The 70,457-nt window shown below is 45.5% G+C and overlaps 5 protein-coding genes, 3 long non-coding RNA genes and 1 pseudogene across 11 annotated transcripts; 3 read left to right on the top strand and 6 right to left on the bottom strand.

Annotated features, from left to right (window-relative positions):
• Positions 1 to 1,407: 1,407 nt before the first annotated feature.
• On the top strand, positions 1,408 to 8,873 carry LOC127308254 (uncharacterized). 2 transcript variants are annotated; one of them, XR_011746715.1, is made up of 8 exons: positions 1,408 to 1,925; positions 2,041 to 2,163; positions 3,314 to 3,389; positions 4,610 to 4,688; positions 4,938 to 5,004; positions 6,058 to 6,113; positions 6,224 to 6,357; positions 8,300 to 8,873. It is a non-coding gene; the product is annotated as an uncharacterized lncRNA (long non-coding RNA). The 2 variants fall into 2 exon arrangements; XR_007856374.2 differs by lacking the exon at positions 3,314 to 3,389 and having other exon boundaries at positions 1,411 to 1,925.
• Positions 8,874 to 12,612: 3,739 nt separating this feature from the next.
• On the bottom strand, positions 12,613 to 15,774 carry LOC139832116 (uncharacterized; annotated as a pseudogene).
• Positions 15,775 to 20,407: 4,633 nt separating this feature from the next.
• Positions 20,408 to 23,800, top strand: LOC127308237 (putative linoleate 9S-lipoxygenase 3). The gene is made up of 3 exons (XM_071821612.1): positions 20,408 to 20,650; positions 21,009 to 21,304; positions 21,400 to 23,800. Exons 1-3 carry the CDS (start codon positions 20,479 to 20,481, stop codon positions 23,554 to 23,556), a joined length of 2,625 nt encoding a protein of 874 aa, XP_071677713.1. The 5' UTR covers positions 20,408 to 20,478; the 3' UTR covers positions 23,557 to 23,800.
• A 767-nt stretch (positions 23,801 to 24,567) lies between these two features.
• On the bottom strand, positions 24,568 to 48,219 carry LOC127308242 (uncharacterized). The gene is made up of 4 exons (XM_071822103.1): positions 47,984 to 48,219; positions 26,526 to 27,348; positions 26,252 to 26,355; positions 24,568 to 24,859 (listed from the first exon to the last, which is right to left on the bottom strand). Exons 1-2 carry the CDS (start codon positions 48,217 to 48,219, stop codon positions 26,550 to 26,552), a joined length of 1,035 nt encoding a protein of 344 aa, XP_071678204.1. The 3' UTR covers positions 24,568 to 24,859; positions 26,252 to 26,355; positions 26,526 to 26,549.
• A 2,731-nt stretch (positions 48,220 to 50,950) lies between these two features.
• On the top strand, positions 50,951 to 54,306 carry LOC127308240 (putative linoleate 9S-lipoxygenase 3). The gene is made up of 3 exons (XM_051339009.2): positions 50,951 to 51,197; positions 51,527 to 51,822; positions 51,918 to 54,306. The coding sequence occupies exons 1-3, from the start codon at positions 51,026 to 51,028 to the stop codon at positions 54,072 to 54,074; spliced, it is 2,625 nt and encodes an 874-aa protein (XP_051194969.1). The 5' UTR covers positions 50,951 to 51,025; the 3' UTR covers positions 54,075 to 54,306.
• An 819-nt stretch (positions 54,307 to 55,125) lies between these two features.
• LOC127308245 (uncharacterized) lies at positions 55,126 to 58,316 on the bottom strand. 2 transcript variants are annotated; one of them, XM_071821611.1, is made up of 3 exons: positions 57,085 to 58,316; positions 56,812 to 56,915; positions 55,126 to 55,375 (listed from the first exon to the last, which is right to left on the bottom strand). In XM_071821611.1, exon 1 carries the CDS (start codon positions 58,246 to 58,248, stop codon positions 57,109 to 57,111), a length of 1,140 nt encoding a protein of 379 aa, XP_071677712.1. In that variant the 5' UTR covers positions 58,249 to 58,316; the 3' UTR covers positions 55,126 to 55,375; positions 56,812 to 56,915; positions 57,085 to 57,108. The 2 variants fall into 2 exon arrangements, 1 of the variants encoding a protein (XP_071677712.1); XR_011746714.1 differs by lacking the exons at positions 56,812 to 56,915; positions 57,085 to 58,316 and adding an exon at positions 56,258 to 56,805.
• Positions 58,317 to 60,102: 1,786 nt separating this feature from the next.
• LOC127308248 (uncharacterized) lies at positions 60,103 to 62,309 on the bottom strand. Of its 2 annotated transcripts, none has more exons than XR_011746713.1 (2): positions 60,687 to 62,309; positions 60,103 to 60,560 (listed from the first exon to the last, which is right to left on the bottom strand). It is a non-coding gene; the product is annotated as an uncharacterized lncRNA (long non-coding RNA). The 2 variants fall into 2 exon arrangements; XR_011746712.1 differs by having other exon boundaries at positions 60,824 to 62,309.
• Positions 62,310 to 63,906: 1,597 nt separating this feature from the next.
• Positions 63,907 to 66,156, bottom strand: LOC127308249 (uncharacterized). The gene is made up of 4 exons (XR_011746711.1): positions 65,710 to 66,156; positions 64,942 to 65,037; positions 64,759 to 64,831; positions 63,907 to 63,951 (listed from the first exon to the last, which is right to left on the bottom strand). It is a non-coding gene; the product is annotated as an uncharacterized lncRNA (long non-coding RNA).
• Positions 66,157 to 68,577: 2,421 nt separating this feature from the next.
• LOC127310554 (linoleate 9S-lipoxygenase 2-like) lies at positions 68,578 to 69,650 on the bottom strand. Its single transcript, XM_051341218.2, has one exon. The coding sequence runs from the start codon at positions 69,642 to 69,644 to the stop codon at positions 68,580 to 68,582; it is 1,065 nt and encodes a 354-aa protein (XP_051197178.2). The 5' UTR covers positions 69,645 to 69,650; the 3' UTR covers positions 68,578 to 68,579.
• Positions 69,651 to 70,457: the final 807 nt, after the last annotated feature.

The raw sequence follows: 70,457 nt of genomic DNA, 5'->3' as shown, positions 1-70,457 counted from the left end.
GTTGTTGGTGTAGAAGTGACGAGTGTGGTTCAAGACGACAGGTGTGGTTCAAAGTGAGACTTTTTTACTATATGTTGAGAAACTTTCCTACGAGATAGTATTGTTCGTGAAGGATGTGGCACGCTTAAAAGTTGTGTATTGACTTTTACTCTTTAAACAACATCATATACCCTTATTAGGACCCCATGCAAAAGGGAAGTGCTTTTTACCCTTCCTCGCGTGATTTTCATGCGAAACCGTGTTACATGGGTCTCATGTCGTACACCCCTAGCATTTCATGGAAGTGGTGATTCCATGTCACTTTATTCTTTGTTTATGTTAGAAAGGTCATTGGAACCTCACAAAACAAGGAAAAGACCAAGTTATTAGAAGAGTTGGGTCGGCGGACTCTAAGTGGGTGCAATGTATTTTGTTTTACGAAGTAAAGGTCACTTTAAACTCGTGTCTTTGATTTTCATCTTCACACCACACCTATATACCTGTATATAGAGGAATGTGTCTGGTGGGCTTAGTTTTTCTTTAAAAGAGGTTATTTCATGTGACTTTATACTTTGATTTTCATCTTTGCAAAGACACCTATACACCAATAAAAGAGGCCAACATATTACAAGAGTTGGGCTGGTCGGTGGACAACTTCTCACTATCTTTATCTTATGGCCGACTATCCTTCGAGACGAGAACAACTTTGGCGACGTCCTCCAACGCTGATGTCACACTTCTCGTCGAGGTGACAAGTAGGATGTCGACACCGTCATATGGTTTCCTTCATTAGTTGTCGAGGTAGCGGCCCTCGAGGGTGCGAGATAACGACGGGTGATGGCCACCAAATGGACTTCCACTGGTGCGCGTGTTTAGCACCAAGCGAGCTAGATGAATAACGAGCTAGCATGAATGACGATCCAACACAGGACGAGGGTGACTAGGAAGCCGATGTCGATGAGTTGTACATGCAACGAGAAGATGCCCACTAGACCTCGGCGTGTTTATCCCTCTTCACCGGCCATCATAGCGGTGTTGACGGGACACGTGCACGCCAACGGACTAATTAAATATTAAACGACAGTCGGTGGGTTAGTCGGGTCGTCTTCCACAACTTGGCGCGAGAGAGAAAGAGAGAGCAAATGTACATATACCAAAGATGGCCCATGGTCGTATATATGAAGATGGAGGAGTAGGTGCTTGCACATGCGTGCACTGCCTTTTTGGTTTCCATGTTTGGACGGTACTAATCCAAAATCATGCACGAGTCAACAGTTAGTTAATTCGACGCATAATTCTGGCACTAAATTTCGCTTGGGATGAATAAACAGCCTCTTCGAATCCAGCAAATCATCAAAATCAAAACTTGGCACTGATCACGGAGCAACACCAGCACACGCATGTGTATTATTATGTGTAAAAGAAAAAAAGGAAAAGGAAATCACGCAAAGCACGCCCTCATCTAACGCCTTCGATTTCCCTCCCGAATCCCCCTTCCTCTCTCCCTCAAACCTCAATCGCCGCCGCCCCGGCACCTCGCCGGCCACCGCAGCTCCGGCTCCTCCTCCCCAACCCACCCCCTCCTCTCCATCCAGAACCCCCAACGGCGGCCGCATCCCCCACCACCCACGCGATCTCTTCCCCTCGATCCTCGCCGGCGCATGCGACCCACCTCCGCGCCGTCAAGAACCGGCGACCTCCACCCTCGAGGTCAACTCGATCTCCGCCGTCCTCTGGGGATCCTTCACCGTGCGGATTCCGACCCTCGGCGCCGCGCTCCGGGAAGACGTACATCCCCTGGGCACGCCTCCATCGGCGAGCTCCTGCCACGGCGCCCATCCGGAGCACGAAGGCCGCTTTAGTTCACCCAGCCACCGCGCCGCTATCCTACTCCGAAGACCTGCTACTGACCGGACCACTGCCGGCAGCCTCCACAAGCTGGCGAGGTGAGCACGAAGGTGGCCCATTCTAGTGATCCCTTCACCTCACGGCCTTTCCTCTCGTGCTAATGGAGTGCTGCGTTTTTTCCTCTCCCTGCATATGCGTGTGTGTGGGTGAAAGCCCTAGGAGAAGCTTGGGACAGATGGATTGATGGTGGTGCAGCTCGAGGAGGCGGCGGCGGGTTCGCGAGGGGCGACGGCTTGCTCGGACGAACGGATACTGCTACGGCTTGCTATTAGGAAGGTGACTCCTGTCTGCCGCCGTCTTTTTCTCTGTTGCTAAAACATCGCTGCATCAACTATGTATACTGGTTGGTTGGACCGTAGCTTGATGAGATGATTGCTACTCGTCGTTGTCGTTCAGATTTGTTGTATCTTGCAGCCATCTATCTGGTGGTTCCTCTCCTAATTTGTGTGGCCTGAACATGGTGAAATTTTGTCATGTGCGGTTCTTACTAGTCCTAGTACTTGATTATCTGCGTCTTTTTGTGGAGTTAGTTTCGGTTGAAACATACATAGGTGTTGTTTGCTGGCCGGTGCTTGTGCAACTTAATAGATACGTATATGCATTGCTGCTAGGTTGGAAGATACGTTGCTGTTACTTCTAGCAGCCAAGGAAAACAGTAATTAACTCCTCTGTTTTTTCTCACTGATTCAGTATCACGTATGCATGCCTTGCCGTGACTTATTTCTAGTAAATTCTCTTTGCCCAAATTATTGCAAACTTGTCATGTAATTTTTGCTAGTACAGATGTTTAACACTTCACGTTATGTGATGCATTCATTCTTTGATCGGTGGTGCTCCTATTTGTTTACATGTCTTAGCTAGATTCAGAGTTATAGCTTTGAATATTTGTCGAAAACTTGGTCCACGAAAACAGTTTATGTAGTGTTTGCATTTGGTCCCGAGCTAGATCTTTTGGTTTTTGTGTAATTAAGCATTCTTTTCAATCTAATTTATATCATGTGGAGTTGAACGATGCTATCCCTTTCTTGCCCAGATAGGTCAATATCTCCTTTTTATTGATTGTATATATTCACTCCTCGGCTGTCATTTACGATGATGGTTGCTTTCTTATGTTAATGTGATTAGTAAGTTATTAATTCTTTACAGAGGTTATTACTATTGTGTTTAAAGCCAGCATTGAATAATACTAACTATGGAGTTGCTATTCACGGACTGAAAAAGTACAACTATTACGATTTTGCTTGGCATTAGTGCTTGTTTGCTGTCAGAGTGTCAAGTACTTTCGCTGACTGGTTTTTCTCAAATTGACTAGTTTATGAACTAAACTAGCTTATCGTACTCTTATATTGACTTTTATTTTTATATCTCAGCGCCAACAAAAAAGTCTGCTTCCTTTATCTTTACAAGTTAAAATTTTCATGTGTAGGATTATCTTAAAGAGTAGCTGCAACCCTGATCTGCTATAGAAGCATCGTAGAAGATAAGGTCCCCTGTAAAACATGGTATTTGCCGAGGCCCTAGTATCAATCTTTGGACCTCTGCACAACGTGAAGTTAATTAGTTTTCAGACATTGCCAAGGCTCTAGTGCCATGTATTTGCCTCTTGCTGCCTTCTCTGATGATTTTGTGCTTTTTTGGGCTTGTCATTCTCCGCCAGTTTTGCTGCACACAAGGTTTATTTCTATGTGATGTGTTTGTGATGTCGTTATGTATTCTTTCATGGCTGGTTTATGGCATGCATGGCTGAGTATTTATTTGTTCTATTTGTCAAAAATTTGACTTATTTGCCCTCTCTTGCGGTGTTCGAAGACTTTCGTCAGGTGTGAATATTGAGTGTGTTTGTGCCAGTGTTAGATTTACTTCGAGAATTGAAAGATCATGAGATAATATGGTCCTCTTGTTTACCTTTCTTGCAGTACAGGTGCTTGAGTTTACTGTATTTCCTTTGAATTATTTGTTGTTTCATTTTTCTTCTCAAATTGCGAACCAGCAAGGTTAGGTTTCTTCTTGTGGCCTGAAATTGAACTTATGGATAATTTGAGCTTGTATTATTTGATCTTATGGTGATTGATGGCTAAATTTAAAAGCTTTTTCCTTTTTCCCCTCTGATGAAGTCAAGGCCTTTGCCTATTTTGGTTGAATCTGTTCTTGATTTGAGCTCGCTCCATTCAAGTATTATACCATGATTTTCACAAACTTTCGAAACTGATTTTTGTTCAGACTTGTGTTCTGCCGGAGGCTAAAAGCAGGTGAAATCGATTTGGCTACTTCGTGATATCATCTCACCGAAACTGTTTGTCCTTATGGTACTTGTTTTACATAGTAATACCTACTCTACCATGATCATGGGGGTGTGTCTGGGCAAGAAAAGGCGTTGTTGTGCACATGTGCTATTTGTCTTTTCTTTAGTGAAGTATTTGTTTGTCTTGAACTTCGGCCTTCAGTTACAAACTTGGCGTTTTCAAGCTAATTGGCTACCTCATTTCTTATTAATATCAAATTACCAGGCTCTTTTAGTTGTGTGTTTCAGGAAAAAATGTTGCATCAGGCATTATCATTGGATTTAGATTGCTGTTATAATTATCCTACTGAATATTATTTCAGTAACATAGGAATCATGGCTAATAAAGACAGTTGCAGTTTTACTGCACTTTTCTGCTTTATTTTGGGAAAAGGACGCAAAATACTAACTAGAAATATTATGCTTATGTTTATTTTGCAGGTTGCACTAGCTGTTTGTGTTACTGCATTAGGGAAAGGCATCCCATATGTGTATTAGACTACCTCAGACTCAGAGAAAGGTATGCTTATACAATGTCTCGGTGATTTTCTATAGTTTGTAATAACAGTTGATCATGCTTCCTATGTTACTTTGCTTCCCATTCTTTTTTATTGCTTGCTGCCATATGCTTGAGTTGTTGCCTAACATGGAATTCTTTCTAGAAATAATTATGACTGCTCCTCCATATCTTAGTTGTAAGCTATTGGAATTATCCTCTTTGTTATGTTGTTCTCCAATGTTTCTTCACTTGGATTTCTACCGAGTGCAGTTACTTGGCAAGGAGTGTGGTGAAGGGCACAATATATCCTGAGCGGCACACTACAATTTTGTTTGAGGTACTATCTTTTTATGACAGCTAAATGGTCCTTTCTAAGGAAAAAGTTCATATCCTTTCTTTAATTTGGTGAAATGTTTTCATGCAGAAACATAGTTGTAGCATTCCTTATGTACATTATTAGCCAACTCTGTTTTCATTACCTTATTGAACTATTCTACATTTTCTGAACCACGTAGTGGTGTTGTCTGTATCGAAAAAACAAGCGTGTGAGTAATTACTGTAACCTAATTCTCGTGCTTAATTACTAGTTCTGTGGTTTTGTAGGTAGTAATGATTGTCATATTAACAAAAAAGCAATCATATTAGGAATAAATAATTTGCTCATGTATATGTAATTGCTGCTGATATTTATAATTCCGTGACACTAACGAATCTGGTTAATTTGGTGGGATGTTCTGTAGTACTTTTTATGCACATTATTACCCAACTATTCTTCATTTTCTGAACCACTTAGTAATATATTTTGTATCAAAACAACTAACAAGCGACTAGAGTGTCTAGCCCTAATCCTGGAGCTGTCGAGCACCATCCCCGCCACATAAGCTCCCAGGTCACTCAACTTGTTGCCTTAGTGAAACTTGGCGGTAACATCTGGTCTAGGAGATGCAACCCTGACGAGGAAGAGGCCACGAGATTCGACGGCCAGGAACCTAATGGCATCATGCTCAGATTTGGTCGCCTATCGCCTTGCATCCTCTGCAATTCTGCCGTATTGAAAATGCTGATGAAATAATAAATGCTATGCTCTGGTAGTTCCTTCAGTTTTGTAGCTAAGCTAGTCATGTTGAATGCTATCTCCAGCTGGGTGATGAGAGTATCTATCTTCCTAGACTTGATATTTTCAGAGTATTGGCAATGAATCTCTACTAGGAAAAGCCTTTACTAGTAGTTTCTTTGTTAGGTCAGTCTGAAGGTTTAACTTTTACTACTAGTGTGGTGGATCTCTACCATCCACTATTCCCAAGAATTCGTTCCTACCTTTTCATGCCTCCTATTCAAGCTCATAGTATTGTTACTTTGCCTTTAACTTCCTATTTATCTTTTTTTTTAGGATTGAGGAAGCATTCAACAATTATAGTGCAAGGATAGATATACCATCTGATTGAGGTACAATTTCCAACTTCAAAGCATGCATAGCAAGTGAATGCGGCATGACCTTTGTGTATAATCGATTTTTTCATGTTGTCATTGGTCATCACATAGCTTTTCTTGCACAGCCAACTCAGCAGACACTCACGATGATTGTTTCTTGAGTGGGAGGAGATTCTGAAACAAGTACATAAATGCTTACAGGGACGTTTAGTAGATCCACTGAAGCAGAACAACATTTTTGGGCGCAATGTCAGCAAAGGTTTGTTTTCTGCCTGTAGATCATTTATTTTATGGTAGAAAGGATGATTATGCATAATGTTAAGTTGCAGCCATTTTAGTGAGTTTTAGATAAGCTTGGTCGTTGTGATGTTAAACTTTTTTTTTTCTTATTCATCTCTATTTTAATGTGTTTTACCCTGCCTCTCGGGGGGAGAAGTGCCACATGATTTCCTCTTTTTCCAAATTTGAGTACTTGCATCACAGATAGTTCAGCTCTATTTTGGGGCATTGATTATGCGTGTAAGCAAAAGTATGGTTCATTATTCTCTTTTATAACCCATTATCCATGATGTCTTATTTGGCATGATCTCTTTTATATTATGGTTCATTATTCTGCTATTTCACCAATCATAGCACCTTCATCTCGGTTCACATAATGAGTTGTCGAATTGAGCTCCCACATCCAGAGTTCCATTATTTGTACGATTTCCCAATTTTCAATCCTTTGTCAACTCTTGTCCAAACTGTACCTTCTTATGGTTCACCAGTAACTGACTTGTATTTGCTAATTCCTCATCGCTGCACGCGATTGCCATTTACGAGCCAGTATATTTCATTTTAATGTTGTGTACAAGGAAAATCTCAGTCATTTAATCAAGGAGTCAGTTGCATAGCACACTAACATGATGTTGAACCGCTTTCACTTATTGGTCTTTGTTAGATCCACATGCATGCTTGGTTCTGGTCACAACTGCTTATATGTTTGAAGTTGCTAATGGCTTAATTTTGGTATGCCAAGTGGCTTTGTTGGCTGGGTTGATTTACATGATGAATGACATTATTGCCTCATGGCTGCGCTGTTTGTGCAAATTTGAAATTTTAGCATCTTGGTATAGCATGTTTTAGTGGGTTCCCCTTTTGTAGTCTAGAGCTTTCTTTTTAGTTTAGAGGGGTCAATTGTTGCTTATTTGTTGATGGCTGGATGCTTTTGGCTATTAAATGTGTTGCTTCCTGGTCTGGTGCTTAGTTCGTTCTGTGCGTCACCGAATAGTATTTGTAATGAACATTTTAATGATGTTGTTTCTGTTATCTGCCTGGCCCAGGTTAAAGCCAATGTGGTGAGCTCTTGGTTCACCCCTTCTATCTTTGGGTCCCTTGCACTTACCGTGGCTATGTTATTCTCTGGCTTGCTACCTTGCCATCTAACTTTCTAATTTCTGTTGCTAGGAATCTAGTATATATGCCTGGTTATTTGAGGTCCTGATGCTTGTGTGCTTGGAAAGCTAATGGACTCAATGATCTTGTGTTAGTAGCCTCAGCTCGCTGTTCTATAGCTCTCAATGTACTGTGTGGTTTTGATCTTGTCCTGTTTTGGGAGTATAGCTCCATTATTTTACACTTTTCTAGTTCTGGTTAAGAAAATAGCGGAGGAACAAATTCACTGGTTGGACATTAATCCCATGTTGTTGACTGAATGTCCATGCACGTAAACAAAGAAAGAGAGAAAGGAGAGTCTCATGTTGTTGCCATTTTATTTATTTATCTAATATGATGATGTAAGAAACCATGTGTCTAGCTCACCTCGAAGGAACACCATGAAGGCATTATCTCATTTAGTTGATACCTTCTGATTTGTTGTCGTGCATACATGTGGTTGGCGGATGCCCTGATGCAGCGGAGGCAACAGCAACAGTGAGGGAGAAATGGATCTGCAGGGAGGTGGCTTGGAGAAAGGGAGCTAGACTAGCTGTGTGTTGTTTCAGGTTCTGGTCTGGCTGCACTAGGGAGATGCTAGCCGATTTTCCACTGTCATGAAGCAAATTATTTTTTGGCTAGCTGTGTGTTGTTTCATGTCCAGTCGCCTAGCTAGCTGTCGTTTTTTGATATGATGATGGAAAAAACAGTGAAGCTCAACTCGAAGGAACACCCCAACCTTTTTTCTCATTTAGTTGCTACCTTCTGATTTGTTGTGGTGAATGCAGGTAGTGGACGGATGTACATATGAGATGCCAACGGAGCCATGTTCTTGGACCTGCGGTGCTTGGTAGCCGGCTGGGATGTACGCTGCGCCGGAGGATCGGCTGGCTAACAACGGTTGGTGGTGAGAGAGAAGGAAGGGGAGAGATGTACGCGGGCCTGCACTGATGCAGCGGCGGCAGCAGCAACAGTGAGGGTAAAATGTAGCCGCGGGGTGGTGGCTTGGAGAAAAGGAGCTAGACTAGCTGTGTGTTGGTTCAGGTTTTGTTCCGGCTGGACTAGCGAAGATGCTAGTTGTGTGTGTGGTGTATCATTCAGGTTCTAGCTAAAGTGTGGACAAGATGCATCTGGCCAAAATTTTCCACCAATGCTGCTGTACATGCTAGCTAGCTAGGTGTTGTTTCATGTCCAGTCGCTTGGCTTGCTGCAGCTGTCGTGTATACTGTAGTTTCGCTGGTGGCCAAGCAATATCTTGTGCTAAGTTCTTTATATGTATTTAAATGCCTTGAGGATGTTATGTGCTGTGAATGTACGGAAAACAATTTATCAAAAATCACTAAATTGAGCTTAGCTAGTACATTTAATTGTTGGAGAAAATTCCTAATTTGAGGTTGTTTTGTACATGAGCATGCACTTGAGAATTGGATGAGTGTTGGAGCTACTAGTTGTTTTGTATGTTTGCAGTCTGACAAGAAGGTGGTGTCAAGAAAGCTACATGAAGACTATGTATTGCCAAAACAATTCATGAGGAAGATTGGCATCCGAGCTTCATTGTAAACAAGTAGGAAGAGGAAGTTGTTGATGTGTGCTAGATCGGAAGCAAGAACCTCTGGTAACAAAGGCCGCATGATTGGTGTTGTATGCAATATTGGAAGTTATTACTATCAGCATTTGTGTAGATGTCCGAAAAGAGAGAGACAAGGTGTATGTATGGTTTTCTGCTACACGAATATTTGTGTTCTCTAGCTAGGTTTGCTCGTCCTGTGTTCCTGGGAGAGAAAGCAACATGCTATGCAAATCCATTTTTGCCGAACTTGTGGACAACTTAGCTGGCCAAATCTCGAGCCACAATATGGCAGTGTTGACAGGAAGAGGAGGATGGATGGCCTGCCATCTGGAGGCTGTGAATACAGTTGCCACTTGTCACCGCCTATCTTGTGTACTACTACCTCTTGCCTCCATCATCATCCGGCACGCTTCCTTTTGCAGGCGCGACGGCGAGAAAAAGGTATTCCGAAGCATGGCAAGTTGTCGGTGTTGCTTGTAGAAATAAGGGTAGCATGTAGAAGAAATCTAGGAGAGATTTTTGATGGAGGCAAATTCATGTGTGTTGAACTTGCGCACAAGTTCAAATTCATGTGTGTCAAATTAACTTGTGCACACCATAGCTAGCCAAAATCCACAATATTGCAGTGTGGACGGGAAGAGTAGGGCGGATGGCCGGTCATGTCGATGTTGGAAATACATCGGCCTCCATGTTGATGCTAGAAATACACTTTGCCACTTTTCGCCACCCGATATTGCGTTTCTACCATCAGCCTCCATCTTTCTCCGGCACGCCAAGTTGTCAATATTGCTAGTATAAATAAGGGAAGCACGTAAAAGAGATCTGGTAGTGACACCCAAAAGCTAGAAACCGGCATAATTACCGTGATCTCATTTTGGCTGGCTGGTATAGTAGGAAGAATGGAAAACCGAGGCGCCCACCCCATCCCATAATTAGCTAGTACGTGGATCTCATCACCGGCCACTGTCATTATGGGATGGATGCCAGGTCACCGATCCTGGTGAGAGGAGAAGCATCGGATCGAAATGCCCCAGAAGTATCTTTGAAAAACTCGAACCTCTTTTCCTCCAAAAAATAGTCTATAAATACAAGGCCATGGTTATAGGCGCATGCAGTGTGTGATTTGTGACTTGACTGGCGAAGATAAAAAAAAAGGTATTCAAAAGCACACAAGTTGTCAACGGTGCTGAGCAGTAGAAATAATGAAAGCACGGACGGCAGAACTTATTAGATATGGAAAGCATGATTTGTGGGAGGAGCCAGAAATCAGTCATAATCTCAGTTTTGGTTGTCGAGATGAAAAACGGAAACGCCCGTCATTTATTGCTTGACTGGCTGACTACTAGGATTCCACCCCATAATTAGTTCGGCCCCTCACACCGTTATTTATTGCTTGACTGGTTGATTACTAGGATTCCACCCCATAATTAGTTAGGCTCCTCACGGCTGCCATTATGGTACGAGATATGTTTTGACGCCAGGTCACCGATCCGTGGTGCTGCCCATCCCATCCATCGATAGAAGAAACGGTGGGGAGAGGAGAAGCGTCGGATCAAAACACCCCAGAATTCTCTCTCAAAAACTCGAACCTCTTTCCCTCCAAAAAAGAGTCTATAAATACAAGACTGATGCAGCAGCCGCGGGCGGCATCGCGTGCGTGACTTGTGACTTTGGACTTTGGCGAGGCGAGGCGAGGGGAGGAGAGGGCATGTCACTCCGGATCATTTGGGAGAGGCAGCGCTGAGGCAGAGATGGATCTCCTCCTATTTGATCGATGAATCCAGCTTGAGGTACGGTTTACGGCTCCTGGCTCAGCTTCCTCTGTATCTGTCTTATTTCTCTCTTGAGAACTGAGTTCCAGCTCAGTGGCAAGGCAAGCGAGTGCGCAGCCAGCCCACCCGGGTTCGAATCCCCATCTCGCGGTAATTTCGCAGGGAGGGGCGAATAAACCGGGTTATCATCCTAGCGTCCATCCGCGGGGAGAGTCTCATCCTACCTAACAACGTATAGCCAAGGGAGGGATCATTCCCCCGTTGGTCAACGTTTTCTGTCTTATTTCTCTTGATTCCATCCATCCATGGCTCAGGCCGCAAGGGATCAACAAGAATCGCATGAGCTAATTAGCTACAGTTTAGAAAATGATCATGGTAATAGTCTACGGCCATCTATTATTCGCCGATCAAAGTATCAGTGCAAAAAAATACTCATATTGATGACGAGTTATGCTTACCTTTCTTTTGATGAAGCGGGTCATCGCCTTGTAGTCAGCAAATATTTTGAGGTTGAATAAAATAGCAAAAAAAGCAGAAAATACGCATGGTTAATGCATCCCAAAACATCGCCCTTTGTGTATTGGTGTGTTCTTCCATGTTTGTGTGAGTGCCAAAAATGCCCATGAGATTGTGTTGTGTAATCGAGCCTGGCCAAAGATTTTGTATTAGAGCATGACTGGAGGAGGCAACGAGAGACACATCACCGGAGAAGAAGATGTCACCATGAGCAGGAGTAAACAGCCTTGACAAAGAGGATCAACAAGAATCACATAAGGTTTCTGAACCAGCTATGATAACATCTAATCGAGCGGTTAACTACAATGAATTGCCTCACCCTCGGCGGCCCCGACAGCCCCTACCCTTACCCGCACCGGCAGGAAGCCCATGTAGAGCGATCCCACGTGCGAGAGCCGCAACATCGTGCCCGTGCTTCAGCAGTTCTACGTGCCCCGCGACGAGTGCTTCAACCACGTCAAGAAGGCCGACTTCACCTCCTACCTCCTCAAGGCAATCAGCGCCGGCATCCTCCCCCTTGCCAGGGAGCTCTTCGACACCGCAGTGCCACGAGAGTTCGATGACTTCGAGGACATGTACAAGCTCTACGAGGGCGGGATCACCGTCGACAAGGCGATCACCGACGGCAGGTTCTTCATCCTGGACCACCACGACAACTTCATACCTCAGCTGCTCAAGATCAACAGCCTCGAAAACACCTTCGTCTACGCCACCAGGACGTTGCTCATCCTGCAGGACGACGACACCCTCAAGCCAATCGCCATCGAGCTCAGCAGGCCACACCTTGATGAAATCGGCACCAAAGTGGTCGGCGCCGACAGCAAGGTCTACACGCCCCCCTCCTCTGCAGGCTCCGAGTCGGACAACAAGGTCCAGGACACTTAGTTTTTAAAATGAGGGTCGGCATTAATCGTATATGTTTGGTATTCTGGTGGAACCTTAATACCGCGGTCTGAAATATGTTACCAATATTGTCACAGACAATATAGCTTCATAGTTCTAACACTACCAGAACTACACCAAGTTCTCAAAGAACCCCTCGACTCAAACACCCTCGGTCATTGTTAAAACAATGATATACTCTGCATTCGTTTGTAGAATCTATCACAATATTTAGAACTCATCTAAATCTAGCATAGACTTCTTCTAGCCCATTGTGCTACCTTTTAATGGACACTTAGCCTAACTGAGATTGAATTTCATTTTTATATGTGACCAAACTAATATCGGTGCAACACCTTACAACACTTATTTCCTAATTCTTCCCCATGGTGTAGAAAAAGATATCTCATAATAGTACTACCAAATATGGTCAAAGAAAGGGAGAAACTGACTGGTGGAAATGGGAACTAGAAGTGGTGGCAGAGTTACGGACCAATCAGCTTGCCGATCACCAACAACTGATCCATCTGAGTCCTTCAAGTACTCGAACAGAAACTGAAGGATTTGTCTGTACACCAACGCTTATTCTTGCCATAGACACTGAACAAGAAATGTGCAGCAAGTTAGGACACGTTTGTCAGCTGAAAAAAAAATCAGAAAAGCGCCAATACTGCGTTCAGAAACTGCAAATAACGAAGGCATTTGAATGGAAGATCATGTGAGTAAATTTTACATAGATGTGAAAGCAGTATGTTGAGCATATGGGGCCTGATACTGGAATAACAGTTTTGGGTCCTTGTTTGTACTTTGTACCTAGTACCACTTGTTTGTGCCACTATGTTCTTGGTTATGTTGTAATATAGGGAATCACTATCAGCGGCTCATCATTGACTACAGTTTTACGTGCGCCTTCCAAGCAGGCAATAACTCCTACCGGTACACACCAGTTGATTGTGTCCCAAGCAAACGGAATCACCGTTCCATCGTTGTCTCTCCGCACCATGTCACTAGGCCAACAGCGCTACTCCCAGGAAATCATACATGGATGCAAATCACCCTTGATGCCAAGCGGAGGAGATGATGGCTACAGGAGGCAGCATGAACCAAACCACAGGTAAATAGGTATTTTAATGAACTACACAAACAAACAAACAATGTATGCATTTCTATTCTTGAACCTGGCTTGGATCAATGTCTCAGTAAATATTGTAAAATATTGCATTTGACCTGGATCTATTTATATGCCTCACTAAATAGTGTAAAATGCTAACACATACACTTCATAAAGAAATTAGATATTAGGAGATGATTTTTTTTCACAAAGATGAGCAAGCAAGCATTTATGTAATCTTCAGATCAACTATTAAACAGATATATTAGAGAAATGTTAGTGGAACCTGTACCACAGACCATGGGGGCATGCGTCTGAATGTTTACTTACATAAATGATGCCAATGCTTAAGATGCTCCTCCATGCGATAGTTCAAAGTTTAGTTAAGTGAGCATCTCTCTTTAGCAGATACATGTACAGATATGAGCCCTGCACATCTCATCGTGCAGCCCAGTAGGTGTTTCCAATATGACCAATAGCTCCAAAATGTTATCTGTGATTGAACTAAAGGCATCTTGTTCTAGCATAACCTAGAGAACTCACTTCCAGACACTTTTAATAGATGAACGGATACATTTACATTTAGTTAGTTTAAGCAAAAACAGATCGTTGTGAATCTGCATATGAGCAAATGAAAACGTTGTTTTTTGTGAGACCACAGTTGAAGAATAGATTAATCCAAAGCCAGGTGAATTGATACTAGGGTCCTAAAAAGGAATTGCTAACAACAAGAGGCAACATCCCCTCGAGTTGCTCCCCAAAAGACTTTTTATCTAAATTTGGGCATGCATTGGAAAGATCCTCCAATTATCAACTATGAAGTGCGACAAAATAATAGAACAATCAGGAGTTCGTTAGCACAACGAAGAAGACATCATCCTTACCTTGGCTTATTGTCTCAATGCACTAAACTGAAGGTAGAAAATTTAATGTGTTGGAGAATGGTCTGGTCTCACAATTTCTTAGATCCAATGTGTGTGCTTAAAACCTGCAGTAGGACAAACAAGTTCACAACCAAGCCATGGTTTCTTCTCTACTGAATAATGCGGTTAACATGTCAGTATTTAAGAATAAAATTATCAGCTTCATCCCACGCTAGCAATGACCAAACCAGCATCAAACAGACATGTAACAGCAGACAACCAACACACAGTTACCAATTCTCGTAGCCTGTCCTTGGTTCAAGCAAATCTGAAATTCGTTGGCACTTGCCCTCTGCAAGCGGCGGCATAGTCTTCAACAAGGTGCGGCGCAACTTCATTGTGAGGGCATATGTACTTGTCCACGAATACCTTCTCGGTCACCTTGAATGCAGAATAGTAGTCCCGGTCACGATCTAGCAATCCGTTTCCCTTAAGAAACTTCAAAACGTGGTACCGGGGTCTGACCCGGCCCTCCAGGCTGTAATTGAGCATTGCCGGCCGACGAGCAATGTATGCCGGTTCCAACCCGATCTCAGAGATGAGCAACTTTGAGCTGCTCTCCAGCGTCTCCTTAGACCTCTTGAGCACCATCGGATTCTTGGACACGGCAGTGATGAGCTCAGCATCCGACCACCTGAAGGTGTTCTTCAAATTCTCCATTCTGGCTGCTCAGAAGCCCGCCACCACGCAGCAGGAGCCTGAACATTCCAGAGCCACGTGGCACACCTAGACTTTCCGCATTGGCCACCATCGCCTTGAGACGCTCCGGGTTGGTGAGGAGCATGCTCGGCCTGGCGAGACACGTGTTGGAAATATCGCAAGCACCTAGCCCGCACCCCTGCAGAAAGGCGACATTGGGCTTCACTGGATTCTCAAGGTCGGCCGAGAGGAGACGAGGGCAGCGCTTGATCGCCTGGAGGAAGCTCTCGGAGGAGCCGAAGAAGGAGAGGTAGTAGTGCGTCCTGGAAACGACGGATCTGCGGCGGATTTTGGCGGGGGCGAGCGAGACGAGGCAGGCAATCTGGGAATGGGACAGACCGAGGCCGGTGAGCTGGACAACGGTGGGTGCCAGGTTTCTTTCCACGCCGGCGCAGAGGAACTCGGGATCCTTGTCGACGAGGGCGGCGATGTCAGCGCTGGAGAGGCCGAGGCCGGCGAGGTAGGCAAGGACAGCGTCGGGATTGGTGGGGGACTTGAGGTGGGAGAGCTTTGTGGAGGCCTTGAGGGCTTGCGCCCGGGTAAGGCCGCAGGTGTCGACGAGGTACTGCTCGACGGCGAACGCGGAGCTTGGGGAGGCAGCCGCTGAGAGTAGTCAGTGGAGAGGGGAGGCGGCGGGTTGAGAAGAGAGGAGATGGGTGAGGACGCAGCTTCGCAGGCGGAGCATGGCGGCAGGCGACGGCGCCGGTGGCGCTTCCGGTGGGGAATCGAGTCGTGTGGAGAAGCGAAACCCAGAGCTGGGCCTCCATCGTCAATTCTCACGGCAAGAGCAAGATGGGCTCGCGCGTCCGTTCCGTTGGCCTCCGCCCTCCATTTTTTTGTTCTGTTTTTAAAGTCTATTTTCTTTACTATTATGAGTATTTATTAGCTCAAACTATGAGAGTACTACTTAGCTGTGTTTTCTTGATATCTGAAATACTACCTCCGACTAGATTTAGAAGTGCGCCTTGGCGCACGATCCCGTTGAACTCGTGTAGATGTGGACTTTGTATAAAGACGATAATAAGTTGTAGAAAATTGATTAAGATTAGTGATAACCTGAAGGTCAATGAGGAATTGTACATGTAACGGCATTTATAAAGCAACTCAACGAAATGCACACAACATTCCATCTCAACAATTATAATCCGAGACAAAACATCAAACACACATATCAATTGCCTTGCAGTTACACTAAAAAGAATGATATTATAGCACATAGAGTATACGTGTATCAAGATCCAGAACACATGTCAATTGCCCATCTATATTCCTTCTACAGAACCATATAAATTGTACATGAGAATCTTCATAATAGTAAATAGGGTGGCACACATTCACCACCAGCAATGACTTTTTAAGAGAACGAACTGGGGACAACATCCATGTTTTTCCATAGTGACAATTGAAGGTAATCTCGGCAAACAATTTTGATAAGAAAATTGGTTATAAGCCTGTTGTTAATATAGTCTGAAGAATCCCCTACATAATTTCTGCAAAGAAGGGTAACTATTAAGAAACTGGAGAACTAACAGAAAAATAAAACCAAACTTAATAAACCAGTGAAAATTTGAAATGGATACCTTGTCACATTTTTAGGAAGCCACCAGAAGCTCTGTTTGAAGGCAGTAAAGAAAGCCAAACTGATTATCAGTAGCTGTAGCTGCCTCTGGTTTCTACCAGCCCAGGGATTTTTAAGGACTCTAACATGAATTGCTTAGCAGCAACTTCTTTAGGTGGGTATAGAATCCAAAAACTGAACATTTAGAGGGCACGAGGCCTGTTTAGACCCGTAGCATCCATTTGTGGAGCTGCCAAAACCGATTGAGGAGAACCTTCTGGACATTGAAATAGGACCAAGCCTCTAGAAACCTTCTAGAAAATTATATACCTATTGACTATTTCATAATGTGAAGTACATATATAAGAAGGTATGAGGCACAACGTAAATACTGTTACTGAAATATGTAAGAGCATGTCTAACAGACCCCCTAAACCACGCCGGACTTGTATAATTCCGGCGGTATACGGGGTGCGGGCGAAAATGGCCGTCTAGCAGGCCCCCTAAACGGTTCACCCCGTATCTAAAATATACAGGGCTCTGGGAATTTTCGCATTTGTTCAAGAGTGTGTCGCTCATCACAGGGAAGGCAGCTGGACACCACATACAGAAGGACATGGATGCGGCTTGTTCCAGAACTAGAGGGCGGAGCCGCGACTTCGGCCACCGCTGCAACATTCTCATCGACAATTCCAGATGCAGATGCCACGTGAGGCAGAGCTGTTGGCCGAGCACAACTATCCCTTCGTGGCAGATCCACCTCGAGGCCGGAGCCCAAACTCAAGGATGGCCATCTCGGTAGGCGTGCGGCATGCACGGGACAGTGTTTGTGCCATCCTTGCCGCGGACGACCTTGGAGCAAGTGCACTGGAAGACGCCCTCCAGCAGAAGCTCCGCGAACACCTCCCATATCGTTGCGGAGTTGAGCTCCTCGAAGTCCTTGGCGGAGTTGACCTTCTCGACGACCAGTGGTTGGTGGTAAGTGTGTCGGTCTTGTCGCTCCAAATGCCTTTTTACCCCATTGTCTCGCATGTCGAGAGGTGCCGAATGATCGCGCACTCTTGCATGAGCTTCTTCATGGCGACCGCCAAGCTGGGCGTCACGGCAAACGGCAGGCCCTCTAGGATGGCGACGATGATGATGGTGACGGCCACACTGAAGAAGTTGAGCACGAAAAGCGCCTCGTCCATCCCCCATGTCAGCAGTCAGCAGTCCGCCGAGGGAATCTGCCTTGGTGTACAGAAACAGATCCATGTGCATGATGAAGGTGAGCACGGTCACCGCAAACCCAAACTTGCCAATGATGGTGGTGATGCCATTGAGATTGACCTGCAGCGGTGTCTCGTCCTTGCCGGCGTGGCTCGGCGTGTCCATGAGGTTCCCGCCAGGGATACAAGGGTTACAAATATGATCATACGAAGCTACGAATACATTGTTGTATTCCTATTTTTATTTTTGTGTAGAAAAGGAACAACACCGGAGCGCAATAGGGATAACCGTGGGATGCAGAAAGAAGGTTTGGTCGCACGGATTGTCGATGTCCCACCAGGAAGCCGCAGGCACCATGCCAAGGCCCACGCGCATCTAGGACCCCATCAAGGCCTTTGCGCTTCCATCAGTAGGCGAGGAGGAGAAGACGTAGCAGGCGATGGACAGCTCGGAGATGCGCGACGGGTGAACAATGGACATAAGACGGGCATGTTGGTGGAAATTATCCGACTCGGAGGTTAACACGGTGGGGATATGTGTTGTTGTGTACCTGAAGGTGAAAACTAAACATCTGATTCGTCCCTCAGTACTCAGTGTCACCACATAACGGATCACCGTGATGCCAAAACAGGGCACTATTGCGGGCCACTGGGAGGCAGGGTGGAGATAGTGTGGCCGCGGAGGAGCAAGGAGGTATGGTGGAGGAAGACACCACTACGGATTCTCTCCACCTGCCTACCCAAAGTTCTAACGAATTTTGCCTTTTTGTTACCGGGCCTAGATTCAATCCTCACATGCTTTCTTTCATGGATATGGTTGTTCCTATTGCAGAATGCTATTGAGAACATTTTGAGTGGCAAGAAAGTTGCATCTGTATCTATTTTTTAGGTAACATCCAAATTATGAAATGATATTTACAACTTCTTTTCCATAGTATCATTACCTATATTATTATGCTTTTATTTCATGGTTTCTCACTTTATGACAGTCAACAGATGATCGTGGAAATGGAGAAGGAACACACTGTAGTAATATTTGGGCTATTTTGGGTTTACATGCATGTCTCAGCATTGAATCTATTGTGCGTAGAAATCATGTCTCATTCTGAGATTGTGCAACAAACCCACTCTACCACATAGGCTACATTCATAACTATTTAGTTATTACACTTAGCTATTTTCGTCACCTTATGTTTTTTACATAGAAGTGATTGGTAACCTGATAAAAGGAAGGGAAAATTGTTCCACCTGAGATAACTACGAAGGTATTACAAGAAGTTGTGACAAGAAGTGCAACATAAAGTTTCTCGGTGCATTAGAGAATGAGGTAAGCTCACTTCGTTTTTTTCATTTTTGTAATAAGTATAAGTGGAAGTCCTAAGTTCAAAAAATTATGACACTTGATGTTTTCCTTTTCCTTTTTTAAAGAAAGCTACATATTTCCTGAGTTTGTGCTATTATTTGATTGCTCCGAGGAAAAGATGGGTGGGCGTCTTCTAGGACTCAATTACTTTGTGTTATCGTATGTTTATATGCTAGATTTTATTTGAAGAAATCTCTTCATTGCTTCCAACATTATTCTAATTTCTCTGTCAACTTCAGGTAAGAACTGATCATAACATTGATGTTATCCGGAAAAGATTTCCAAATTTATGTAGAATCCAGTTTGTTTGTAACTCAGTACTATGACTCAAAGGACAATGTTTAGAATGTATATATCCATTTGTATGCAAAAGGCTATTACATGCTTTTGCAAACCAATATATTTTTCACAGCCTCACATAGACTTTTTAGGATTCAAGATGGCCACACATCATCTTTAAGACTACCAAGAAAGGATTCGGAATTTTAAAAACTCAGCATGTAGTAGAGTACTACAACTCAAAAGGCGATGTTAAGAATCTAACCGGAAAGATTGATCGCGCGGTTGCTATGTACAATTTGTTTTCTTTTCCAATGATGTGTGTACGTGCTATATTTCTTTGTTAGTTTGTAGCAACTCTGAAATCATGGGCTTTGGGAATGATTATGGTGATTTGCGAGAGTTTGAGAAAATACAAACACAAATAATGTTGGAGCGGGGACTACAGGGTAAAGTGACGCGTTATCGGAGTGGAGTGTCTATATAAAGAAATTTGAGCACCGTAGCAACGCACGGGCATTCATCTAGTCCCAACAGTATGTGCGTCAGATTTCAGGTCTTGCGTTTTCAGATTCCCGTAACAGAAATTAATTACTTTTTTTAGGTAAGAAATTTATTACTGGGTTGAATTTGTTTGTTAGCAAGTGAGGATCGGTGGCAAATTAATTCATGCATTTTCTTCAATTCCGTCTCCGGGTGATATATTGGGCCGTCTACGATGTACACACATGCGTAATTCACGAGGTTTCCATGCAAGGCAGCGACTGAATCGGCTGTATCGATGAGAGGCGATAATGTGAGCGATCGACGCCAGCCTGCCGTCCACACGTCGTGCCCTGCGAATTGGAAGCCAGGAGGAGGACGTGGATCGAGGTACAGAACAAGGGTAGGCGCGCGCGCCCGTGTAACACGCACGCACGTACGGTACTGCAGCAAGCTATAGCTCCAGCACAGCACTGTGTTCTTCAGTTCCTATAAATAGGCAGCAGCAGCTCGTGAGCTTTCCATCCCAAGCACAACCAGGTTGCCAAGTACTAATCACTAAGCTTAGTTAGCTTGGGAGTGAGAGTGATCGAGCTAGCCAAGATGTTCGGATTGTTTACTCGGGCGCAGCTCAAGGGCAAGGTGTTGCTCCAGCGCAGGAACGTCCTCGACTTGAACCACTCCGGCGGCGCCCCCCTCAGCCACGACACCTGGGATGAGTTCACCACCAAAGGCGTCACCTGTCAGCTCATCAGCTCCACCGTCGCCGATCAAAGTAATTAACATCTGAATACATGCATATATACATCCATCTATATATTAGCCTACCTACTGCATTAGTAGTATTACTTAGCATGATCTCCTTTCCCTCCTTTCAAAATAGATATCCAGAGTCACAAATACTATATCTATCTATGTCTTTCATGAAGATCTAGAACATGCTCAACAAGCGTTTTGTAATAATGTTTAGAAAATGATCATGGTAATAGTCTCCGGCCATCTATTATTCGCCGATCAAAGTATCAGTGCAATAATGACTCATATAGGTTTCTTTCTACAGTTTTTTAAAAATAAAGTGAAATATAGCTAATTAGCTAAGCAGCTAACAAGAATGGGCCATCATCGATGTACAGACGACGCCAGCCGGGGTCTGGTGGGTGAGGAGGAGCGCGTGGAACACTGGGTGATGCACTTGCCCCCAATGACCCACAGCGACACCACCTACGATGTCACCTTCGACTGGGACGTGAAGAAGCAGGGCCTCCCCGGCGCCGTCATCGTCCGCAACTACCACGCCACCCAGTTCCTTCTCAAGACCATCACCATCGACCACGTCCCCGGCCACCACGGCCCCATCGTCTTCATCGCAAACTCATGGGTCTACAACACCGACAAGTACCACTACGACCGAGTCTTCTTCACCAACGATGTACGAGTCTAGCTTCATTTCCTGAATTCACTTCTATACCAACAACAACAAGAATAATGAACAAAAAATTGACAAGCATATGCAATGCGGTGCAGACTTGCCTGCCGAGCAACATGCCGGTGCTGCTCCAGCCGTACCGGGAGGAGGAGCTCCAGATCCTGCGAGGCGACCACCCCAAGCAGAAGCACGACCGTGCCTACCAAGACCACGACCGTGTCTACCGCTACGACCTCTACAACGACCTCGGCGATCCCGACAACAAGAGCCCCCGCCCCACCCTCGGCGGCCCCGACAGCCCCTACCCTTACCCGCGCCGCGGCCGCACCGGCAGGAAGCCCATGAAGAGCGATCCCACGTGCGAGAGCCGCAACGTCGTGCCCGTGCTTCAGCAGTTCTACGTGCCCCGCGACGAGTGCTTCAACCACGTCAAGAAGGCTGACTTCACCTCCTACCTCCTCAAGGCAATCAGCGCCGGCATCCTCCCCCTCGCCAGGGAGCTCTTCGACACCGCTGTGCCACGCGAGTTCGACGACTTCGAGGACATGTACAAGCTCTACGAGGGCGGGATCAAGATCCCCGACGTCCCCGTCATGGACCTAATGTTCAAAGTCTTCCCGCCGCTCAAGAGCATCTGCCCTTCCGGCGGCTCCTACCTCTTGAAGATGCCCATGCCAGAGGTCATCAAGAACGACAAGCTCGCGTGGCGCACGGACGAGGAGTTTGCCCGCGAGATGCTCGCCGGCCTCAACCCGCACATCATCACGCGCCTGCAGGAGTTTCCTCCCAGGAGCAAGCTTGACGGGTACGGCGACCAGACCAGCACCATCAAGGTGGAGCACATCCAGCCCTACCTCGGCAAGCTCACCGTCGACAAGGCGATCACCGACGGCAGGCTCTTCATCCTGGACCACCACGACAACTTCATACCTCAGCTGCTCAAGATCAACAGCCTCGAGAACACCTTCGTCTACGCCACCAGGACGTTGCTCATCCTGCAGGACGACGACACCCTCAAGCCAATCGCCATCGAGCTCAGCAGGCCACGCCTTGATGAAATCGGCACCAAAGTGGTCGGCGCCGACAGCAAGGTCTACACGCCCCCCTCCTCTGCAGGCTCCGAGTCGGACAACAAGGTCCAGGACACCATCTGGCAGCTGGCCAAGGCCTACGCCGCCGTGAACGACTCCGCCTGGCACGGGCTCATCAGCCACTGGCTCCACACCCATGCGGTGATCGAGCCGTTCATCATCGCCACCAACCGGCAGCTCAGCGTCACCCACCCAATCTACAAGCTCCTGCAGCCGCACTACCGCGACACCATGATGATCAACGCCCTAGCACGCCAAGTCCTCATCAGCGCTGGCGGCTTCTTTGAGATGACTGTCTGCCCCGGTGAGTACGCACTCAGAATCTCCTCTGACGTCTACAAGAACTGGAACTTCACCGAGCAGGCACTGCCGGTAGACCTCATCAAGAGGGGTGTGGCGAAGCATGACTCCACCAGCCCCTGTGGAGTGTCGCTGCTCATCAAGGACTACCCGTACGCGGTGGACGGGCTTGCTGTCTGGTCAGCCATCGAGAACTGGGCCGAGGAGTACGTCAAGATCTACTACCCAAGTGACAGTGTGGTTCAAGACGACGCCGAGCTGCAGGCTTGGTGGAAGGAGGTGCGTGAGGTCGGCCATGGCGACATCAAGGACCAGCCCTGGTGGCCCAAAATGACAACAGTGCAGGAGCTTGTCAGGTCCTGCGCTACCATCATCTGGATCGCCTCCGCGCTGCACGCTGCCGTCAACTTTGGCCAGTACTCCTATGCTGGCTACCTCCCTAACCGCCCAACAGTGAGCCGGCGGCCAATGCCGGAGCTAGGAACCAAGGAGTACCAGGAGGTGGAGACTAATCCGGACATGGCCTTCATCCACACCATCACGAGCCAGCTCCAGAGCATCATTGGAGTGTCTGTGATCGAGGTTCTGTCCAACCACTCCTCTGACGAGGTGTACCTAGGGCAGCGCGATGACCCACACTGGACATCAGATGACAGGGCAAAGAAGGTGTTCGACAAGTTCAGCAAGAGCCTGATCGACATTGAAAAGAGTATCATAAGTAGGAACAAGGATGAGAATCTCAAGAACCGGAATGGGCCAGCACAGTTCCCCTACATGCTGCTCTATCCCAACACCTCTGACATCGATGGCGAGAGCGCCACCGGGATCACGGCCAAGGGCATCCCCAACAGCATCTCCATCTGATCAATGTTGATGGTAATATTTCTGTCGTATATGTTTCTCGACTGTTTATTTTCTCATTGCAAATAAGGAACGTGGATGTGCACGCGTCTGTATGTGCCCAGAAGCGTGCTTGTTCACGTTGAGGCTGCGGTATGCTTACCTTTCTATTGATGAAGCGGGTCATCGCCTTGTAGTCGGCAAATATTTTGAGCTTGAATAAATAAAATAAAAAGCAGAAAAGACTCAAGGTTAATGTGTCCCAAAACATCTCCCTTTGTGTATTGGTGTGTTCTTCCATGTTTGTGTGAGTGCCAAAAATGCCCATGAGATTGTGTTGTGTAATCGAGCCTGGCCAAAGATTTGGTATTAGAGCATGACTGGAGGAGGCAACGGGAGACATCACCGGAGAAGAAGATGTCACCATGAGCAGGAGTAAACAGCCTTGACAAAGAGGATCAACAAGAATCACATAAGGTTTCTGAACCAGCTATGATAACATCTAATCGAGCGGTTAACTACAATCAATTGCCTATATTGTGGTAGAATGTATGCTATGTTCCACTATCACAAATGATTCATTTGATGTTTGTCCATTATATAGAATTAGCATGGTCTCTTAGATTTCTACATTTTCTTCGCTCTTCCGATTAGCAACACATCAGTTTTGACTCTTTTGGTTTAGCAGATAAATGTTTCAGATGGGAAATGACAGAAAGATACCACCAGACCTCCGCAAGATTTTCTTTTATAACCCCAATGCCATGCTCACCATTTTCACCATATTCTGAGTGATTCTAACGATTGTATCAAGAAACTTTGCATATCAGACATGTACGCAAGTTTGCATACTGTTTATAGTAGAATATATATTCATTTACTCTTTACGGTAGAAGATAGATTCATTTGGATATGGGTGTATTATTTCCTACTTCCGTTTTATATAATTGTATACAAAGTTTTCTAAAACTCTTATCAAACCAACTGGCATGCCTTCAATTATAGCACGTCAAGCACTGATGAGCATTGCCTAAATTATAGAAAACTATAACCAGACTAAAAAAGGTAATCAGTAGCTACAGCCATACAACACTTATTTCCTAATTCTTCCCCATGGTGTAGAAAAAGATATCTCATAATAGTACTACCAAATATGGTCAAAGAAAGGGAGAAACTGACTGGTGGAAATGGGAACTAGAAGTGGTGGCAGAGGTACGGACCAATCAGCTTGCCGATCACCAACAACTGATCCATCTGAGTCCTTCAAGTACTCGATCAGAAACTGAAGGATTTGTCTGTACACCAACGCTTATTCTTGCCATAGACACTGAACAAGAAATGTGCAGCAAGTTAGGACAGGTTTGTCAGCTGAAAAAAAATCAGAAAAGCACCAATACTGTGTTCAGAAACTGCAAATAATGAAGGCATTTGAATGGAAGATCATGTGAGTAAATTTTACATAGATGTGAAAGCAGTATGTTGAGCATATGGGGCCTGATACTGGAATAACAGTTTTGGGTCCTTGTTTGTACTTTGTACCTAGTACCACTTGTTGTGCCACTATGTTCTTGGTTATGTTGTAAAATAGGGAATCACTATCATCGGCTCATCATTGACTACAGTTTTACGTGCGCCTTCCAAGCAGGCAATAACTCCTACCGGTACACACCAGTCGATTGTGTCCCAAGCAAACGGAATCACCGTTCCATCGTTGTCTCTCCGCACCATGTCACTAGGCCAACAGCGCTACTCCCAGGAAATCATACATGGATGCAAATCTCCCTTGATGCCAAGCGGAGGAGATGATGGCTACAGGAGGCAGCATGAACCAAACCATAGGTAAATAGGTATTTTAATGAACTACACAAACAAACAAACAATGTATGCATTTCTATTCTTGAACCTGGCTTGGATCAATGTCTCAGTAAATATTGTAAAATATTGCATTTGACCTGGATCTATTTATATGCCTCACTAAATAGTGTAAAATGCTAACACATACACTTCATAAAGAAATTAGATATTAGGAGATGATTTTTTTTCACAAAGATGAGCAAGCAAGCATTTATGTAATCTTCAGATCAACTATTGAACAGATATATTAGAGAAATGTTAGTGGAACCTGTACCACAGACCATGGGGGCATGCGTCTGAATGTTTACTTACATAAATGATGCCAATGCTTAAGATGCTCCTCCATGCGATAGTTCAAAGTTTAGTTAAGTGAGCATCTCTCTTTAGCAGATACATGTACAGATATGAGCCCTGCACATCTCATCGTGCAGCCCAGTGGGTGTTTCCAATATGACCAATAGCTCCAAAATGTTATCTGTGATTGAACTAAAGGCATCTTGTTCTAGCATAACCTAGAGAACTCACTTCCAGACACTTTTAATAGATGAACGAATACATTTAGATTTAGTTAGTTTAAGCAAAAACAGATCGTTGTGAATCTGCATATGAGCAAATGAAAACGTTGTTTTTTGTGAGACCACGTTGAAGAATAGATTAATCCAAAGCCAGGTGAATTGATACTAGGGTCCTAAAAAGGAATTGCTAACAACAAGAGGCAACATCCCCTCGAGTTGCTCCCCAAAAGACTTTTTATCTAAATTTGGGCATGCATTGGAAAGATCCTCCAATTATCAACTATGAAGTGCGACAAAATAATAGAACAATCAGGAGTTCGTTACCACAACGAAGAAGACATCATCCTTACCTTGGCTTATTGTCCCAATGCACTAAACTGAAGGTAGAAAATTTAATGTGTTGGAGAATGGTCTGGTCTCACAATTTCTTAGATCCAATGTGTGTGCTTAAAACCTGCAGTAGGACAAACAAGTTCACAACCAAGCCATGGTTTCTTCTCTACTGAATAATGCCGTTAACATGTCAGTATTTAAGAATAAAATTATTAGCTTCATCCCACACTAGCAATGACCAAACCAGCATCAAACAGACATGTAACAGCAGACAACCCAACACACAGTTACCAATTCTCATAGCCTGTCCTTGGTTCAAGCAAATCTGAAATTAGTTGGCACTTGCCCTCTGCAAGCGGCGGCATAGTCTTCAACAAGGTGCGGCGCAACTTCATTGTGAGGGCATATGTACTTGTCCACGAACACCTTCTCGGTCACCTTGAATGCAGAATAGTAGTCCCGGTCACGATCTAGCAATCCGTTTCCCTTAAGAAACTTTAAAACGTGGTACCGGGGTCTGATCCGGCCCTCCAGGCTGTAATTGAGCATTGACGGCCGACGAGCAACGTATGCCGGTTCCAACCCGATCTCAGAGATGAGCAGCTTTGAGCTTCTCTCCAGTGTCTCCTTAGACCTCTTGAGCACCATCGGATTCTTGGACACGGCAGTGATGAGCTCAGCATCCGACCACCTGAAGGTGTTCTTCAAATTCTCCATTCTGGCTGTAAAATTCCCGTGGCTCAGAAGCCCGCCACCACGCAGCAGGAGCCTGAACATTCCAGAGCCACGTAGCACACCTAGACTTTCCGCATTGGCCACCATCGCCTTGAGACGCTCCGGGTTGGTGAGGAGCATGCTCGGCCTAGCGAGACACGTGTTGGAAATATCGCAAGCACCTAGCCCGCACCCCTGCAGAAAGGCGACATTGGGCTTCACTGGATTCTCGAGGTCGGCGGAGAGGAGACGAGGGCAGCGCTTGATCGCCTGGAGGAAGCTCTGGGAGGAGCCGAAGAAGGACAGGTAGTAGTGCGTCCTGGAAACGACGGATCTGCGGCGGATTTTGGCGGGGGCGAGCGAGACGAGGCAGGCAATCTGGGAATGGGACAGACCGAGGCTTGTAGTAGTTAAATAGCTTGTTAACTTCGTATGACTATATCTAGCTAGAAGGCAAACTAAATTGATAGAAGAATAATTCGATTCAACTGGATTTTTCTAATAGAATATGGCACATGAAACAATGTTTAAAAGATAGCAGATGGTGACAACAATGCTCAAACAGTCGAATACAGAGAGAATAAGAATTTGTAATTCTTGATAAAGGTCTCAATGATCACAGCAAAGACGAAAAAACATGTCCAGAAATATTTACCATGCTGATATCTCAGGAGATTGAGCATGTGACAATTGGGGAAATCCAATAAATGACATACATATATATACTGGGTTAATATCAAACGGTACCATCACTGTAAATATTGTTCCATCACTTATTTGAATCTATCAATTCTGAATGTGAAATTTTTCGGAAGCTTCCCTAACATGAGCACTACGGATGACAGAATTTTAAAATCCATCAAATATTATCTAGCTAGAGTAAGCAAATAATGTGCAGTTTTTTTAGAGCAAGTGCAGCCTTATGAAATTTCCAGCAAGATACAAAGAGGGAAGGACATAACCAGTTCTTATTCAGTTTTTCTATTTAGCAAAGACGAATGTAGCTGTTTAGGTCCTAGCAGGCCAGAAGTTTTGACAGTTAGAGGGGCACCACGTGAGTTCAGCATGCTTATAAAATCTCCCACTTAGAACCATTACCTCATAGCTAACTGAACCAAACTACTTAGACTGTGCACATATATGTAAGCTATTTCTGCATTCAATCATCTCTTGCTCTAAATGTACACGGTCACCAGTCCTTTATCTATTTTTTTTAGACCAGGCTGAATATAGAATAAGACAAAAGTCCAAAATCACTAAAAACGAAAATGTACTCTGAAGTGAATGCCAGAAACAATCCAATTTAAAAATGCACTCAATCTTAAATAATGTACCATAGAACCATGATGTTGCATATAGCATACAATTTTTAGAAGGAAATCATACTCAGCTTGCTTCCTCTTGCTACATTATGAAATGTATCACATTCTTAATCCGACAAGACATGTTATTTTGTTTAGGTAAGCGGCGTCAATTGAATCCTCAGTTCACTGAAATTATTGGCGTCAACGACTAATTGATGCATATGACATTTATGAGACCCATTTATTAGGATATTGAATCATTCTTAAAGCATTACGACCGCGAATAAGAGAGTCCTAATCTCCTAGAGCTGCAAAATAATTTCTTATTGACACGGTAGGATCTTAACATAGATAACTATTCAATGATGAAATATTCAATATGCAATTAGGACTTATCTCAATTCAGATTTTCATTAAAGAATATTAAATCAGTAGACAGAGACACTTCAAGAATTAAGAATAAAAAAATTGTTCAAGAGCATGAATGGTGAGATCACCTGTTATATCTTACAATATGTATTGTCCTGCAAAGTGTCTTGGACTTAGCAGGATTCCACTACCTTCTTCCGATAATGGTGACAATGTCAGGACTAAGAGAGTTCATAATACTTCTCTGAATATTATTATTAGTCCAAAAACAAGAATAATTTCCATCCCACAAGATCTTATTATGGAGGCCTCGATGATTTCCCACAACACAGGGAAACATGATATATTTAGATCGGACATGATGCAAACCTTGATTGATACATAGTTTTTACCAGGTAGAAGATACATAATATTTGTATTTGTGTGCATAAGCCCTGATTGGGAGGAAAGCTTCTGATTCAAATGATAAATATATTTAGATAATTATGAACAGAGATGACACCACACAATAGATCTAATGGGATTTTTTTATGTCACTCTAATTTTTTGTTTGTTTTTTCGTGTTGATATAATGCATGTACATGGTTAAAAGAGGAAATATGGATCAGAAAAGGTTAGCTTAACCCTATCTAGCTTGAAGTAAAAACCCATTCAGTGGCCAAATGTTAATTGGAATGTATCCTGATGTGCGGTTGACGCCTGCAATACAACAATACAAAGAAAAATAATTTTAATATATAAATTATCATGTGAAAGTTCAGAGAAGATTAATGCAAGATTAGCCTACTAAGAAGCTACAATTTCGTGACAAAGTCAAGCTAAAAAAAATTAGAAGAGATACTTGCAAACTAAAAGTAGCAACTTTTTTTTTAGCTCCATCAAAGTAGATAAAACCTGACATTGGTCCTAGCCTATTCTGAAAGAATGTTCTCAGATTTGCTTTTAACTATGAGTCTACAACCTGTACGTAGGAGTATTTGATCATACATCTTGTTGGTGTTTGTACAGAAGGAGGCGACGATAATTAACAATCCTACCAGACAAAGACATCTGGGAAAGAAGATGGCATTGCCACCGTCGAAAGTTCCTCGGTGGTCCAGCATCAACAATTGGCACCTCATCTTTCAATGGCTATTGAGCCAGTGGAAGACAAAATAATGTCTGGTCAAAGTGGCCCCTTTGGAGGAGGCGGAGAGAATTGCCAGCGTGTTTGAAGGAGAATTTGAAGAGGAAGAGTCGATTGTCCTGGCGCGCGATGGCTTGCTGCTTGCTGCACACATGCGCCGGATGATGAGCGCCGGAGGTTCCAAAGCGCGGTGAGACGACACCGACCACATGCGGCGCTCTCGGAGGACGACTCAGAGGAGGACGAGGAGCCCCCCGATGTTGATGTTACTTGCAGTGGTGGCGTTGAAGCCTCTGTCCTCGAACTTCGATCGCTGATGTGGCACTGGAGCTGCGGAAGATTGCGCCTCACCACACCGACGTTGGCGCCGAGCGCGGACGCCTTAAACATGGTTGCTGCGCTGGTGGATCCTAGGAACGTCGGGGAGTAGGTGCGCCGCCGCTTGAGAGGGGAAGAAGGTCGTGTGAAGCTACAAGAGGGGAGATGGCATGGGTCGCCACAGATTGCATCCTGAATACAAATATAATGGGATCCATATCTATCACATCGAATCTGAGAGAAAGGAAGCGTGGAATAAGAAAAGGAAAGGTATCTTTCCTAGTTAATTTGTAGCCTGATTGATTGATACCATCATTATGTTGGACGCGAAGTGCTTTAGATCGTTTCCAACTTAATTTGTAGCGTGATGGTTGTGATTTTTTTCCAAGGCAAGAAAATATATCTTTCCTAATTGATCGATGGCGTGATTGATGATACCATGATTGCTATGAAATTAGATCCAACGAAGCGGAAACAGTGAGATTGATTGGACGGATGAGATGGTTTCAATGACGACCATCAAATTGCGTTGAGTGTCAAACAACCAACTCCCATTTAATAGTAAAGATTTACTAGGACATTTGCCCGTGCTTCGCTACGGGTGAATGTTTTGTAGGTCATGAAAAAATCCATGTGCCAAAGTTAATGACCATATTGATTGGCCGCACCGCAACGGCGCATGTCACCGAGTTTTAAAGATTTGTGGACTTATTTAGATGAAATATTTGATGTTAAATCTATCATTGCTTAGCCCGTTCCATTATCCAAGATAAACACTATGTTACAACATTAAAAAAAGGAACATTCAGCCTTCTTCTCATCAAGTGTTATGGTGCCGCCGCACTCCCGGGACTGCGGCAGCAGCGAGATTTCTGAAATCAGCGATGAGATCCAAATAATTTAGTTTAAATCGAGAGTATAGGTGATATTTAGATGGAACCAATTGAATTTTGTATTTCCCTTAAGTAAAGACTGAATCAAAACTAACAATGTACAACACCCAGCCAACATTACGATGTACAATTAGAAGGACATTACAAAATCAATCCTTTGTCCATAAATCATTTATTTGATCACAAAGTAAACCATACCTACAAGGTTCAATAGGTACTTCAATCTCCATGGCTATAACACTTTGTAGACATGGGAGCCAAGAGCGTCGTGGCTGCTTCCGGAACCATTTCCGACGCTGCGCTACTCCGCTCATCATGTTCAGGTTCATCAACCTTATCGAGTTCCATTGTCCTTCCACTCAAATATTTCGCGAGAAACAATTTCTTAGAAATAAGCAAGAAACATCAACAAACACTTTTGTCTTTGACTTCATAATGGAAAGAATTCCCAATTTATTCTCTGGGATAACCAATAAAGACATTCATCCGATTTTGGTTGTAAACTCATTTACTTATGATATGCATACCAAAAATTAAGAAAGGACTATTAGGGTTTATATCCATTCCATAACATGTATGGTGTCATTTCAACGGATTATGATGACTCCCTATTTAGTGTAAAAGCGGTAGTCCCTAAAGCATAATCCACAAAAATATGATGGCATCATTTTATTTTTATGTTTTCATTAATCCAACAAGGTTTGGATACGTCTCTCGAGTACTCCATCATAACTATGGTGTTCTGAGAAACATGAGTTGTGGAACAATTTCGTAACTCTCTTAGATGTTCGTTAAAACTCGTAATTCAAATATTTTCACCATGATCCAATCATAGATATTTAACTTTTCTATTACGATGATTTCTACTTCATGCTGAAATTTATTTGAATCTATTTAAATGTTTCAGACTTCTTCCTCATTGAATAAATAGGTGTTCTCTCTGCCTCCGACACCTTTTGTCCCTCATCCCAGAGGTTCGGCGCCAGTGACATCACCCTAGTGTCACCCTCCGCTCGCATAAGGCCCAAGTAGAACTGATAGATATGCTCCAACAACTCACACTGCTCCGACCGGAGATCAGACACGGAATCTGGCATTTCCGACGATGCCCATTCACAATCGCATGGAAAGAGGCGGTTCTAACATCCCCTTCGAGCGTCCACTGCGCCCTTCTACGTTGCCGCTAATACTCCTCCTCGACTCTATCCAGCCCAAGGAGCTCCTCCTCCAGGTGGTATCGGAGGACCCATCCCTCTGCTTGGTCACCTTCTCTTTCCGTGTTGTCTTTCAATCCATGTCTAGGGTTTTGTCCGTCAAAGATACGGTGGAGCAATTGGGATGTTGGCTCCCGGATAAATTTCCAGTCAGTCTATGCGCGACTGGTGGTCTTCCATCAATCCATCTCCAGGGAGTTTGTAGGAAATTCATCACCCCTCTGGTCAATCTTTGTCTCTTGATCTTTGGGTCGAGAAAAACGGAGGGTGTTCAGAAACATTTCGACTAGGCAACTAACAATCTTTGCTCGTGTTAACAAACAAGACGCCGTGTGAAGTATCGTCTGGCCAAATCGTTTGAGTTTCATTATACAGCTAGAATGGATATGTTGTTTTAGTTTAGGCGCTTGCGAGTGATGTGTTGTTGTAACGCTTCAAACATTTCATAATTATTAAAATAAGGAAAAAGAACAATCTCCTGTCTAAAGAAAAAAGTAATAAGAACGTGTATCACGACGACATACGTCTAGAACGACGAATGCATGGACATCCAGGACGAGTAGGAGTTGGTCGTTTGACACTCAACGCACTTTGGTGGACATCATTAAAAGCATCCTAGCCATCCAATCTAAATTGACGGTTTCCGCTTTATCTAATGTCATCAATTAGCGATATTAGTTTTTTTTGCGGGGCTGCGATATCAATTCTTTAGTATTAAATGAGAAGCAATATCGTCATAATCTAGGAAATAATCATGCCAATCAAGGATTTTCTTGGAAAGTGGCAAGCGGGATTTTCTATCAGATGGCATTCAGATCGTCACAATCAAGGAATTTTTTGGAAAGTTGCAAGGGGCATTTTTTAGGATGGCAATCACGTCCAATACAAAGTAAGGAACCACAGTTTAGGTAATTTTCTAAAAACAATGGGAAACATACCGCACCAATCAAGGTAATTCAGAAAATATAGGTGAAAAGCAATCACGGTCATAGCTACCGCGGATCATAGCAGCTTGCCAGCTTGGTTGCGGCATCGCTATGCGACAATCCATGTGGCATTTTCGTTCAATTAGGATGGTATGATTGCTCACAGTTTTTCCATCCCATACGAAAAGTTAATACGAAAACTGTTATATATTTCATTCTCCTTGCCCGTACTTGATCCGTATGTCATCTCGATTCGACATCTAGACAGGAGAACGGAAACAGTAGAGAGAGCACAAGTGTCGCCCTGATTTATTTCCTCACCCTTGGCTCGGCGTGGGTGCGGAATCCCCATGCCGTCTTCTTCCTCCCCACCACCGCTAGGTGGGGCAAGACTTCGTATTTGTTCAAGAGTGTGTCGCTCATCACACGGAAGGCAGCTGGACGCCACATACAGAAGGACATGGCTGCGGCTTGTTCCAGAACTAGAGGGCGGAGCCGCAACTTCGGCCACCGCTGCAACATTCTCATCGACAATTCCAGATGCAGATGCCGCGTGAGGCAGAGCTGTTGGCCGAGCACAACTATCCCTTCGTGGCAGATCCACCTCGAGGCCGGAGCCCAAACTCAAGGATGGCCATCTCGGTAGGCGTGCGGCATGCACGGGACGGTGTTTGTGCCATCCTTGCCGCGGACGACCTTGGAGCAAGTGCACTGGAAGACGCCCTCCAGCAGAAGCTCCGCGAACACCTTGTAGGATAACGTTGCATAGAGAACAAAAAATTTCCTACCGCGAACACGCAATCCAAGCCAAGATGCAATCTAGAAGACGGTAGCAACGAGGGGTTTATCGAGTCTCACCCTTGAAGAGATTCCAAAGCCTACAAGAGTAGGCTCTTGTTGCTGCGGTAGACGTTCACTTGTCGCTTGCAAAAGCGCGTAGAAGATCTTGATCACGATCGCTTCCGGCGCCACGAACGGGCAGCACCTCCGTACTCGGTCACACGTTCGGTTGTTGATGAAGACGACGTCCACCTCCCCGTTCCAGCGGGCAGCGGAAGTAGTAGCTCCTCTTGAATCCGACTGCACGACGGCGTGGTGTCGGTGGTGGTGGAGAAGTCCAGCGGAGCTTCGCTAAGCTTGCGGGATATGGTGGAGGAGAGAGGCCGCTAGGGTTTGGGGAGAGGGGGCGCCGGCCACTATAGGGGTGCGGCCACCTTGTGGTTCTTGGGTGGCCGGCCCCCTCCCCTTGGCCCCTCATTATATAGGTGGAACCCCAAGTGTTGGTCTCCAAGTCTTCGAATAAGACCCGAACCAAAAACCTTCCATATGGTGGGGAAACCTACCCAAGCTAGGACTCCCACTAGAGGTGGGAGTTCCACCTCCCATATGGGGGGTTGGCCGGCCCCCTAAGGGGGAGTCCACTTGGGACTCCATCCCCACTAGGGTTGGCCGGCCATGGAGGTGGAGTCCCATGTGGACTCCACCTTCCTTGGTGGTTTCTTCCGGACTTTTCTAGAACCTTCTAGAACCTTCCATAGAACCTTCCGCATCATTTTAATTCACATAAAATGACATCCTATATATGAATCTTATTCTCCGGACCATTCCGGAACTCCTCGTGATGTCCGGGATCTCATCCGGGACTCCGAACAAATATTCGAACTCCATTCCATATTCAAGTTCTACCATTTCAACATCCAACTTTAAGTGTGTCACCCTACGGTTCGTGAACTATGCGGACATGGTTGAGTACTCACTCCGACCAATAACCAATAGCGGGATCTGGAGATCCATAATGGCTCCCACATATTCAACGATGACTTTAGTGATCGAATGAACCATTCACATACGATACCAATTCCCTTTGTCACGCGATATTTTACTTGTCCGAGGTTTGATCTTCGGTATCACTCTATACCTTGTTCAACCTCGTCTCCTGACAAGTACTCTTTACTCGTACCGTGGTATGTGGTCTCTTATGAACTTATTCATATGCTTGCAAGACATTAGACGACATTCCACCGAGAGGGCCCAGAGTATATCTATCCGTCATCGGCATGGACAAATCCCACTGTTGATCCATATGCCTCAACTCATACTTTCCGGATACTTAATCCCACCTTTATAACCACCCATTTACGCAGTGGCGTTTGATGTAATCAAAGTACCTTTCCGGTATAAGTGATTTACATGATCTCATGGTCATAAGGACTAGGTAACTATGTATCGAAAGCTTATAGCAAATAACTTAATGACGAGATCTTATGCTACGCTTAATTGGGTGTGTCCATTACATCATTCATATAATGATATAACCTTGTTATTAATAACATCCAATGTTCATGATTATGAAACTAATCATCCATTAATCAACAAGCTAGTTTAAGAGGCATACTAGGGACTTCTTGTTGTTTACATATCACACATGTACTAATGTTTCGGTTAATACAATTATAGCATGATATATAAACATTTATCATAAACATAAAGATATAAATAATAACCACTTTATTATTGCCTCTAGGGCATATCTCCTTCAGTCTCCCACTTGCACTAGAGTCAATAATCTAGATTACATTGTAATATACCTAACACCCATGGCATTCTGGTGTTGGTCATGCTTTGCCCTAGGGAGAGCTTTAGTCAACGGATCTGCTACATTCAGATCAGTGTGTACTTTGCAAATCTTTACTTCTCCATCTTCGATGTACTCGCGAATCGAGTGGTAACGCAGCTTGATATGCTTCAGCCTCTTCTGTGACCTTGGCTCTTGTGCATTGGCGATGGCACCCATGTTATCACAGTATATGATTAATGGGTCCAACGCACTAGGAACCACACCGAGCTCTACAATGAACCTCTTCATCCATACCGCTTCTGATGAAGCCTCTGAAGCCGCTATGTACTCTGATTCTGTTGAAGACTTCGCCACCGTGCACTGCTTCGAGCTTGCCCAGCCATCGCAGCACCATTCAATATAAACACGTACCAAGACTGTGACTTAGAGTCATCAGGATCAGTGTTCCAACTTGCATCGGTGTAACCGTTTACAACGAGCTCTTGGTCACCTCCATAACAAAGAAACATATCTTTAGTTCTTTTCAAGTACTTCAGGATATTCTTGACCGCTGTCCAGTGTTCCATTCCTGGATCACTTTGATATCTGCTAGTCAAACTAACAGCATGTGCTATATCCGGTCTAGTACATAGCATGGCATACATGATAGATCCCATCGCCGAGGCATAGGGGATATTACTCATCCTTTCTCTTTCTTCTGCCGTAGCCGGTCCTTGAGTCTTACTCAAGACCTTGCCTGGTAACATAGGTAAGAATCCTTTCTTACTTTCGTCCATTCTAAACTTCTTTAGAATCTTGTCCAGATATGTACTCTGTGATAGCCCTATTAGGCGTCTTGATCTATCTCTATAAATCTTGATGCCTAATATATACGATGCTTCACCAAGGTCTTTCATTGAAAAACTATTATTCAAATAACCTTTTACACTGCTTAATAGTTCTATATCATTCCCGATCAATAATATGTCATCTACATATAATATCAGGAATGCTACAGAGCTCCCACTCACTTTCTTGTAAATACAGGCCTCTCCATGACACTGTATAAACCCGAAGTCTTTGATCACCTTATCAAAGCGTCGGTTCCAACTTCTCGATGCTTGCTTCAGTCCATAGATTGAACGCTGAAGTTTACATACTTTGTCAGCATTTTTAGGATCGACAAAACCTTTGGGTTGTACCATATACAACTCTTCCTCAATGTCTCCATTAAGGAACGCCGTTTTGACATCCATCTGCCAAATCTCATAATCGAAAAATGCAGCTATTGCTAACAAAATCCTCACAGATTTTAGCTTCGCTACAGGTGAGAAAGTCTCATCGTAGTCAACTCCTTGAATTTGTCGGAAACCCTTTGCGACAAGTCGAGATTTATAGACAGTAATATTACCATCAGCATCTATTTTTTTCTTGAAGATCCATTTATTCTCGATAGCCTTTCGGCTATCAGGTAAGTCTACCAAAGTCCATACTTTGTTATCATACATGGATCCCATTTCGGATTTCATGGCTTCTTGCCATTTGTTGGAATCTGGGCTCATCATCGCTTCTTCATACGTCGCAGGGTCCTCATCATTGTTATCCACAATCATGACATTTAGACAAGGATCATACCAATCAGGAGTGGTACGCTCCCTTGTCGATCTGCGAGGTTCAGTAGTTTCCTCGTTCGAAGTTTCATGATCATTATCATTAGCTTCCTCTGTTGCCGGTGTAGGCGGTACAGGTACAATTTGCGGTACTGCGCTACTCTGATCAACGAGTATAGATTCATCAATCTCATCGAGTTCTACTTTTCTTCCAGTCACTTCTTTAGTGAGAAATTCTTTCTCAAGAAAGGTTCCGTTCTTAGCAACAAAGATTTTGCCTTCGGATTTGTGATAGAAAGTATACCCTATAGTTTCCTTAGGGTATCCTATGAAGGCGCATTTCTCCGCTTTGGGTTCTAGCTTGTCCGGTTGTAACTTCTTTACATAGGCTTCGCAACCCCAAACTTTCAGGAACGACAGCTTAGGTTTCTTATTAAACCATAATTCATACGGTGTCGTTTCTACGGATTTTGATGGTGCTCTATTTAAAGTGAATGCGGCTGTCTCTAATGCATAACTCCAAAATGATAATGGCAAATCAGTAAGAGACATCATAGAACGAACCATATCTAAGAGAGTTCGATTACGACGTTCGGACACACCGTTACGTTGAGGTGTTCCCGGCGGTGTCAATTGTGAAAGTATTCCGCATTTCTTTAAATGCATGCTAAACTCATAACTCAGATATTCACCTCCACGATCAGATCGTAGAAATTTGATCTTCTTGTTACGTTGATTTTCTACTTAAACTTCTCGAAAGTTTCGGATTTATGTTTCATGAAATAGATATACCCATATCTACTCAGATCATCTGTGAAGGTTAGAACATAACGATAACCACCGCGCGATGCTACGCTCATTGGTCTGCACACATCGGTATGTATGATTTCCAATAAGTCAGTAGCTCGCTCCATCGTACCAGAAAATGGAGTCTTAGTCATTTTCCCCATTAGACATGCTTCGCATCTATCAAGTGACTCAAAGTCAAGTGATTCAAGTAATCCATCAGTATGGAGTTTCTTCATGCGTTTCACTCCAATATGACCAAGACGACAGTGCCACATATAAGTAGAATTATCATTCAATTTAATTCGCTTAGCATCAATGTTATGTATATGCGTATCACTACTATCGAGATATAACAGAAATAAGCCATTCTTTTGTGGTGCTCGACCATAAAAGATAGGGATTTCTATTTTCGTGCCCTCGGTTCCTTAGTTGTGCTCAGTTTTCCCCAGCCCCTTAGTTTTTCCTCAGTTTTACCCTAGCCTTTGTCTGAAGACCCGCAGAAGGAGCTCAGACGGAAGGAATCCGTTTATTTGGACGTTCTGTGCTGACGTGTTGCGCCGCGTCGTCTGTGGGGCCGCGTCGTGTGGGGCCGCGTCGCGTGGGGCTGGTAGAAAGGGACCGCGTGGGACAGGACGAGAAGCGTTTGGTTGCACGTGAGCAGGAGCTGGGTTTTGTCTCTCTCGGCCCAAATTGGCATTTTTAAAAGCACCTTTTCCCCTCTTTCTCTCTCTGTCTTTTTCACCAAATTAGTATCAAATCTAGAGAAGCTTCTATTTCTGTCTTTCTTCAATATGGCAGCAAATCTAGTAGCAAATCTCTGGGGTTATTTATGCCTTTTGGCCCTCGTTTTTTGCCCAATATGGCAGCAAATCTAGTAGCAAATCTAGAAGCTATTATATGATAAATTCACAGCAGCATAATCAGAAAACTAAGTATAATACATAGGTAAACTGCATACAGCAGCCAAAAGCAGCCAATAACATTGTTAATGTTCACGACAAACTAAGCTGCAAAAATATACAAGATCACGCACGCAATGTATGGACAACAAGAAGATTAGGATGAATGAATTTGTTCTTCATTCCTCCTCATATATTTCTCCGTCGCTCCATTCGTGCAATTCCCCAAGGAAATATTCATTGAACTCCTTCCGTCTGCAGTGTGAGGCCAATACATCCTCCAAACGGTATGGCCTGTGTTCATTTCTCAAACCGTAGAGTCCTATTCTATCCACACGTAGTGGCCACTCATCCCAGGCATTTGTATCATGAGAGTACGCTCTGATATAACCCAAATCCGTGTAGTAGATGCTGCCAGGTTGAAGTGTCGGGTACACTCTGGTGTCGACGGAGATACACCGGATAAAATTCACGAAGAAGGCATTACTGCCAATGTTAGTGACCGGATGGAGAGAGCGGCTCTGAGTGTCCACACGGTACACCAATGGTTTGCCCGCCAAAGCCGCGCTGACCAACAACACAAGCAGCAGATCACCATCCGACTTCACAAGGTAGAACTTCTGACGTCCAAGTTACGGAAATGAAATTAGTGTCTCCATCTTGACGGTGCTCGCGCCGCTGCTGCAAGCTGTATATTGGTGCACACTATTCTTCCGATCTCAAAATTGTCCGGTTACTGCATACAGTTCACCATTGAACGGGGTAATGCAACGGAAAACATGGTTCTTGATCGAAAATCTTCCTTCTCCCCAATCCCCATCTTCATTTATATCCTTAGTTGGAGTGCTCTCATCGACCCAACCAATTTCCGGCGGGTAATGTGTGGCAACGAAGACCATAGTCGGGGATTTGATAACAGCGACTGATTTCAGAAAAACAGATGGCATCTGCGCCTCAAACATCGTGTTCGATTTCTTTGTGAGTGGGTTCAGCAGCCGTATCTTGTGCGGCGGGTTCTTCTGGGCAAGCACGATGACGCCACGGGAAAAGCCGACGAAGTAGAATCTAAAATATATTGAAAAGATAACATTCAGCACTAAGATTGAAAATAAGATCTATGGTGACGCCACGGGAAAAGCCGAGGAATTTGAACCTTGCACGAACTGCAGATAGATCTATGGTGACGTAGCGGGATGTGCCGAGATGGAGGAAGGTGAACTCAGCGGCGCGTGGAAGGGCGTGGTGTAGCATGATCCATTCGTGCAGGTGCACGTCGGGATCAGGTAAACCTGAGCGCCAATTTCTACAGACTTGCCTCATAGCAGAGTAGCTGTCCACGTACTCCTCTTTCGCCAATAAGCATTCGCCGATCTTGTGAAGTGGTCCGTCAGCCGTGAGACCGGCCCAGTTCACGGAGGCGCCGCGCTTGGATGCGCCGCTCGGATGCGCCGCCCTCGGAGGCGACGGGCTCGGCGGCGACGGGCTCGGCGGCGACGGGCTCGGCGGCGACGGGCTCGGAGGCGACGGGCTCGGAGGCGACGGGCTCGAGGCGGCGACGGGCTCGGGGCGATGGCCGCCGGCGCATTCTTCTTCTCCATCGCCGGCAGGGGAGGGCTCGTACGGCGGTTGGGGTTTTTTGGAGAAGTTGATGGGACGTGAAGGGGTGGTTTCGTGCGTGAGCGATAATGAGACGCATGCGTGTGCGAGAGGGGGGAGAGAGGGGCTTACGCGTCCTAAATGCGACCCGCGTCAACAATGGCACGTCTTCCACGTCTGCACCGCGACACGCGTCAACAATGGCACGTCTTCCACTTCTGCACCGCAACACGCGTCCTCGAGTCTAACCCTGGAAATTTAGATATACTCATGTATACCCTCGAGTCATATACTAGCATTTTTTGTATGCTCAGTTTTCACCTTGAGTGCTAATACGGCTAGTGCAATATACTCAGTTTTACCCTCAAGTGGCTGGTCAACAGAGAGTCAACAAATGGGATTAACTAGTTAAATGAGTTATTTAATGTGCAAAAAATTCCGAAAAGGAGTGGCACTTACTCATGGAGTCTTTACCACAAATTTCCACTTCTCAAATCATAGATAAATCGTAGATAAATCAAGTTTCACCACAAATTGCCACTTCTCAAATCACCTAGTAGCTATGAAGGTGCATGGTTTTCCATAATAAGCCCTACCCAAAACAGCTTTCCCCAAAACATACTTTGTCTGAATGAGACCATAATTTTCACACTCATGTAGATTTGTATTGCAAATAGTTTGAGGTAGGCCAAGATGGGTTTCATTGTACAAAACACGCATTTTCCATTTTTTAAATCTCATATTTGAATCCCTTAGTCTGTTTACTACTCACTTGCCCTTGGTTTCTTGATACTACTCAGTTTTGCCCTCTCCCTTCACAAACTCTCACAAACGCCCAACATTGCCCTGATTGGTCTAGCCCATGTCACGCGGATCGTGCCCGACGACCGTTGATCGTATGATCTAACGGGCAGGATAACCCCTATCTCTCTCTGGTCGGGGCCACCACCCTCTCTCTCTCTCTGTCGTCGGTTAGCTTCACGCAAAGTTTGGTTTTCTGCATTATTTTTCACGAGCTAAATTATAAACTCTTTTTAGGCATTACTTTTCACGCAAAAAATGATAAACCATCACCGATTTGTTGTAGCCATTACTTTTCACGCACAAAAATGATACACCATCACCCATTTCGTGTACCCATTACTTTTCACGCAAAAAATGATAAACCATCACCGATTTTGTTGTAGCCATTACTTTTCACGCACAAAAATGATAAACCATCAACGATTTGTTGTAGCCATTACTTTTCACGCACAAAAATGATACACCATCACCCATTTCGTGTAGCCATTACTTTTCACGCAAAAAATGATACACCATCACCCATTTCTTGTACCCATTACTTTTCACGCAAAAAAGATAAACCATCACCGATTTCTTGTAGCCATTACTTTTCACGCACAAAAATGATACACCATCACCCATTTCGTGTACCCATTACTTTTCACGCAAAAAAATGATAAACCATCACCGATTTTGTTGTAGCCATTACTTTTCACGCACAAAAATGATAAACCATCACCGATTTGTTGTAGCCATTACTTTTCACGCACAAAAATGATACACCATCACCCATTTCGTGTAGCCATTACTTTTCACGCAAAAAATGATACACCATCACCCATTTCTTGTACCCATTACTTTTCACGCAAAAAACGATAAACCATCACCGATTTCTTGTAGCCATTACTTTCCTTTTAGGCATTACTTTTCACGGTAAAATGATAAACTATACCCCCACAACGGTCGACTCCTCCTTAATTTATTGTGTATAAACCCCCACAACGGTCATCTCCTCCTTATTTTATTGTGTAAACCCTACAACGGTCATCTCTCCCTTATAAACACCCACACGGCCATCCCTTGTGTCAATAGGTTCTGCCTCTCTCTTCTTTTCGTTCACATACACTTTATCCATTGCCATGGCTTCCACGTCTCGGACGCGGACCGGAAGGGGAAGGGGAAGGGGAAGGGGAAGTGGATCATCATCATTGCCACCACCACCGTCAACACTGCCATTGATCATAGAGGAGTTCTTCATCGTCGTCTATGAAGACCCTTTGGTCAAGAAGGTACGTACGCGTTCCCACATATATGATGCATGTGATTAATTATGGGCATGTTCTAAAAAACCTTTAATTTCAAGGGTTCCCTAATTTCAAACGATCGGCGCTCGATCTCTTTGCAGGAACTCCCAAAACAATTTGCGGACTATCTTGACGGCAAGGAGCCAGCTAAGGTGTATCTGCGAGCAGCTGATCGCGGTCCTCGTCTCTGGACCGTGGAGGTCTTATTTGACGGACAAGGCCGGATGTACCTCGACAAGGGCTGGGAGAAATTCGCCATCGCGCACGGTGTGGATTTCGGCTGGTTCGTACACTTCAAATATGAAGGCGATGATGTGCTCACAGTGAAGGTGTTCGACGGAACAATGTGCAGGAGGTACTACTACTCAGACGACGAAGATACTGACGATGAAAGCGACGACGACGTGAAGCCATGCATCCATCCCCTTTAGATAATTAAGGGGATTATGACCAAGAATATATATGTAGCTTCATATGCATCGATTTAGAGATCTAGCTATTTTCTATATATTATGCATGTAAAAAATAATATCGCATTTCCACTATTATTCGAGCACCACATCCTCCAAACGATGCCGATGCCGATGCCGATATCGGCATGGTCAGAACGGCTATGCTCGCCGCCACTGCTAGGTCAACGTCGGGATACACAATGTTTAGCATAAGAGTCACTTTAGATTAAGCTGCGAAAATGGGCTGAGGCGACCCCTACAGAGCGGCTCTATATTATATTCTCTAAATAAAATAGACGACCACAGCGGTCATTGGCTGCGGAGGCCCCACAGAGCGGCAATATATAATTTTCTATAAATAAATAGACGACCCACTGGTCATTGGCTGCGGCAGCCCCATAGAGCGGCCCCATTTGTCATTGGCAGCACCGCGTATACAATCAGGAAATAAACGGCCCACGCGTCGGTAGATAGATCCACCCGTCAGCACGAGACGGTCAGCGAGGAACTGACCTCACGGTAACGGTAAGGCCTCTGACCTGACGGCAACCCGCGTCTTCGAGGGGTTTCAAACTAGAGGGAGGGGAAAACTGAGGAAAAACTAACGAGCTGGGGAAAACTGAGTACAACTAACGAAGCAGGGGCACGAAAATAGAAATCCCTAAAAGATATTATTCATAAAAATAGAACAACCATTATTCTCAGACTTGAATGAATAACCGTCTTGCATTAAACAAGATCCAGATATAATGTTCATGCTCAACGCGGGTACAAAATAACAATTATTTAGGCTTAAAACTATCCCGAAGGTAAATGTAGAGGAAGTGTGCCGACAGCGATCACATCGACTTTGGATCCGTTTCCAACGCGCATTGTCACTTCATCTTTCAGTAGTCTTCGTTTATTCTTTAGTTCCTGTTTCGAGTTACAGATATGAGCAACCGAACCAGTATCAAATACCCAAGTACTAGAACGAGAACCAGTGAGATAAACATCTATAACATGTATATCAGATATACCTTCTTTCTTCTTCTTGACAAGGCCGCTCTTCAGATCAGCCAGATACTTGGAGCAATTACGCTTCCAGTGTCCCTTCTCCTTGCAGTAATAGCACTCAGCATCAGGCTTAGGGCCGTTCTTAGGTTTCATAGGAGGCGTGGCAGCTTTGTTGCCACCCTTCTTGAATTTTCCCTTAGACTTGCCCTGTTTCTTGAAACTGGTGATCTTGTTGACCATCAACACTTGGTGCTCTTTCTTGATCTCAATCTTAGCATCTTTTAGCATGCCAAAGAGTTCGGGTAACTCCTTGTTCATGTTCTGCATATTGTAGTTCATCACAAAGTTCTTGTAACTTGGTGGCAGTGATTGAAGGACACGATTAATCCCCAGTCTGTTAGGAATCACTATTCCCAAGTCACTGAGTTTCTTCGCATGCCCGGTCATGGCGAGCATGTGCTCACTAACGGAGCTGCCTTCTTCCATCATGCAGCTGAAGAATTGTTTCGATGCTTCATAGCATTCCACGGCCGCATGAGTCTCAAAAATAGCTTTCAGCTCTTTCATCAACTCATGAGGATCGTGGTGCTCAAAACGTTTTTGAAGATCGGATTCCAGACTGCATAGGATGGCACACTAAACTTGAGAGTACCGTATTTTCCGAGTCTCGTAAACAGCTTTTACTTCATCGGTTTCAGTTTCTGTAGGAGGGTCACCTAGCGGTGCATCAAGCACATATTGCAGATTTCCGCCAGAGAGGAAGATCCTCACATGACGGAACCAGTCAGTGAAGTTGCTACCGTTGCTCTTAAGTTTTTCTTTCTCTAGGAACTGGTTAAAATTGATTGGGGACGCCATCTCTACAACATATATTTGCAAAAGTTTAGACTAAGTTTATGACAAATTGAGTTCAAATTTTAATTCAACATAATTAAAAATCTAGGTGAACTCCCACTCAAAACAATATCCCTCGCATTGTCTTAGTGATCACATGAACCAAATCCACCGCACCTATGTCCGATCATCACGAGACAAGGTGTGATTTCAATGGCGAACACTCAAAGTGTTCATCATATCAACCATATGATTCATGCTCTACCTTTCGGTATCACGTGTTCCGAGACCATGTCTGTACATGCTAGGCTCGTCAAGGCCACCTTAGTATCCGCATGTGCAAAACTGTCTTGCACCCGTTGTATGCACTTGTTGATTCTATCACACCCGATCATCACGAGATGCTTCGAAACGACAAGTCTTGGCAACGGTGCTACTAAGGATGAACACTTTATTATCTTGAGATTTTAGTGAGGGATCATCTTATAATGCTACCGTCGCGATCTAAGCAAAATAAGATGCATAAAAGGATTAACATCACATGCAGTTCATATGTGATATGATATGGCCCTTTTGTCTTTGCGCCTTTGATCTTCATCTCCAAAGCACGGACATGATCTCCATCATCTTCGGGCATGATCTCCATCATCGTCGGCGTAGCGTCAAGGTCAATGGCGCCGTCTCCATGATTGTCCTCCATGTAGCAACTATTACAACTACTTTGAAATACTACTCAACATGAAATTTAAAGACAACCATAAGGCTCCTGCCGGTTGCCACAATACAATAATGATCATCCCATACATATTCATCATCACATTATGGCCATATCACATCACCAAACCCTGCAAAAACAAGTTAGACGTCTCTAATTTGTTTTGCATATTTTACGTGGTTTAGGGTTTTTGAGAGAGATCTAATCTACCTACGAACATGAACCACAACGTTGATACTAATGTTTTCAATAGAAGAGTAAATTGAATCTTCACTATAGTAGGAGAGACAGACACCCGCAAAGCCTCTTATGCAATACAAGTTGCATGTCGAACGAGGAACAAGTCTCATGAACGCGGTCATGTAAAGTTAGTCCGAGCCGCTTCATCCCACTATGCCACAAAGATGCAAAGTACTCAAACTAAAGATAACAAGAGCATCAACGCCCACAAAACCATTGTGTTCTACTCGTGCAACCATCTATGCATAGACACGGCTCTGATACCACTGTAGGATAACGTTGCATAGAAAACAAAAAATTTCCTACCGCGAACACGCAATCCAAGCCAAGATGCAATCTAGAAGACGGTAGCAACGAGGGGTTTATCGAGTCTCACCCTTGAAGAGATTCCAAAGCCTACAAGAGTAGGCTCTTTTGCTGCGGTAGACGTTCACTTGCCGCTTGCAAAAGCACGTAGAAGATCTTGATCACGATCGCTTCCGGCGCCACGAACGGGCAGCACCTCCGTACTCGGTCACACGTTCGGTTATTGATGAAGACGACGTCCACCTCCCCGTTCCAGCGGGCAGCGGAAGTAGTAGCTCCTCTTGAATCCGACAGCACGACGGCGTGGTGTCGGTGGTGGTGGAGAAGTCCAGCGGAGCTTCGCTAAGCTTGCGGGATATGGTGGAGGAGAGAGGCCGCTAGGGTTTGGGGAGAGGGGGCGCCGGCCACTATAGGGGTGCGGCCACCTTGTGGTTCTTGGGTGGCCGGCCCCCTCCCCTTGGCCCCTCATTATATAGGTGGAACCCCAAGTGTTGGTCTCCAAGTCTTCGAATAAGACCCGAACCAAAAACCTTCCATATGGTGGGGAAACCTACCCAAGCTAGGACTCCCACTAGAGGTGGGAGTTCCACCTCCCATATGGGGGGTTGGCCGGCCCCCTAAGGGGGAGTCCACTTGGGATTCCATCCCCACTAGGGTTGGCCGGCCATGGAGGTGGAGTCCCATGTGGACTCCACCTTCCTTGGTGGTTTCTTCCGGACTTTTCTAGAACCTTCTAGAACCTTCCATAGAACCTTCCGCGTCATTTTAATTCACATAAAATGACATCCTATATATGAATCTTATTCTCTGGACCATTCCGGAACTCCTCGTGATGTCCGGGATCTCATCCGGGACTCCGAACAAATATTCGAACTCCATTCCATATTCAAGTTCTACCATTTCAACATCCAACTTTAGGTGTGTCACCCTACGGTTCGTGAACTATGCGGACATGGTTGAGTACTCACTCCGACCAATAACCAATAGCGGGATCTGGAGATCCATAATGGCTCCCACATATTCAACGATGACTTTAGTGATCGAATGAACCATTCACATACGATACCAATTCCCTTTGTCACGCGATATTTTACTTGTCCGAGGTTTGATCTTCGGTATCACTCTATACCTTGTTCAACCTCGTCTCCTGACAAGTACTCTTTACTCGTACCGTGGTATGTGGTCTCTTATGAACTTATTCATATGCTTGCAAGACATTAGACGACATTCCACCGAGAGGGCCCAGAGTATATCTATCCGTCATCGGGATGGACAAATCCCACTGTTGATCCATATGCCTCAACTCATACTTTCCGGATACTTAATCCCACCTTTATAACCACCCATTTACGCAGTGGCGTTTGATGTAATCAAAGTACCTTTCCGGTATAAGTGATTTACATGATCTCATGGTCATAAGGACTAGGTAACTATGTATCGAAAGCTTATAGCAAATAACTTAATGATGAGATCTTATGCTACGCTTAATTGGGTGTGTCCATTACATCATTCATATAATGATATAACCTTGTTATTAATAACATCCAATGTTCATGATTATGAAACTAATCATCCATTAATCAACAAGCTAGTTTAAGAGGCATACTAGGGACTTCTTGTTGTTTACATATCACACATGTACTAATGTTTCGGTTAATACAATTATAGCATGATATATAAACATTTATCATAAACATAAAGATATAAATAATAACCACTTTATTATTGCCTCTAGGGCATATCTCCTTCACACCTCCCATATCGTTGCGGAGTTGAGCTCCTCGAAGTCCTTGGCGGAGTTGACCTTCTCGACGACCAGTGGTTGGTGGTAAGTGTGTCGGTCTTGTCGCTCCAAATGCCTTTTGACCCCATTTTCTCGCATGTCGAGAGGTGCCGAATGATCGCGCACTCTTGCATGAGCTTCTTCATGGCGACCGCCAAGCTGGGCGTCACGGCAAACGGCAGGCCCTCTAGGACGGCGACGATGATGATGGTGATGGCCACACTGAAGAAGTTGAGCACGAAAAGCGCCTCGTCCATCCCCCATGTCAGCAGTCAGCAGTCCGCCGAGGGCCTCGTCCATCCCCCATGTCAGCAGTCAGCAGTCCGCCGAGGGAATCTGCCTTGGCGTACAGAAACAGATCCATGTGCATGATGAAGGTGAGCACGGTCACCGCAAACCCAAACTTGCCAATGATGGTGGTGATGCCATTGAGATTGACCTGCAGCGGTGTCTCGTCCTTGCCGGCGTGGCTCGGCGTGTCCATGAGGTTCCCGCCAGGGATACAAGGGTTACAAATATGATCATACGAAGCTACGAATACATTGTTGTATTCCTATTTTTATTTTTGCGTAGAAAAGGAACAACACCGGAGCGCAATAGGGATAACCGTGGGATGCAGAAAGAAGGTTTGGTCGCACGGATTGTCGATGTCACACCAGGAAGCCGCAGGCACCATGCCAAGGCCCACGCGCATCTAGGACCCCATCAAGGCCTTTGTGCTTCCATCAGTAGGCGAGGAGGAGAAGACGTAGCAGGCGATGGACAGCTCGGAGATGCGCGACGGGTGAACAATGGACATAAGACGGGCATGTTGGTGGAAATTCTCCGACTCGGAGGTTAACACGGTGGGGATATGTGTTGTTGTGTACCTGAAGGTGAAAACTAAACATCTGATTTGTCCCTCAGTACTCAGCGTCACCACATAACGGATCACCGTGATGCCAAAACAGGGCACTATTGCGGGCCACTGGGAGGCAGGGTGGAGACAGTGTGGCCGCAGAGGAGCAAGGAGGTATGGTGGAGGAAGACACCACTACGGATTCTCTCCACCTGCCTACCCAAAGTTCTAACGAATTTTGTTTCCGTTTCAGCATTACCTTTTTGTTACCGGGCCTGGATTCAATCCTCACATGCTTTCTTTCATGGATATGGTTGTTCCTATTGCAGGATGCTATTGAGAACATTTTGAGTGGCAAGAAAGTTGCATCTGTATCTATTTTTTTAGGTAACATCCAAATTATGAAATGATATTTACAACTTCTTTTCCATAGTATCATTACCTATTATTATGCTTTTATTTCATGGTTTCTCACTTTATGACAGTCAACAGATGATCGTGGAAATGGAGAAGGAACACACTGTAGTAATATTTGGGCTATTTTGGGTTTACATGCATGTCTCATCATTGAATCTATTGTGCGTAGAAATCATGTCTCATTCTGAGATTGTGCAACAAACCCACTCTACCACATAGGCTACATTCATAACTATTTAGTTATTACACTTAGCTATTTTTGTCACCTTATGTTTTTTACATAGAAGTGATTGGTAACCTGATAAAAGGAAGGGAAAATTGTTCCACCTGAGATAACTACGAAGGTATTACAAGAAGTTGTGACAAGAAGTGCAACATAAAGTTTCTCGGTGCATTAGAGAGTGAGGTAAGCTCACTTCGTTTTTTTTTTCATTTTGGTAATAAGTATAAGTGGAAGTCCTAAGTTCAAAAAATTATGACACTTGATGTTTTCCTTTTCCTTTTTAAAGAAAGCTACATATTTCCTGAGTTTGTGCTATTATTTGATTGCTCCGAGAAAAAGATGGGTGGGCGTCTTCTAGGACTCAATTACTTTGTGTTATCGTATGTTTATATGCTAGATTTTATTTGAAGAAATCTCTTCATTGCTTCCAACATTATTCTAATTTCTCTGTCAACTTCAGGTAAGAACTGATCATAACATTGATGTTATCCGGAAAAGATTTCCAAATTTATGTAGAATCCAGTTTGTTTGTAACTCAGTACTATGACTCAAAGGACAAGGTTTAGAATGTATGTATCCATTTGTATGCAAAAGGCTATTACATGCTTTTGCAAACAAATATATTTTTCACAGCCTCACATAGACTTTTTAGGATTCAAGATGGCCACACATCATCTTTAAGACTACCAAGAAAGGATTCGGAATTTTAAAAACTCAGCATGTAGTAGAGTACTACAACTCAAAAGGCGATGTTAAGAATCTAACCGGAAAGATTGATCGCGCGGTTGCTATGTACAATTTGTTTTCTTTTCCAATGATGTGTGTACGTGCTATATTTCTTTGTTAGTTTGTAGCAACTCTGAAATCATGGGCTTTGGGAATGATTATGGTGATTTGCGAGAGTTTGAGAAAATACAAACACAAATAATGTTGGAGCGGGGGACTACAGGGTAAAGTGACGCGTTATCGGAGTGGAGTGTCTATGTAAAGAAATTTGAGCACCGTAGCAACGCACGGGCATTCAACTAGTCCCAACAGTATGTGCGTCAGATTTCAGGTCTTGCGTTTTCAGATTCCCGTAACAGAAATTAATTACTTTTTTTAGGTAAGAAATTATTACTGGGTTGAATTTGTTTATTAGCAAGTGAGGATCGGTGGCAAATTAATTCATGCATTTTCTTCAATTCCGTCTCCGGGTGATATATTGGGCCGTCTACGATGTGCACACATGCGTAATTCACGAGGTTTCCATGCATGGCAGCGACTGAATCGGCTGTATCGATGAGAGGCGATAATGTGAGCGATCGACGCCGGCCTGCCGTCCACACGTCGTGCCCTGCGAATTGGAAGCCAGGAGGAGGATGTGGATCGAGGTACAGAACAAGGGTAGGCGCGCGCCCGTGTAACACGCACGCACGTACGGTACTGCAGCAAGCTATAGCTTCAGCACAGCACTGTTCTTCAGTTCCTATAAATAGGCAGCAGCAGCTCGTGAGTTTTCCATCCCAAGCACAACCAGGTTGCCAAGTAATCACTGAGCTTAGTTGGCTTGGGAGTGAGAGTGAGAGTGATCGAGCTAGCCAAGATGTTCGGATTGTTTACTCGGGCGCAGCTCAAGGGAAAGGTGTTGCTCCAGCGCAGGAACGTCCTCGACTTGAACCACTCCAGCGGCGCCCCCCTCAGCCACGACACCTGGGATGAGTTCACCACCAAAGGCGTCACCTGTCAGCTCATCAGCTCCACCGTCGCCGATCAAAGTAATTAACATCTGAATACATGCATATATACATCCCTCTATATATTAGCCTACCTACTGCATTAGTAGTATTACTTAGCATGATCTCCTTTCCCTCCTTTCAAAATAGATATCCAGAGTCACAAATACTATATCTATCTATGTCTTTCATGAAGATCTAGAACATGTTCAACAAGCGTTTTGTAATAATGTTTAGAAAATGATCATGGTAATAGTCTCCGGCCATCTATTATTCGCCGATCAAAGTATCAGTGCAAAAAATACTCATATAGGTGAAATATAGCTAATTAGCTAAGCAGCTAACAAGAATGGGCCATCATCGATGTACAGACGACGCCAGCCGGGGTCTGGTGGGTGAGGAGGAACGCGTGGAACACTGGGTGATGCACTTGCCCCCAATGACCCACAGCGACACCACCTACGATGTCACCTTCGACTGGGACGTGAAGAAGCAGGGCCTCCCCGGCGCCGTCATCGTCCGCAACTACCACGCCACCCAGTTCCTTCTCAAGACCATCACCATCGACCACGTCCCCGGCCACCACGGCCCCATCGTCTTCATCGCAAACTCATGGGTCTACAACACCGACAAGTACCACTACGACCGAGTCTTCTTCACCAACGATGTACGAGTCTAGCTTCATTTCCTTAATTCACTTCTACACCAACAACAACAAGAATAATGAACAAAAAATTAACAAGCATATGCAATGCGGTGCAGACTTGCCTGCCGAGCAACATGCCGGTGCTGCTCCAGCCGTACCGGGAGGAGGAGCTCCAGATCCTGCGAGGCGACCACCCCAAGCAGAAGCACGACCGCGCCTACCAGGACCACGACCGCGTCTACCGCTACGACCTCTACAACGACCTCGGCGATCCCGACAACAAGAGCCCCCGCCCCACCCTCGGCGGCCCCGACAGCCCATACCCTTACCCGCGCCGCGGCCGCACCGGCAGGAAGCCCATGAAGAGCGATCCCACGTGCGAGAGCCGCAACGTCGTGCCCGTGCTTCAGCAGTTCTACGTGCCCCGCGACGAGTGCTTCAACCACGTCAAGAAGGCTGACTTCACCTCCTACCTCCTCAAGGCAATCAGCGCCGGCATCCTCCCCCTCGCCAGGGAGCTCTTCGACACCGCTGTGCCACGCGAGTTCGACGACTTCGAGGACATGTACAAGCTCTACGAGGGCGGGATCAAGATCCCCGACGTCCCCGTCATGGACCTAATGTTCAAAGTCTTCCCGCCGCTCAAGAGCATCTGCCCGTCCGGCGGCTCCTACCTCTTGAAGATGCCCATGCCGGAGGTCATCAAGAACGACAAGCTCGCGTGGCGCACGGACCAGGAGTTTGCCCGCGAGATGCTCGCCGGCCTCAACCCGCACATCATCACGCGCCTGCAGGAGTTTCCTCCCAGGAGCAAGCTTGACGGGTACGGCGACCAGACCAGCACCATCAAGGTGGAGCACATCCAGCCCTACCTCGGCAAGCTCACCGTCGACAAGGCGATCACCGACGGCAGGCTCTTCATCCTGGACCACCACGACAACTTCATACCTCAGCTGCTCAAGATCAACAGCCTCGAGAACACCTTCGTCTACGCCACCAGGACGTTGCTCATCCTGCAGGACGACGACACCCTCAAGCCAATCGCCATCGAGCTCAGCAGGCCACGCCTTGATGAAATCGGCACCAAAGTGGTCGGCGCCGACAGCAAGGTCTACACGCCCCCCTCCTCTGCAGGCTCCGAGTCGGACAACAAGGTCCAGGACACCATCTGGCAGCTGGCCAAGGCCTATGCCGCCGTGAACGACTCCGCCTGGCACGGGCTCATCAGCCACTGGCTCCACACCCATGCGGTGATCGAGCCGTTCATCATCGCCACCAACCGGCAGCTCAGCGTCACCCACCCCATCTACAAGCTCCTGCAGCCACACTACCGCGACACCATGATGATCAACGCCCTAGCACGCCAAGTCCTCATCAGCGCTGGCGGCTTCTTTGAGATGACTGTCTGCCCCGGTGAGTACGCACTCAGAATCTCCTCTGACGTCTACAAGAACTGGAACTTCACCGAGCAGGCACTGCCGGTAGACCTCATCAAGAGGGGTGTGGCGAAGCATGACTCCACCAGCCCCTGTGGAGTGTCGCTGCTCATCAAGGACTACCCGTACGCGGTGGACGGGCTTGCTGTCTGGTCAGCCATCGAGAACTGGGCCGAGGAGTACGTCAAGATCTACTACCCAAGTGACAGTGTGGTTCAAGACGACGCCGAGCTGCAGGCTTGGTGGAAGGAGGTGCGTGAGGTCGGCCATGGCGACATCAAGGACCAGCCCTGGTGGCCCAAAATGACAACAGTGCAGGAGCTTGTCAGGTCCTGCGCTACCATCATCTGGATCGCCTCCGCGCTGCACGCTGCCGTCAACTTTGGCCAGTACTCCTATGCTGGCTACCTCCCTAACCGCCCAACAGTGAGCCGGCGGCCAATGCCGGAGCCAGGAACCAAGGAGTACCAGGAGGTGGAGAGTAATCTGGACATGGCCTTCATCCACACCATCACGAGCCAGCTCCAGAGCATCATTGGAGTGTCTGTGATCGAGGTTCTGTCCAACCACTCCTCTGACGAGGTGTACCTAGGGCAGCGCGATGAGCCACAGTGGACATCAGATGACAGGGCAAAGAAGGTGTTCGACAAGTTCAGCAAGAGCCTGATCGACATTGAAAAGAGTATCATAAGTAGGAACAAGGATGAGAATCTCAAGAACCGGAATGGGCCAGCACAGTTCCCCTACATGCTGCTCTATCCCAACACCTCTGACATCGATGGCGAGAGCGCCACCGGGATCACGGCCAAGGGCATCCCCAACAGCATCTCCATCTGATCAATGTTGATGGTAATATTTCTGTCGTATATGTTTCTCTACTGTTTATTTTCTCATTGCAAATAAGGAACGTGGATGTGCACGCGTCTTTATGTGCCCAGAAGCGTGCTTGTTCACGTTGAGGCTGCGGTATGCTTACCTTTCTATTGATGAAGCGGGTCATCGCCTTGTAGTCGGCAAATATTTTGAGCTTGAATAAATAAAATAAAAAGCAGAAAAGACTCAAGGTTAATGTGTGCCAAAACATCTCCCTTTGTGTATTGGTGTGTTCTTCCATGTTTGTGTGAGTGCCAAAAATGCCCATGAGATTGTGTTGTGTAATCGAGCCTGGCCAAAGATTTGGTATTAGAGCATGACTGGAGGAGGCAACGGGAGACATCACCGGAGAAGAAGATGTCACCATGAGCAGGAGTAAACAGCCTTGACAAAGAGGATCAACAAGAATCACATAAGGTTTCTGAACCAGCTATGATAACATCTAATCGAGCGGTTAACTACAATCAATTGCCTATATTGTGGTAGAATGTATGCTATGTTCCACTATCACAAATGATTCATTTGATGTTTGTCCATTATATAGAATTAGCATGGTCTCTTAGATTTCTACATTTTCTTCGCTCTTCCGATTAGCAACACATCAGTTTTGACTCTTTTGGTTTAGCAGATAAATGTTTCAGATGGGAAATGACAGAAAGATACCACCAGACCTCCGCAAGATTTTCTTTTATAACCCCAATGCCATGCTCACCATTTTCACCATATTCTGAGTGATTCTAACGATTGTATCAAGAAACTTTGCATATCAGACATGTACGCAAGTTTGCATACTGTTTATAGTAGAATATATATTCATTTACTCTTTACGGTAGAAGATAGATTCATTTGGATATGGGTGTATTATTTCCTACTTCTGTTTTATATAATTGTATACAAAGTTTTCTAAAACTCTTATCAAACCAACTGGCATGCCTTCAATTATAGCACGTCAAGCACTGATGAGCATTGCCTAAATTATAGAAAACTATAACCAGACTAAAAGGTAATCAGTAGCTACAGCCATACAACACTTATTTCCTAATTCTTCCCCATGGTGTAGAAAAAGATATCTCATAATAGTACTACCAAATATGGTCAAAGAAAGGGAGAAACTGACTGGTGGAAATGGGAACTAGAAGTGGTGGCAGAGGTACGGACCAATCAGCTTGCCGATCACCAACAACTGATCCATCTGAGTCCTTCAAGTACTCGATCAGAAACTGAAGGATTTGTCTGTACACCAACGCTTATTCTTGCCATAGACACTGAACAAGAAATGTGCAGCAAGTTAGGACAGGTTTGTCAGCTGAAAAAAAATCAGAAAAGCACCAATACTGTGTTCAGAACTGCAAATAATGAAGGCATTTGAATGGAAGATCATGTGAGTAAATTTTACATAGATGTGAAAGCAGTATGTTGAGCATATGGGGCCTGATACTGGAATAACAGTTTTGGGTCCTTGTTTGTACTTTGTACCTAGTACCACTTGTTGTGCCACTATGTTCTTGGTTATGTTGTAAAATAGGGAATCACTATCATCGGCTCATCATTGACTACAGTTTTACGTGCGCCTTCCAAGCAGGCAATAACTCCTACCGGTACACACCAGTCGATTGTGTCCCAAGCAAACGGAATCACCGTTCCATCGTTGTCTCTCCACACCATGTCACTAGGCCAACAGCGCTACTCCCAGGAAATCATACATGGATGCAAATCTCCCTTGATGCCAAGCGGAGGAGATGATGGCTACAGGAGGCAGCACGAACCAAACCATAGGTAAATAGGTATTTTAATGAACTACACAAACAAACAAACAAACAAACAAACAAACAAACAAACAAACAAACAAACAAACAAACAATGTATGCATTTCTATTCTTGAACCTGGCTTGGATCAATGTCTCAGTAAATATTGTAAAATATTGCATTCGACCTGGATCTATTTATATGCCTCACTAAATAGTGTAAAATGCTAACACATACACTTCATAAAGAAATTAGATATTAGGAGATGATTTTTTTTCACAAAGATGAGCAAGCAAGCATTTATGTAATCTTCAGATCAACTATTGAACAGATATATTAGAGAAATGTTAGTGGAACCTGTACCACAGACCATGGGGGCATGCGTCTGAATGTTTACTTACATAAATGATGCCAATGCTTAAGATGCTCCTCCATGCGATAGTTCAAAGTTTAGTTAAGTGAGCATCTCTCTTTAGCAGATACATGTACAGATATGAGCCCTGCACATCTCATCGTGCAGCCCAGTAGGTGTTTCCAATATGACCAATAGCTCCAAAATGTTATCTGTGATTGAACTAAAGGCATCTTGTTCTAGCATAACCTAGAGAACTCACTTCCAGACACTTTTAATAGATGAACGAATACATTTAGATTTAGTTAGTTTAAGCAAAAACAGATCGTTGTGAATCTGCATATGAGCAAATGAAAACGTTGTTTTTTGTGAGACCACAGTTGAAGAATAGATTAATCCAAAGCCAGGTGAATTGATACTAGGGTCCTAAAAAGGAATTGCTAACAACAAGAGGCAACATCCCCTCGAGTTGCTCCCCAAAAGACTTTTTATCTAAATTTGGGCATGCATTGGAAAGATCCTCCAATTATCAACTATGAAGTGCGACAAAATAATAGAACAATCAGGAGTTCGTTACCACAACGAAGAAGACATCATCCTTACCTTGGCTTATTGTCTCAATGCACTAAACTGAAGGTAGAAAATTTAATGTGTTGGAGAATTGTCTGGTCTCACAATTTCTTAGATCCAATGTGTGTGCTTAAAACCTGCAGTAGGACAAACAAGTTCACAACCAAGCCATGGTTTCTTCTCTACTGAATAATGCGGTTAACATGTCAGTATTTAAGAATAAAATTATCAGCTTCATCCCACGCTAGCAATGACCAAACCAGCATCAAACAGACATGTAACAGCAGACAACCAACACACAGTTACCAATTCTCGTAGCCTGTCCTTGGTTCAAGCAAATCTGAAATTAGTTGGCACTTGCCCTCTGCAAGCGGCGGCATAGTCTTCAACAAGGTGCGGCGCAACTTCATTGTGAGGGCATATGTACTTGTCCACGAATACCTTCTCGGTCACCTTGAATGCAGAATAGTAGTCCCGGTCACGATCTAGCAATCCGTTTCCCTTAAGAAACTTTAAAACGTGGTACCGGGGTCTGATCCGGCCCTCCAGGCTGTAATTGAGCATTGACGGCCGACGAGCAACGTATGCCGGTTCCAACCCGATCTCAGAGATGAGCAGCTTTGAGCTTCTCTCCAGTGTCTCCTTAGACCTCTTGAGCACCATCGGATTCTTGGACACGGCAGTGATGAGCTCAGCATCCGACCACCTGAAGGTGTTCTTCAAATTCTCCATTCTGGCTGCAAAATTCTCCTCGCTCAGAAGCCCGCCACCACGCAGCAGGAGCCTGAACATTCCAGAGCCACGTGGCACACCTAGACTTTCCGCATTGGCCACCATCGCCTTGAGACGCTCCGGGTTGGTGAGGAGCATGCTCGGCCTAGCGAGACACGTGTTGGAAATATCGCAAGCACCTAGCCCGCACCCCTGCAGGAACGCGACATTGGGCTTCACTGGATTCTCGAGGTCGGCCGAGAGGAGACGAGGGCAGCGCTTGATCGCCTGGAGGAAGCTCTGGGAGGAGCCGAAGAAGGACAGGTAGTAGTGCGTCCTGGAAACGACGGATCTGCGGCGGATTTTGGCGGGGGCGAGCGAGACGAGGCAGGCAATCTGGGAATGGGACAGACCGAGGCCGGTGAGCTGGACAACGGTGGGTGCCAGGTTTCTTTCCACGCCGGCGCAGAGGAACTCGGGATCCTTGTCGACGAGGGCGGCGATGTCAGCGCTGGAGAGGCCGAGGCCGGCGAGGTAGGCAAGGACAGCGTCGGGATTGGTGGGGGACTTGAGGTGGGAGAGCTTTGTGGAGGCCTTGAGGGCTTGCGCTCGGGTAAGGCCGCAGGTGTCGACGAGGTACTGCTCGACGGCGAACGCGGAGCTTGGGGAGGCAGCCGCTGAGTGTAGTCGGTGGAGAGGGGAGGCGGCGGGGTGAGAAGAGAGGAGATGGGTGAGGACGCAGCTTCGCAGGCGGAGCATGGCGGCAGGCGACGGCGCCGGTGGCGCTTCCGTTGGGGGATCGAGTCCTGTGGAGAAGCGAAACCCAGAGCTGGGCCTCCATCGTCAATTCACACGGCAAGATGGGCTCGCACATCCCTTGGCCTCCGCCCTCCTTTTGTTTTACTTTGCCGTGTTGGGTGTGCTCGTGGGCCAAAATCCCGAGCTGCACACCTCATCCACGGACTTGGCCGGCAAACGCGGCAAGAGCATCCATCGACTCGGTGGACACCCCGCGCTCGCTTCTCCGTCCCGCCTGTCGTCTCGTCGGTCACGGGTGGGGTCCAAACAGAGCACGCCTTTAATTCCACGCCGAGGTCTTTTTTTTCTTTTCTTTTCCGTGTGCTGCGTTCGTATTCCTGCCCGCGGCGCGGATGCATGTAATAGTAATTATCGATCGATCCCCCGCGCCGGGCTACGTATTCCGTCCATCAGTTAACTGGATTAATTGCTGGCCTGCCTGGTGCTTTGCCAGCTTGGCTCCAGATGTTCACTTCCTTTTAATTAACTCGAGCGCATCCTTTACCTCAAAAAAAAAAAAAAAAAAAACTCGAGCGCATCCTTTAATTCCCGACAGCCTCAAACGCCGCCATAGGACGTACGCAAAACCAAGGACACATCATGGGTGCGTCGGTGCAACTTCTTGCAGGAAAGCTAAATATGGCTGCGCCGAGTCTGCACGCGCGGTTGCGTTGTAGTACAACTCTTTTTCTGTCGCTGTCAAGTGCCAAGGAATGAAGTGGAAGCTGAAATCCAGCGCCTACTGCTGCCAGCCTGGCTCCAGCCAGGAAGGGTCGCACAGATTTGGTCCACAAAGAATGGTCGCTCATTTTTTATTTTCATTTTCATCTTCCTTTCTCTTGGAATTGGAATACCGATTGAGGGAATTTCTCAATTGCCTGGTTCTTAGTCAGTATTACGGCTCGCGCTCTCTCTCGTCCCCGCGCGGCGAGAGGGAGCAGGGAGCTAACCCTAGCGTCACCGTCCGTCCTCACTTCTCCTCCCCCTCAATCCACCGTCGCCGGCATGTGCCGCCGGGCGTTGCTCGTGCGGTGTCGGCCGGCCATTTCCCGCACACGTGGCAAGGAGGCGCGGTTGCTATATTAATATAGCGGAGCGAAAGCCTATTTCAAGGAGGAATACCGATTGAGGAGGAGACTTCGCTAGATCTGATTGGCCCGATCTTTTGATGCACAATGCACACACACACACACGGTCTTGAAATAACTAGAACCACAAATAATTGTTTTTTGTTTTACATTAGACCGAAACGCCATTACTAGTTGTGCATCAAAACCAAGCGTCCTCAAATACGTTATTAGCATGCTATATTGGCGCGCTATAACGCGCTATTATTAACAAGGCATTGTTCACTGATTAAATTGGCGTGGGCACTCTATCTATGTTATAGCGCGCTATTAGCGTCAACATAGCGCACGATTTTTCTTCATGGTTACAAGACTCACACCCTCACACACGAAAGCGGAATCAACGTCCATGGCCGCCCGGCGCCCACTAGGGTTTACGCAGGGAGAATTCGAACCGGTCGTGTATACAGCTCAGGGGCCACCACTGTATAACATACAAGGAGGTCGCCGTGTATACGTCTCGTCTCGCTCGTATTCGCCAGATGGTCGGTCAAACCTTCTGCTAATGCATGCCATCGTTCATCACCGCCCTGAAATAAAAATGGTCCTCCTCGGACATGAAAAAACACCCTCAACCACTCAGACAATCATAGGCGGACTTCTTTGTCACGGATAGAGTACCAAACTTTCCTGGCGAGCTAAGCAAAACCATGCAAATTTTCAGATATCACTTTCAAAAGCAAAGGAATTTGAAACTTGAAATTTTCCAATTTCATTTGCCCTTTTTTTTAGCTCCACGTTAGACAGCAAGACCATGGAACTATATGACGTCTTGACTTCACTATCAGACATCAAAAACAGTAAAATAATAATAATAATAATAATAATAATAATAATAATAACACCACCGCTCGACTCATCATCCGCTCACAAATCGACCCCTCATAGGTCGTCAACATGCAGCAACAACAAAAGGGTGCACCATGCTGCAGACCAGCCAGCTCCTCCGTCCTCTGCTGGAGGGTTCGAGTAACACCACCTCATCATCGCTTACCAGCGACGCATTTGGTCTACATTGGATAAGCAAGAGCCTTGCCATCCATCCTCTGCTGGTGGCTTCCTGGAGCAGCAGGCTACTGCTGCAGTGAGGCAGTGACCAAGATCATGCCGAGCAGCTAGCCATCCATCGTCCATCAGCCGCACCAGCTACAAACAAGCAGAGGAATGAATCCACATTGAATATATAAAGCAAAACTTTATTCACCACATTTGGGAATGAACAAAATGGCTCAAAGAGAAACAAAAGCAAGAAAAGACTCGTACAGACCAAACCTTTAAGGCGGCGTTTTTTTACCACTAACAAATCAAGATTCTATACAGATGGCAGCTGCACCAAACAAACATTTTCCGTGCAGATTAAAAATGTCTCAGAGGTTCAAATTGTCTTTACGAAGCTACAGGAAGCTCACCATTGTACAACTGATGCTTATAAGAAACGAAGAAGAACCGATACATGTCTCAGTTGTCTCTGGGTACTCCGGATTAAGTACTGGTTCCATCTTGTCTGCCATTAAGTCGTCCTCCTTGTCCTTGAACAAAAACAATTCATGGTTAGTACAACACACATACATAGACAGAAACAAGATTGAGGAAAGAAACAAGATGCAGACAAATAAACATGGATACACAAAATGAGGGATTGTATCAAAATGTTCTGGATTGGATCTAATTGCAGACTCGAGACTGATTGTAGTTCATAAACAGCAACGAAAACCATATGAACACAACACAGTAGCAATATCAAAAATAGTACCTACACAAGTGGAATCTGCCACTCTGCTTAGCTCAATTAGGGCTTCGCTAGAGCTAATTCAAAATGTACAACACAAACAAAAGAATGCAAAGGATGTATAACAGTGGCTATTCAAGATAAAGGTGCAATTGATATTAAAAAACACACCAAATCGACACGTGGATAGCTATCGACACCTTGTGGCACTGAGATGCAAGGCTGCAAAATAGAAAGAAATATCTTGCCGGAAACAAGTACTATGCGGCAGTACCAGATTGTTTCATGTGAATAACAAGGACCATGACGCAATATATACAGCCAGTAAAACAACATACAGATTAAAAAATGTTGCTCGTCTTGAGATTGGTCTCACACATCTTGAACAACTAGAACGAGTTGATTATTCACCACATTGGGAACAAACAAAAACGTCCCAAAGAGAAACAAAGCGAGAAAAGACTTACACAGACCAAGACTTTAAGACGGCTTTCTTTTTGAAATAATAACAGATCAAGATTCTACACGGACTGACATTACTAACAAGCAGAAACAAGGATCTAGTAAAGACCAAATTCTACACGCATTCCAGGGTTAAGATGGTAGATGCACCAAACAAAGAATTTCATGCACATTAAACATGTCTTAGAGTTCAAATCGACTTTCAGAAGCTAAAGGAAGCTTACCATTGTGCAGCTAATGCTTATAAGAGCATGTCTAGTAGAGCCCCTAAACCCTCAAACCTCTATAGCAGTTTTACAGGTTGGAAATAGCCATTTTTGTGCACTTTTACAGGTTGAAAAACAGGGGTAAAGAGTAGAACCCCTAAACCCCTAAATAATGCAGTTTGAGGGTTCTAGTCTTTGGCGCAACCCCAACCCCTAAAACTGTCATATGCCATATCACAGATTTCATCACATATCATCATTTCACATATCACAAATATCATCACATTTCACATAAAACAATAAGCATTGTAGTTATTTATTACAACACCAAATAGTACATTCGCGCACATAAAACAATAATCATTCAAATTGTTACAACAATGTTGGACCATACAACAATAATTGTTCGAATCAAATAGAACAAAGGTAAATCATGCGGCACGGCGCTGCCCATCCAAATGCCACTGGTGCTCGACTAGATCATCACGGAGACGACCATGAGTGGTCGCATCTTCAATCTCACGATGTGCTTGAAGAAAAGCTTCTACACGAGAAGGGTTTCTTTCCGTTGCACACGTGTGCCAACATTGTCATAGAAACAAGGCAAGTTTAACCCCCTCTCATCTTCTAGGATCATGTTGTGTAGAATCACACAACACTTCATGATGTCCACCAAGGTTTTCTTGTCCCAAAACCGAGCCGGACCCCGAACTATGGCAAACCTTGCTTGCAAGACACCAAAAGCTCTCTCTATATCCTTGCGGGCTGCCTCTTGTGCCCTTGTGAAATGAGCCTCTTTTCTGGACAAGGTTTTGCTGATTGCACGATGAAGAAAATTGTTGATCCACAGGGAGTTGGGAGCGGCGTGTCGCCGTGCTCACAGCAAATGATGTATGCATTCCCTTTGGGAAGATGCCGAAAGCAGGATACCGGCGGCGGATCTACGACGCTTGAAATATGTGGAGGCCGCCTCACGCCGATGACAATCTTCACAAATAGACTACGGCGCATTCGGTACCTTCGCGAAGAGGCGAGGAGGGTACGTAGGTACCTCGGCGAAGTAGTCTTCCATCAAATGCTCGTGTCCGAGAGCGCGGTTCCGAGATGGTGGTTCGCCCCATCGTCGACCCTCTCCTCTGATCCATCAGCTTCGCGCGGTCTTCAAACGATTGCACCTCGACGAGGAGGCTCATCATCTCGACATCATCGTCTTGCAACAACTCATCAATGTCGGAATCGTCGGATGTCGACCAATCCGACGAATCCGACATCGAGTCCATGACAACGTTGTTGTTCATCTCCATCTGCAAAAAAATCAACCATCAATTAGTGCTACAAAATGAAACAAAAAATGAAACAAAAGAAGAAAAAAGAACATACCAAGAAGCAAGTGAGGCGGCAAGTGGCGGGCGGGAGGAGGTTCGGCGGCGGGAGGAGGCGGGCGGCGTGGCGAGGAGGCGGGCGCGGCGGAGGAGGTCGGCGGGTGGAGGGCGGCGGGCGAGGGCGGGCGGGCGAGGGCGGGCGAGGCCGGCGCGGAGGAGGCGAGGCGAGGGCAAGTGAGGGCGAGGCGAGGCGGGCGCGGCGAGAGGGCGGGCGAGGCGGGGCGGAGGGCGGAGGCGAGGTCGGCGGCGGAGGCCGGGCGCGGCGGCGCGGCGGCGCAGCGGCAAGTGAGGTCGGCGCAGCGGGCGGAGGTCGGCGGCGGCGAGGTCGGCGCAGCGGCCGGGAGGGCGCGCGGCGGGCGGCGGGAGGCGGCGTGGAGGGCGGCGCGGCGGGAGGAGGCCGGAGGAAGAGGGAGGAAGAGGAACGAGCTGAAATGTCCCTCCCGCGCGTGTCTGAGGCGTTGTGTCGGGGACGGGTTGGATTGCCCAATCCTTGTTTCTACAGCCAACAAGGGATTCCTGTGTCCGACCCGGGGAATTTTTTACGCTTTTACGCTTTAGGGGCTCTAGTCTTTGCGATTTTTTCGTCAAAAGCGTAAAAAAGCGGTTATTTTCTGCATTTAGGGGTTTAGGGGCTCTACTAGACATGCTCTAATCAAAGAATAACCGATACCCGTATTATTTGTTCCTAGGTACTCAAGCTTCAAAGACTACACCTATACTACTTCCATCTTGTCCGTCATTTAGTCGTCCTCCTTGCCCTTGAAGAAAAACAATTCGGGGTTAGTCAACACACCCCGTCCTTATCTATCTTATAATAACATAAGAGGTAAAAAATCTGCTCTAAATCACACGAACCACATAAACTAGCTTTGCTTTCATTGAGCAAGACCACTAAATTTGAATGGCAACATTACCAAATTTTTACAAGTGGCGGGCTACAAGTAATTTAACGGCGGCTGTCATTGATCTTAGTTTGGCAAAAAGAAGGAGAATTTCAGCTATAAAATGCATGCACGGAGAATCTAAAAGATAAGAATCTCTTGTTAGCGAGAAAATTGCACATCGTAAACACATAAACACTACCATAATCGAATATCAACATAAGAATATATCAAGCAAACCATACTACAAGTTGCAATTGGTAGAATGAGAAGAAACATTACTCCTCCAGATTATAAACTGCATGGATTGAGCAAAAAGACATTATTGTACATGTGTGTTAATGTACAACACAAAGGCACCGCTTGCTCAAATAAACGATATTGGTGTGTTAATGTACAACACAAATAAACTCCACAACCCAAATAAGCTGGATTAAGCTACTGACTTGTATATATCCAGCACCATGGACATCACATACACATATTGGGAATTGGCAAAAACAGAAAACTGGTCATCTAGGAAATGGTATACAAGGAATTGGCAAAGGAAACATCTTTCAAATTGTGCAAAGGGGAAAGAACAAGCAGGGAAACAAAATCACCAGTAGCACAAACTAGTACCAGAAAAGGTCCATATATAATTAATTTAATGGCCAGACACTGGACATCGACTCAAGGAATCACCCGAGAGAATTGTAGCCAAAACCGAGATAGCGCCACCACTAAGGGTGCAGTGCGGTGAACTCGCCGCCACGACCTGTTCAGCAGCAGCCGCATGGCATTTTCGTAAGCACTTCACAGGTTCGAAGAAGATGGCATATTAGAAAAGAAACGACTACAATAAAGCTACTATGGAAAAACACACACGTTATCAATGAGATGAGCAGATGAAAGCCTTTGGTGTCCATACCGCAGGCAGGGCATCGCTGCAACCCCTGCGAGCTGCATCAGCCTTCAAAAAACCTGCCAATTGTGTATATGCTGGGTAAGATTTTATCTAAAAAGGAATAATAAACCACTACACATATAATCTAGACTAGAGCGCAGTAACACTACTGCCTTCCCCAGCTTGCAGCAGCTATTATCTAATACCATAGTGTCCGTGGTGGCCATTGCATGCATGGAAACAGCCAACAGATAAATCCAGATCCTAATAAAGTGAACAAATAAATGGGAACTTACAATACTGGGGCAAGAATACTACTGATGTCTAACAATTCCACACAGATTCATTCATTGAAACAGTGCTACACTTTCCCAACTGTAATGAAATAGCAATCAGCGGAAACTGATCGCAAGTATTGATTCCGCAAATTCATATAGCAAACGGGCAGCAATAGCACCGTGTAGAGATGCATCCTGACCATGGTTTTAAAAAGTGGAAATAGACATCTAAAAATCAGGATCCTGACCGTGTATAGATGCACCCTGTGCTTACAAGAGTCAATGTTTAGACTTTAGAGCAAGCCTAAACTAAAATGTATAGCCTGATCTAACTCACACGGAAATAGACACCTAAAAATCTGGACTTGTTAGCACACAGAGGAGTGCAAATTCAGAATACCATTGCCAGCTCTTGGCAGACCCACAGCGCACTGAACCAGGAACCAGGAGTGAGGAAACAGGGGTCCTCACCTACCGCGCAAGCTGGCCGGTGGAAGCGATCTCGTAGCGGACGAGGTCGCCGGCGGCGCTGTGGAGAAGGGGCCGGCGAGCAGCAGCACACCGCAGTCCCCTGGCCGCCATCTCTTCTTGCTGGTCGGCTCTCCCGTGTTCCCTTGCCGGCGGAGGGAACGAGGATGGCGCATGGTGGGAGACGAATCTCCGTGGCACGCGTCGTGGCCGGCGCGTCCTGGTTGCCGGCGCACCATCACCGGCGTTCAGCAGCCGCCCCAGCCACGCGCGCTACCCCGGAAAGACGAGATTGACAGAGCCGCTCGCTTCGATGAACGCACGCGTGCGAGCTCAGGCGAGCAAGCGCGGCCGCGCCGGCGTGGTAGCTGGGCGACCATGGCGCCGCCTCTCTCGTCAGAGGAGAGGAAAGAAAGGTGAGTGGGAGGAGAAAATGAGCGCGTAGGTTAGGGTTGTTTTGTTCTGGGCAGGATGAGCGTGAACCGTCGACTGCATCGGACGGCAGATAACACGCGGCGCTGCGACGTTGGGCTGTTGGGCCAGTTGGAGTCCATATCCTCTCAAGACGCCTGATACGAATTTTGATCGAGTTTTTCCCGCGCGAGTATACTCTAGCACGGTGCATTTCATCAGCAAAATAAAGATGTAGGATCTCTACTATTTTTATTTTTTAGCCCTACAAACAAGTGCGACTGCAGATTACTTCGAGTCAACATAAAATCCACACGCCTCGCAGATAGCTAGTAGTCTTCCATACACGTCGTTATTGTCATTTGTAAGTTTATAGGAGAACCATCAAAGCTAGCAGACACCACCACCAATATTATTTGTGCTAAGGTTTAGTTAGTTTTACTATACTCTACCGCTACTAAACTAATTAGCACATGCTTAAAATATCTTCTTGTGCTTAGTTATAAGACATGATTCCTTCGGCGTACCTTGTACTCCGCCCAATCAGGAGGAGACTGGCCGAGCAAGGGCACATGGGGCGTCCTCCCGTCGATATTGCTAATGTTGATCTTGTTATGTCAATAGTGTGTCATCGAGAGATAGCACTGCACCTAAATTGCGCTTACAATGGTGGACATGTATTCGAGCTCGGCGCTGCCGATGGCGAGGTCCCTTCGACGAGTACTCTGCCCTCTCTATCGCTAAGTGTTTCTAGATTTTTCATATATGGCAGTCCAAATAGTATTTTATATATTTCTTGTTTTTCCTCTTTTGTGTGAATGTTTGTGTACCATAACCTTTTGAGTTGATTTTATGCCTCCCTTACCCGCCACTTTCTCAAGACATCTATATGAAGGAATGTTTTCATGATCCAAAGTCAATTTTGCTCCGCGGGCGGAGACATATTTATTTGTTCGTCAAGGGGCTGGTGTCAACAAGTTCGGATCAAAGACACGACGATGATGATTGATGAAGAACTTCTCTCAAACTTTCTTATCGGTGTGGTCATCAGAAAATACATGACTTGAATACTATAAGATGGACTCGACGGTCACATCGATGCACCCGATGAGGTTTAGGGGTGTGATCTAGGGTTTATGGCTATGGAACTCTACAACATCAACTCGGTGTAGAAAGGTTCGACCTCATCTTCTTTAGGAATGACTTCTATATATATATAGTCATCGACACTATCATGTTCTGTGTATTATTATCCTCTGCTCAATCGCGAGGGATCTGATCTGTCAACCTCGACCACGACGTATGAAAAGTAGAGATCGATGGAGCAACAAGATCCAAAAAGTATAAGTATGAGAAACCCTAACTCCAAGGGAGTTTTCCATTGCCTTGAGGAATCGCCTCAACCGATGATCATATTCGCAAGTTACGGCTTGCCAAAAAAGAAATTCATGGAGAAATCTATGAGTACCTAAAATTCCTAGCACGTCGCCACTACGATGAGACGACACATGAAATGATAGGTAACATCTATCTGTCATTTCATGTATAAATGAAAACAAGTAAATCCCAAAACAACTCCCTCTAGCCCCGAAAATAGGCGGGAAACGAGACATTTCCATAATAGTGTGCCTACGGTCACTTGTTGAGATATTTTTTCTGTTACTAGGTATACGGTTTAGTGTCTAAGCTAGGGCTTAGGGTGTAAGTTTAGGGGTTAGACCGAGATTAGGGTTAAGATGTAGGAGTCTAGGATACTGGTCTACAGTTATGGCCTAGGTCTCCATGCCAAAGAAATTTTTGTATTTTCCTATTTATGACAACCTTGTATACCCAAGTTCTTACCACACGGGGGGAGGGGTACTTCAATTTAGTTGTATTCAGATGAATACCCAACTAAACACCCAAATATTTAAAAAGTACACTTATGTGAATGTTCTATGTGATAGTGATATAGACTAATAAATAAACCTTCATATGATGTCATAAAGGATTATGTAGCTCGCTTTCTTATTTTTCAAAATAAAAAATTTCATGTCTTTTTGTTAATGAAAATTCAAATATTGCTTCTTTTAATTGTAACTTTTGTAAATTCGTATGTTTCTCAACCACAAGTATCCATGATTCTGTGGGTTTCTCAAGCACATATAATGTATGTGTGATCATTAGTTCATATATAATTATATTATAACTTTTTTATATAATAAATAAATACTCATACTCAAAATTTTGGACTTGCCCCTACTACATGGTAAGGAGTTGGGGTTTCTGATGGTTTTTGGCATGATTTCATGAGTGTTGCCCCTATTGAACCGACACATGAATTGATAGGGGCAGTCTTTTCATGCATAAAGTAAAAAAGAACAAGGGATCCGCAAAGCAGTTACAGTAGACCCCAAAAAACAGTCATGGAAAATGAAGGATGTGGAGCCAGTGGCTGATGAGCCCGTGCCAGGTGGAGTCGTTCACGGCGGCGTAGGCCTTGGCCAGCTGCCAGATGGTGTCCTGGACCTTGTTGTCCGACTCGGAGCCTGCAGAGGAGGGGGGCGTGTAGACCTTGCTGTCGGCGCCGACCACTTTGGTGCCGATTTCATCAAGGCGTGGCGTGGTGAGCTCGTTGGCGATGGGCTTGTGGGTGTCGTCGTCTGCAGGATGAGCAACGTCCTGGTGGCGTAGACGAAGGTGTTCTCGAGGCTGTTGATCTTGTGCAGCTGAGGTATGAAGTTGTCGTGGTGGTCCAGGATGAAGAGCCTGCCGTCGGTGATCGCCTTGTCGACGGTGAGCTTGCCGAGGTAGGGCTGGATGTGCTCCACCTTGATGGTGCTGGTCTGGTCGCCGTACCCGTCAAGCTTGCTCCTGGGAGGAAACTCCTGCAGGCGCGTGATGATGTGCGGGTTGAGGCCGGCGAGCATCTCGCGGGCAAACTCCTCGTCCGTGCGCCACGCGAGCTTGTCGTTCTTGATGACCTCCGGCATGGGCATCTTCAAGAGGTAGGAGCCGCCGGACGGGCAGATGCTCTTGAGCGGCGGGAAGACTTTGAACATTAGGTCCATGACGGGGACGTCGGGGATCTTGATCCCGCCCTCGTAGAGCTTGTACATGTCCTCGAAGTCGTCGAACTCGCGCGACACAGCGGTGTCGAAGAGCTCCCTGGCGAGGGGGAGGATGCCGGCGCTGATTGCCTTGAGGAGGTAGGAGGTGAAGTCAGCCTTCTTGACGTGGTTGAAGCACTCGTCGCGGGGCACGTAGAACTGCTGAAGCACGGGCACGACGTTGCGGCTCTCGCACGTGGGATCGCTCTTCATGGGCTTCCTGCCGGTGCGGCCGCGGCGCGGGCAAGGGTAGGGGCTGTCGGGGCCGCTGAGGGTGGGGCGGGGGCTCTTGTTGTCGGGATCGCCGAGGTCGTTGTAGAGGTCGTAGCGGTAGACGCGGTCGTGGTCCTGGTAGGCACGGTCGTGCTTCTGCTTGGGGTGGTCACCTCGCAGGATCTGGAGCTCCTCCTCCCGGTACGGCTGGAGCAGCACCGGCATGTTGCTCGGCAGGCAAGTCTGCACCGCATTGCATATGCTTGATAATTTTTTGTTCATTATTCTTGTTGTTGTTGGTGTAGAAGTGACAGTGTGGTTCAAGACGACAGTGTGGTTCAAAGTGAGACTTTTTTACTATATGTTGAGAAACTTTCCTACGAGATAGTATTGTTCGTGAAGGATGTGGCACGCTTAAAAGTTGTGTATTGACTTTTACTCTTTAAACAACATCATATACCCTTATTAGGACCCCATGCAAAAGGGAAGTGCTTTTTACCCTTCCTCGCGTGATTTTCATGCGAAACCGTGTTACATGGGTCTCATGTCGTACACCCCTAGCATTTCATGGAAGTGGTGATTCCATGTCACTTTATTCTTTGTTTATGTTAGAAAGGTCATTGGAACCTCACAAAACAAGGAAAAGACCAAGTTATTAGAAGAGTTGGGTCGGCGGACTCTAAGTGGGTGCAATGTATTTTGTTTTACGAAGTAAAGGTCACTTTAAACTCGTGTCTTTGATTTTCATCTTCACACCACACCTATATACCTGTATATAGAGGAATGTGTCTGGTGGGCTTAGTTTTTCTTTAAAAGAGGTTATTTCATGTGACTTTATACTTTGATTTTCATCTTTGCAGCACACCTATACACCAATAAAAGAGGCCAACATATTACAAGAGTTGGGCTGGTCGGTGGACAACTTCTCACTATCTTTATCTTATGGCCGACTATCCTTCGAGACGAGAACAACTTTGGCGACGTCCTCCAACGCTGATGTCACACTTCTCGTCGAGGTGACAAGTAGGATGTCGACAC

Source organism: Lolium perenne, chromosome 6 (genome assembly GCF_019359855.2).
Source record: "Lolium perenne isolate Kyuss_39 chromosome 6, Kyuss_2.0, whole genome shotgun sequence".
Lineage (NCBI taxonomy): Eukaryota > Viridiplantae > Streptophyta > Magnoliopsida > Poales > Poaceae > Lolium > Lolium perenne.
This window is presented reverse-complemented; position numbering and strand designations above follow the sequence as displayed.

Coding starts and splice junctions, on each gene's coding strand:
- LOC127308237 (XM_071821612.1), top strand. CDS start 20,479: ATGTTCGGATTGTTTACTCGGGCGCAGCTCAAGGGCAAGGTGTTGCTC. Junction 20,651..21,008: donor CTCCACCGTCGCCGATCAAA/GTAATTAACATC, acceptor ATCGATGTACAG/ACGACGCCAGCCGGGGTCTG. Junction 21,305..21,399: donor GAGTCTTCTTCACCAACGAT/GTACGAGTCTAG, acceptor AATGCGGTGCAG/ACTTGCCTGCCGAGCAACAT.
- LOC127310554 (XM_051341218.2), bottom strand. CDS start 69,644: ATGCCGGTGCTGCTCCAGCCGTACCGGGAGGAGGAGCTCCAGATCCTG.
- LOC127308242 (XM_071822103.1), bottom strand. CDS start 48,219: ATGGACGAGGCGCTTTTCGTGCTCAACTTCTTCAGTGTGGCCATCACC. Junction 27,349..47,983: donor AACCACTGGTCGTCGAGAAG/GTCAACTCCGCC, acceptor AACTACTACAAG/CCTCGGTCTGTCCCATTCCC.
- LOC127308245 (XM_071821611.1), bottom strand. CDS start 58,248: ATGCTCCGCCTGCGAAGCTGCGTCCTCACCCATCTCCTCTCTTCTCAC.
- LOC127308240 (XM_051339009.2), top strand. CDS start 51,026: ATGTTCGGATTGTTTACTCGGGCGCAGCTCAAGGGAAAGGTGTTGCTC. Junction 51,198..51,526: donor CTCCACCGTCGCCGATCAAA/GTAATTAACATC, acceptor ATCGATGTACAG/ACGACGCCAGCCGGGGTCTG. Junction 51,823..51,917: donor GAGTCTTCTTCACCAACGAT/GTACGAGTCTAG, acceptor AATGCGGTGCAG/ACTTGCCTGCCGAGCAACAT.